The 71,692-nt window shown below is 41.2% G+C and overlaps 3 protein-coding genes across 11 annotated transcripts in view; all 3 read left to right on the top strand.

The window, feature by feature from the left end:
* Trim38 (tripartite motif containing 38) overlaps positions 1 to 25 on the top strand; it is a 10,105-nt gene extending 10,080 nt beyond the window's left edge. The window contains exon 6 of the mRNA XM_021181045.2: positions 1 to 25. This exon is cut by the window's left edge and continues 520 nt beyond it. Within this exon, the coding sequence (XP_021036704.1) occupies positions 1 to 25 (25 nt within the window).
* A 12,960-nt stretch (positions 26 to 12,985) lies between these two features.
* On the top strand, positions 12,986 to 33,582 carry Slc17a2 (solute carrier family 17 member 2). 5 transcript variants are annotated; one of them, XR_015045464.1, is made up of 13 exons: positions 12,988 to 13,374; positions 17,434 to 17,544; positions 19,266 to 19,477; positions 21,625 to 21,858; positions 21,945 to 22,032; positions 24,308 to 24,394; positions 25,773 to 25,891; positions 26,000 to 26,161; positions 26,616 to 26,748; positions 26,834 to 26,981; positions 27,754 to 27,844; positions 29,060 to 31,412; positions 33,271 to 33,582. XR_015045464.1 is itself a non-coding variant. In XM_029468620.2 (13 exons), the coding sequence occupies exons 3-13, from the start codon at positions 17,517 to 17,519 to the stop codon at positions 29,192 to 29,194; spliced, it is 1,437 nt and encodes a 478-aa protein (XP_029324480.1). In that variant the 5' UTR covers positions 12,988 to 13,374; positions 13,484 to 13,618; positions 17,434 to 17,516; the 3' UTR covers positions 29,195 to 33,582. The 5 variants fall into 5 exon arrangements, 4 of the variants coding, with proteins under 4 accessions (XP_021035863.1, XP_021035862.1, XP_029324480.1 ...); XM_029468620.2 differs by adding an exon at positions 13,484 to 13,618 and having other exon boundaries at positions 29,060 to 33,582; XM_021180204.3 differs by lacking the exon at positions 33,271 to 33,582 and having other exon boundaries at positions 12,986 to 13,374; positions 27,754 to 27,878; positions 29,060 to 29,192.
* A 9,513-nt stretch (positions 33,583 to 43,095) lies between these two features.
* On the top strand, positions 43,096 to 69,554 carry Slc17a3 (solute carrier family 17 member 3). 5 transcript variants are annotated; one of them, XM_021179864.3, is made up of 14 exons: positions 43,099 to 43,340; positions 44,198 to 44,393; positions 50,776 to 50,900; positions 53,717 to 53,928; positions 54,596 to 54,829; positions 55,201 to 55,288; positions 60,793 to 60,879; positions 64,035 to 64,153; positions 64,274 to 64,435; positions 64,911 to 65,040; positions 65,134 to 65,281; positions 65,552 to 65,642; positions 66,404 to 66,540; positions 66,628 to 69,554. In XM_021179864.3, the coding sequence occupies exons 2-13, from the start codon at positions 44,386 to 44,388 to the stop codon at positions 66,536 to 66,538; spliced, it is 1,539 nt and encodes a 512-aa protein (XP_021035523.1). In that variant the 5' UTR covers positions 43,099 to 43,340; positions 44,198 to 44,385; the 3' UTR covers positions 66,539 to 66,540; positions 66,628 to 69,554. The 5 variants fall into 5 exon arrangements, with proteins under 5 accessions (XP_029324479.1, XP_021035523.1, XP_021035529.1 ...); XM_029468619.2 differs by lacking the exon at positions 54,596 to 54,829 and having other exon boundaries at positions 43,096 to 43,340; XM_021179867.3 differs by lacking the exons at positions 43,099 to 43,340; positions 44,198 to 44,393 and adding an exon at positions 45,216 to 45,882 and having other exon boundaries at positions 50,793 to 50,900.
* Positions 69,555 to 71,692: the final 2,138 nt, after the last annotated feature.

Genomic DNA, 71,692 nt, shown 5'->3' with positions numbered 1-71,692 from the left:
CATAGATAATCAAGGAAGGAAGTAAGTCCCTATGCCTTAAGTAGCCCCATAGAAAATCCCTAAATATCACAAGGTAGAAACTTTATCTTCACTGCTATCCCAATGCTTTTAATGGACTTTCAATAAATGTGCATTGAATTAATAGCCCTTTCAAATGTGTTGAATATTGAATGACTCACAACATATTGCACGGTCCCTGTGTTCAGACAAAGAATTTGAAGGTATTTATTGTTTTCTGTTTATAGTGGGCACAGCTGTGAGGGATGTTTTTCTAAATTAAATCATTAAAAGTTGAAAGACCACTTTTATCTCTCTTGAAAACTTTAAAAAAATTTATTTATTTTTATATATTTGAATACACTGTCACTGTCTTCAGACACACCAGAAGAGAGCATCAGATCCCATTACAGATGTTTGTGAGCCACCATGTGGGTGCTAGGAATTGAACTCGGGACCTCTGAAAGAACAGCCATTGCTTTTAACCACTGAGCCATCTCTCCAGAAGAAGACCCACTTTTAATTTGGGCCACATCTGCTGGAAGCCTATATAAAGGACATGGTAAGGAAAGCTCTCTCTCTCTCTCTCTCTCTCTCTCTCTCTCTCTCTCTCTCTCTCCCCCCCCTTCCCTGCTTGTCTCAGGTCTCTCTGGCATGTCCATTCCTTCACTGGCACTTGAGCCTACTTCTTCTGGATTTCAATGTATATTGAAGACCAACTGAGATATTCAGCTTCATGTATTGAACAATACTGGATTTTTGGACTTTCTCTTGGTTGGCAATAATAGTTGTCTAGCTGGGACACAGCCTATAAGCCACACTAATAAAGAAATAATACGTGTGTGTGTGGGTGTACACATGATACATACATCATACATACATACATACATATGTATGTACATACATAGTGGTTGTTGATTTCCATGCTTTATTCCTATTTTGGAAAAGAGGCATGAAGATTGAAAAAGAATTTTATACCATTTTCTTGTACAATTAAAAATACACTTTGGATGAATTTTTAGAATCTATTTTTCAGTTTCCTAGAGAATTCAATAACCATGTTTCTCCATTTTTATTCCATATTTCTTTCATAGTTTTCATAATCTACACCAGAGGCACATAAGAGAAAGCATGCTTTGTGTGGTTCACCATGCTGCTAGCTAACATGCTGACCAGTAGGTGGCAGTCTTGTATTTTTGGTGGCTGTGAGAACACAGCTTTGGCTTTAATAAAATGTAAATACTTCTTGGTCCAAGATCAAATAAAGGTAAAAGTCATCTTGTTCTTACAAAAGATTTTAAACAATTTAAGCCAGTGATGTTTTTGGTGTTTTTCTTTGTTGTTGCTTTTTGGTTTTCTTCGAGATAGGGTCTCACTGTGTAACTCTAGCTGGCCTGGAACTAGCTGTGTAGACTAAGCTGGCTGTGTGAACTCATAGAGCTCCATGGACCTGACTCCACCCCCCAGAGTGCTGGGATTAAAGGCATGCAACAACACACTTGGCAATAATATTAATTTTCATTCAGAACAACAAAATTCTTTCTCCCCCCCCCCCATTAGATAAGATCTGATTAGATAAGGCTGTCCTGGAGTTCACTATGTAGCCCAGGCTGGCTGCAAACTTATGGAAATCCTCCTGCCTCAGCTTCCCAAGTGCTGAGTGTTGAGATGATACGTATGAACTACCATGCACAATTATGATTTTATTGACTGGTTGATCAATTTTAGTTTTTAGAGACAGTATCTCAGGTTGTCCATGTTGACACTATGTAGCAGATAATGACCTTGAACTTTTGATTGTGTGAATCCACCTCTTGCATGCTGGAAATACAGAGGGCATCACTACATCCAATGTATATGATTCTGGTGGTCAAGTAGGGGGCCTCATACATGCTCAGCAGACATTCTACCAACTAAGTTATAATATATCCCTGGCTCCCTTGGTGGGTTTAAATGTCACCTCATGGGAGCCTTGCTTCTTATTTAATTTCTATGAATTTCATTTGCGTTAGCAAGTCATCAACCTCATTAGAGTCAGGTTTTATCATCCCATCAAGACTCCTTGGCAGGTCAGCTCTTAACTGTTTTGAACTGTCATTCAGATTTCTTCTATAACTATTTTGGGTCCTTAGTAGCATTCTACCCATAGTTCATTTCTTAAGGACTGTGGTTGTTTAGGGTGAGAGTTGGGAGCCAGACAGCCCTCTATCTCCAAGTAGGCAGAGAAATACAGATAGGCTTGGGGTGTGTGTGTGTGTGTGTGTGTGTGTGTGTGTGTGTGTGTAGAAAGACAGAGGCAGAGACACACAGAGAGACAGAGAGAGATGGCTGTAATTTTTTTTCTTTTTTCTTTCTTTTTTATTTCTCTTTTATTCTAATTCTCAAGCAACCACATCCCTAAAATTTTAGTATTTTAGTGATAAGACATCTAAAGTCAGGGAAACTGTGATTTCAAGATGTGTGTTGAATGTTGGGTTGTGTGTGTGTGTGTGTGTGTGTGTGTGTGTGTGTGTGTTTGGTCTCTGTGCTCTTCCGCTTGGCTTTGATCAAACACATAGGCCTGGGAAGCTGTAGCAGCATGAAGTTAATTAAATCCATGACCAAGGCAACTCATAAAAGAAGACGTTTAATTTGGGGCTCATGGTTCTAGAGGGTTAGAATCCATATTTGGTATCCTGGGAACATTTTAACAGACAGGTAGTCCTGGCCCTGGAGCAGTAACTGTGAGCTTGCATATTGAGGCAATAACCAAGTAGCAGCAGAAAGAGAGCCAACTGGAAGAGCTTGGGCTTTTAAAACCTCAAAGCCCACCCCTGGTGACACACCTCCTCCAATAGTACCACACCTCCTAATCCTTCTAAAAGAGTTCCACCAACTGGGAACCAAGCATTCAAACATAGGAGCCTATGAGGACCATTCTCATTCAAACCACCAAAGAGAAAAAGAGAACACACACACACACAACACACACATACACACACACACTTCTGTGCTCAGGTGTGGATGGTGAGCTTCCTTAAGTCCAGAAGAGGGAATAATGAAACCAAAAAAGAATGAATGGTCCCTTACCCCAATCCAGGTAGTTCTTCAGATCCAGCTCTTCTCCCACTGTCTTCCTAACACCATATTTAGTTCCCAGCAGACACTCTGCTTCATCTCCAAGGTGTATGGGTGACAGAAGTCAATGGGGCTTCGCAGGCCACGTGCTGCTCTTTCCGTACCAGGACTATACATAACTCTTAGTTTTATGGAGGTCTTCATAAAAGAAAACTGCTCAGACATGGGGTGAGCCAACAGAAAGTCCTTTATTAGCCAGCCAGCAACTACATTAGATGTTTGGGATTCCAGTATAGACCTGAGCCTTCTTCAAGGTGGGCTTTTTTAACTTGGTTTCAGTGCCCCATTGGCTACCTGCTTGACACAGACAGTACCACTGGACAAGGGGAAACTGGTGGTGGAATCGGAGGTCACTACGTGTCTCAGAGAATCCAACTCATAGACTTTATGGAGGACTGGAGTGCCTGCAGTGACTTGGAAAAGGAATAGTTAGAATGTTCTACCAACTGCTGGTCTCTGAGCCTGGGAAGCATGAGGGAAGTCTTCCAAACATAATCTTATAGGAGGGTAAATCCCCCCCTATATGGGGTGCAGTAGGCTGAAGCAAAATAAAAAATAAATACATAAAATTCAAGAAAAAAAGAAAGAAAAAGAAAGTGGGGGGGCTCACTACATATCAATCATCCTTTGCTGGCAGTTTTTGGTTTTTTCCTGTTTGTACTTTTTACCTGGTTCTGAAATCTGTATGTACAATGAAGTTTTTTATTTATGTCTAAAGCTTTAGCTTTTAATTGAGAGATTTTTTACTATGGAAGCCAGGCCATTTTCAAACCTGATTGTTTAGGAGGAGGCCAAATCAGAGGACCAGTTCTTGGAAGAGTTTTTTAAGCTACTGTTTGAGCAGGTTTAGTCTGGGTGGGGAAAGCTATACTATAAAAACTAGCAAGTACTTTTATCCTCTTCTAGCAGGGCAGGTCTTGGTGACGTCAGTGTTCCTGGGGTTTGCCAGGATGTTGGTTCCTCATTTGGCCTCCTTACTGGGAAAGGACTCCCTATTTTGAGTTCATTTGAGCACAGCATGGCATCTGGCTGAGATATCTCACATTGGGCTGTCCAGTCTAAGTATAGCATACCTGGGTCTGAGCCACTCAGAGAGCTTTGTGGAGCCCAGATGAGCAGCCTGGTGAAGGTCAGATGACCTGGTGAAGCCTGGTGAAGGCCCAGATGAGCAGCCTGGTGACGGTCAGTTACCAGAGTCCTCTTAGTTGTCTCCTCCATCAACCTGTGGGGTTTCTTTACCATGGAGTCTCAGGCAACGCTACAACCCTAGATCAGATACATCATCAGAGTATCAACAGTCCCACTGGTCTCGGGGCCAGGTTAGCAGTTCAGCAATGGAGAACAGCAGTTTGGAGAGGAAGTCAAATAGTCTCTAGGAGAACCAAGATTTTTTAAATGTCCTTTTCCCCAAGAATGAGAATTCCTCTTTCTCTATAGATAACACCATGGCATGTGTTGTAGTATAAAAGCACACCAAATGACTATCCATGTATATGGCGGTGGACTTTACCCCATCTGAGAGCCTGGGTCAGATCACTTGATTCTAGTCTCAAGGCTGGGGTACCTGGAATGTGCCCAAATAATTTTGCAGCTATTGCAGCTCTCATGTACCTGATTTTTTCATCTTTCATCTCGTGACAGTCATGAACAAGCACCTATATCATTAAGCAAGAGGGTAGCTTAATTGATGGTGGCAGGTTTCTCAAACCAGATTCAAAGATGAGCTAGGAGCCTGGTATGGGTTCACATAGTCATCAGACATTCAAAATTCTCATGTTCTTCAGTGGAGGGCCTCAACTGTGTCATGGGGTTGTGTGAGTATATCTCGACCCAGACTTAACTTTCTTTCGTTCATTAAACTAGCAATATCTGCCAGAGCTCTTAGACAAGTAGGCCTTCCTATGGCTACAGGATCCAATTGTTTAGACAGGTATGTCCTAGGGCATTTTCATTGCCCCACAGTTTGGACTGAAACCCCTTGTGTCTTTTGTTTCACAGGCAAACAGATGAAAAGGTTTTGAAACATCTGGAAGTTCTGGGGCTGGAGCTGCAATCGGCTGTTTTTAAAGCCTCGAGTGCCTCAGTCCAGATTAGGGGCTTAGAGGTCCCCCACCCCCACCCCTTGTACTGGTGTATGAACAGCTTCCCTAGTTTCACAAACGCTGGTGTGCAGAGGCAGCATTCTTCACCTGCACCTACGAACTCTTGAGCCTGCCTCTCCGGAGGTCTGTGGGATTGGGACCTCATAGGAATTCTACTCAGAGTGTTCCTTTGGCCCCCTCCTCAGCTGGTAGCCAAAATAGGGAGCCTTTGTACAAAACTGGGCTTTCTTAGCTGGCTTTTTATAGCCCAAAGTCTGTAACTCCTGCAAGGGTCCCTTGAAGCATAGGAAGTCTGCATTTAGTGTCTTTAAATCTTGGGGAAACCTGGTCCAAGTATGCTGCGCACTGTAACCTCTCACTGGGTCTATCCATTTAAAAACAAGGTAGGTTGACTCACCTCTGACAATAGGAGACTGAAGAATACATCTTCCAGGTCCAAGACATTGATTGTGTACCTCTTTCTCTGAAACCAGACTCATGATAATTTGGTATCCCCTGTTTCTTCATAGGCAAGAGAGGCATATTCCAGGTTGATTGACAGGGTACCAGGATGCCTGTCTCTTTAATCTAGGCAAAGGGTCTTCTCAGTCAGTGTAGGACAGAAGGGAAAATCGTTTCTGTCCAGGCTGCATTGCTTGACACTGATCTCTGTGCCCAGCTCATGGGCAGCTTTTTTACTTCATGATTTTTTTTTTTTTTAAGAAAATGGTGGGCTTTGAGGTTTCCAATTATATGGATCATTGATTTTTAAAAGTGACATAAATCATAAAAGAGAAAGCAGTGAAACTTTCTCTTTTCCTTTGGAATTAGCCCAGGGGATCTTCTCTCCTTCCCTTGGGTTGCTTAGAGCAGGTGAGAGTGGAGGAAAGGCTCACCTGGGGGACTATTTCTCCCTCCCCATGTGCATTCCTCTGAGGTAGCAGAGGGGCCTAAATGAGAGGCTCAGCCCCTCCTCACCTCTACTTAGGGACCAACCCTTACTGTGAGAAGGAGTCAAGCAAGAAAACAAACAAGTGTTTCTGCTCCCAGAGTGGGACAGGACAGATGGAGGGGTTTTTGGGTTTCTCTGGGCAACATGGCAGAGGCAGAAGATTAGGTCTACAACAGGAGGGAGCACAAATTTTAAGGCAGTGGGGAGTGCGTCTCACACCAAAGCAAGCAACCAGAAAGTTTATCCAAGGTTTAGGGTATGTCTTCCCACCCCAAATTATCCAGTCAAGAAAATCCTTCCCAGGTGTGGCCGGCCGCTTGGGTTTTAATTGATTTCAGATGCAATCAACTGGAGGTCCAAGATTAGCCATCACAGTGCTCTTGCAGCTATGTGGTAGCTCACAACTGTCAGTAACTTCAGTTTTAGGGGATCCAATGCTCTCTCCTTACCTCCTGCACACATGTGGCACACATACACTCATAATGGCACACAATTATACACTAAATAAATAAGTAAATCTTAATAAAATAAAAGTGAGAGGCCCTGTCTCCAAAACCAAGGTGGATGAATTCCTGAAGACCACCACCTGAGGTTAATCTCTGGCCTTCCTGCTCTTGCTCATTTGTAAAGGCCTGCACTATGGGGTTCAAAACTTGAAGGAAGATGTGCATAGTAGGTGAAAGACAACTTGGACCAGGAAGTGCAGCTCACACTCTCTGGCACTGAGACAGCTCAGGCCACCTTTATTTATTTATACATCTGTTTTTTCACAACTGAAAGGATTTATATGCATTTCCTCATTTTCTCAGGTTCAGTCTCTCTAAGGACTGCCTAGATTTAACACTCATGTGAAGACTGCACTTTTGTCCCTTTCTTTCCCTCTCAATCTCTGTGGTTTCCTGCTGACCCAAGGACTGTCTCAAGAAAGAGGAAACAGTTTCAGCAAGTAGTTACCGTCTAACCCAGCACACTGCTACATCACCGAGTGACCGTGGTTGGTAGCAGTTGCGGTTACAGTGTAGAAATGACAGACGGCATACCCAGGAAATTCTGATTTAATTATTGGCATCTAGCATCTCCCCAAATCCTAAGCAGGGGATCTCTTTTAATGCCAAGAGCTGTCAGCAAGTTAGTAACTTGAGTCAGTTCTTCATCTTAGGTCTTGGAACCAACAATGCAGCAAGCCCTTTCCAACCTTTTCGTAATCATCTAGCTGGGGTTTGGAACAGGTCAGTGGGCAGATTATTGTCGGAACTAAGTTCCCACAGGAAGAAAACATCCGGACGTTAGCTGATGGACCCAGACAGGCCTTGTGCTGACTCAACCGCATCACCACCATTAACAAACAGAGGAGTCGTGATCTATCTACTCTCTCATGATCCTTGGAGAAAAACAAGAATAAATCATAGCCCAAGCTTTCTTTTTCTGATTCTGGGGAAACATCTGTCACAGATGAAGTGAAAATAAAGATTTCCTAAAACAATGCCAAGAATACAAATGCGAGGCAAAAATGAATCAAGCATTCCCTTAGGAAAGGCCACAAGATTCTGCACAAATACCCTCACAGGTCCTTGCCATAAGGAGAACCATCGTCATTACACTCAGGCACCATTCCCAGAAGAGGCTTGGCCATTGCCAGTGCACCTATACCTGTAAACACACACACACACACAGAAGAGTACTCCAGATCACAAGAGCCATTTGTAGATTATTCAGGAGCAAAACCTTTATAACGTTCTTTCAGTAGTTGCTGAATACAAGTGTGTATTCACTGAATGGAGATGCATGCCATTGTGCGGACGACATAAACAAATATAAGACTTTTTTTTTTTCAAGTACCATGGACATTTAATAGTCTGAGGATTTTTTAACAATTAAGTAGGGTTGTTCAAATGTAAATTTCACCTCTCTACAGGAATTTGAAGTAAAGTTTGAAAGGGAGAAGAGAGAAACTTGTGAAAGGACATGTGTGTGTGTGTGTGTGTGCGCATGCACACCAGGCTTTCTATGACTATACACTTAGATCTACCTGTAGTGAAAGCTGACATCAGACTGAAAAACAAAAGTGATCAAGAGTCATATGAATGTTTCATTCAGGAGTGGGACAGAACTAGTTTGGTGTTTTTAGGTCATTTAATCTGGTGGTCATAGAGAGGAAAACACTCTAGGATTACCAGTACTTCCTTTGAACCACTCTTATGGCTTCTAGTCAATGGTCTAGACTCTTTCTGAGACTAAGGAAGAACTCATGACCTCGGAGCCAAATTGTTAAGAAGTGAAACAAGAGGATGCTGAATGTTCACTTACCTACACAGGTTTTTATTTTATTTTATTATTATTTTATTTTTGGAGAGTTTGATAACTCATCTTTAGTATGCTCACTGGCCCAGCCATCAGTCCCACTGAACTCCAGAGACTGGGTTCTGATCTACAGATACAACATTTCTAGGCTATAACACCATTTTGAGTATCTTTTGTTACTGGTGGATTTAAAAAAATTTATTGAAAATAAATTTTTATAGTATATTCTGAAAATAATTCGCCTTCTACATTTCCTCCCATGCCTTTTTCCTCTTTCAAAAATAAACAAGCAAATAAAAATAAACAAGCCAGAATTTAAAAAAGAGCACAATACACACACATACACACACACACACAACTATTAAAATACAAACTCAGAACCCATACTAAACTAGTAAATGACCAGTAAGCCTTCTTCTCTAAGGCCTGTACAAGTCTGCCCTCCCACGAGCAGTCAGTTCCCCTTCCGGCACATCCCTGTCAGCTCAAACTGTCATTTGCTTTACTGATCTTGGCCATTATGCCTGGTGATGAATGAAGGGACAGCACAGCGAAGTGAGAAGTCAGAGTCACCTGTGTCTCCCACCCAGGACACATGATTCACTCGTGATTTAAGAAGTGTGCTTAGTTCCACATAATATTTGGCTGTTATCTTTGCAGCTGTTTCTCTTCTCCACTGTGGACACACCCATCAGTGGTGCACAGAGCCCTCTGACCCTCAATTCATTTTTCCCTTCTGTCTCCGCTTCTATCCTGAGTGTGTTCTTCCAGTTGTGCCTCCACGGCCCTAAGGCAGCTTGCTAACTACTAAGCTGTCTCACCAGCCCCTATACTCACCTTTATTGCTTAGTGTTCTAACTGAAGAAAAAAAAGTTACTAGTTACAAAAGTGATCAGTTAATATGCCCATGTAACCATGTACAGAGAGAGAGAGAGAGAGAGAGAGAGAGAGAGAGAGAGAGAGAGAGTCTTCCTTTAGAAAACAATTAGACCCTTTGCATGCACGTTCTATTTTTCTATTTACTTATTTATAACTACATTGTATTAGCTGGGCATAGTGGCACAGGCTTGTAATTCTAGCCCTCCAGATACTGAGGCAAGAGGATCACCACTTTGAAAACAAGAGCTACAGAGACAAGACTTAAACAAACAAAACAAACAAAACAAAACAAAACCCACCACACTATCTTTAGTAAAAGGCGAAAGATTTATACGATCTGAAGAGAAACCAGAGTATCACACTATCTTTACATACCTAAAAGCACCTCATCCACGTGATAGGCATGGCCCCTCCCTCCTCCGTTGTGGCGAGTCCCTCACAGTGTCTCTCTGACATGTGCTACTCGTTCCATCTTCTTTGAGGACATTAGGCTATCCCAGCTCTATTATGCCCTTCTGTTTTTCTTTCTTTTACTCCATAGCCACTGAATTGTCTATTTGGTGCTTTATTCATCTAGAGAGGGTTAATATTTTGTAATATTAAGTTTTTCTGTCTAAGAATACGGTATTTGATTCCGTCTCAGTTACTTTTCTATAGTGTGATAAAACACACGACCAAAGCAAATATAGAAGAAATAGGTTTTTTTTTTTTTTTGTTCTTACAGTCCCTGAGGATTTAGAGTCTGTAATGATGGAGACAGCATGGCAGTAGGTTGCAGATATACCTAGGTGGAGTTGGATACTAAGAGCTGAGACCCCCCATCTCAAACTCAAGCTCCCAACAGAGAGCTCACTGGGAATGACTCAAGGCTTTGACAAGCCGCGCCCCCCTCCAGCCCCCCGACACACTTCCTCCAATAAGGCTACACTTCCTACGCCTCCTCAAACAGCACCACCAAACTGGAGACCAAACATTCAAATTTCTGATCATACAGTGAGCATTGATCATTCAAACCATCACAGTTCTATGTAGACAGAGCTTCCCTTGTGTCCTTTAATAATCTGTTGCTGTATTTTCCTCTTGACTCATACTGTTCTTGCTCAAGTAAGTCTTGAAATTTCTATTGTTTTTGTTGCAGGAAACATTACGTTTTTCTATTTTTATTCCGGAAATTCTATTTCTACTACCCGGAAAAAGCAATCGATTTCTTGAAAGGAATTATTGTGTTTGGAGTCAGCTTACCAAATTCCCCTGATGGTTTTGCTGTAATCCTCAATCATGGGGAACATGGATGGTCTTTCTCCCATGCAGCCCATGAATCCAGCCACAGCTCCTCCTCCTCCGAGAAGCCTTCCTCTGACACTTCAGAGTTGGCAGGAGGCATTGTTTGCTTATTCCTACTACCTTGTGCAAGATTGTGTGGCCTGAGTTCATTACCCTTCATCCTAGGTGTCTGTCTGTGCACAGCCTCACTCAGTGGACTTTGAGCTCTGTAGATCATGGGCCAGGCATTAAATCAAACAAATTGACATTCTCAGAAAAGAAGCATCATGTGTGGAAAAATACCAAATTAAAAAGAATTAAAAAGTATTGCTGTTAATTAGGGACAGTTGTTAACAATCTAGAAAAACCTACATTTTTAAGACTTCACCTATTCTTGTTCTTGATGTTTATGAATGTTACAGATGTAAGATATTCAACTTTTTTTCTAGTACTGGGGACTAAACTGGAGGTATCCTGCAAACTAGAAAAGCAGTCTACTACTGAAATATATCTCTAGGTATTTATTATGTAGCTCAATGAACTCATAATTGTCCCACCTAAGCCTCCCAAAATACAAATGGTCTAAGTGTGTCCTGTACTGAGTTTGCTTATCAGTAAGGTGTTATATAAAAACCACAGCATGGTAAGGAGTTTGAGCTAGCTCCAAAAACCTTGACTTTTTTCATTGTGTGTGTAACTCAAGAATTCATTCATTCTATAAGCTATTGTTTACTTAGAACTTACTGTCTTATTCTATTCAGGCTTCTGTAAACTACCACAGAATGCCTCTGGAGGGAACTCAAGTCATCAGACACTTTGACTTTGATCTAGTGTAACACATTTTGGTCTGGTGTCTTCTAGAACTGTAAGAATAAGCATTTATTGCTTTAAACATTCCAAGTTTGTTACTGATTTAATATAGCACTAATTATTGGAGCTAGAGAGATGGTGTTGTATGGCAATGTCCTGCCAGATGAACATTCATCTTGAGGGAAGTTCCTTAAGACACAAGATGTTCAAAGAGAGATAAGACATTGCATACTGCAGGGAGCCTTCTTAAACAATTCAAAGGCTTCAGGAAATCCCTGAAATGTATCAGACACATTAGGTCCCATCCAGTCTAGGTATAAATATATAGAGACAAGCTAAGCAGCCTAAAAGAGGCTTAGGGAAGCTTAGGTATCTGTGTAGTACTCTCCAGGTTTCTGAATTCTGTGCGCTGTCACTCATCCTGGGCTGGCTTTTGGAGTTGCAGCTCTTATAAGCAACCCCTAACCTCTACTCCTTGTAGGTAACCGAAATAAAACTCAGGAGTTTGCCATGTTGGATTCTGATGGTGTCCTTACTTTGGCCAATCATGTGTTCCCAATCTGAGTGAACAGCTTTTTGTTCATGTCTCCCCCAGAAAATGTCACACAATAGATGGCTCAGTGGTTTAAAGCGCATTCTGTTCTGGAGGACTGAGGTTAGTTTCCTGAACCTTCTTAAGAGAGGAGTCACAGGCACCTGTAACTCCAGCTCCAGGGTTTGGGGGGCTCCTTAGGTACCCACATGCATGCCATACAGTCACACAAACAGACACATAAATAAAAACAAGAAAACTAATATAGTTTGGATTTTTAAAATAATAATAATAAAAAGAAAATGAGTAGGGACCAGTAAGACTGGCTAAGGAGCTGGGCAGTATAGGCTCTTTGGGGGACCATGATGATAGGACTGGAGTCAGAGGCTCAGCTGGGGCTGAAACGCAGAGAAGGCAGGTCTTCACCTTGTTTTAGGAAGGCCAAGAGACTAACTAGAAAGATCTATCACCATCCACATTCCAAAACCTAAAAGCCACAAAACAAACCCAGGAGTCAGGAGTCAAGCAAAACCACATCAGGAGGACCCAGAGAAAATGGAGGTCGGGAACAGGGGAATTCTCAGAGTCACAGTTCACATCTGTTCACTGTGGACACCAGAGGACGGAAGGCAGTCTAGCTGATTGACTGGATCCCTCCGCAGGACCATCTAGTTCAGGCATCTACCTGTTAGCAGAGAGACGTCATTTCATTCGTCCCATCAACCACTGGGCATTGCAGCCCATTTCTACCCTGTTTCTTCATGTAGAAGCCAGTTTTAACAGGCGGGGTGCTTTGTCTACAGACGAAGAAAGCCCTAGGAGCAAAGGTGGGGATGACTTCAGAGATTCAGGCTAAGGAGCCCCGCTGCTGCTTGCATTCCACGCCTCTTTCCACTTTCAGCGAAGTGGCTTGTTGACTGAATGTCTGTGTGCATAGTTCAAAGCAGAAAAACATAGTGACATCGTTGAGATACTCACTAGGTCGGTGAGAACTTGAAAGTGAAGTTAAAAATTAAGCAGCCACGCCAAATGCAGACTCTCTGTCCCGAGAGCACAGGGTCAAACCTGGCCGGTGTCTGTTCCCACGTGACTCATTACGTTTCTCTGCGAGGAGAGGAAGACACAAGAACACCTTTTTTCAAGCTAGCTTTCTAGTCTAGAGCTTTAAATACTAGTTTAATGGTGACGGTAAGTGTTTTTCTTCTTGTAAATAGGATGTTAATTATGAAGCTATCAGAGATGCCTTCAAGGGAGGAAGTAATGTTAAGAGAACTCAAAAACACACCAACTGCTGCGTGAGGACCTCCATTGAGAATGGTGTGGAGAAGAGGCTTTCTTACAAAATAACAATCCAATCAAGACTCTAAGAAGGTTTGCGAGGCCACTGGTGTCAAGGGCCACTGTGGATCGTGGTCACTAGCCAGAGAAGTATCACTCTAGCGGTGAGTATTGGCTATGGTATGTAGATGTGTACAACTGGCTTTGGATGAAACACTTAACCAGAACAGACAAGGTTGAGCTTCGTGAATGGGCTTAATGAGTCTTTTCCAGTTTCAATACACTAGATCTTGCCTCTCAAGATGAGGAGACTGCCAGAAGCCAAATTAAGATGAAAATCAAGACAACTGAATCTTTCTGGAAGGCTTTCTGCCTTTGTACAGTTAAGAGGTCCCCAAGGAGACCATGGTAGGTGCCTGTAATGACTGGTAGCCATAGAGGACAGGATTTAGTGAGGATGGGTTTCTCTCTTGTCCTAGTGGAATTGCGGAAAGCTACACCTGTGCAATTGGCATAACTCTGTCGAGAATTTTCCCCTTGGGGTCTTCAAACCTTTTTTTTTTTTTAGACTGTGATTTAACTTATAAATACATTGGTTGAGAGACCCCTCAGTTTCTCAGAAAAGTAGAGAGGTAATGAGTTGCCTAGCACTCAAGGGATATTTTTACCCTCGTGTTCTTTTCAGTCTGTGGCGAGATGAGAGCTTTCTCGTCCAAGACAGAACACACTTTAAAAAGCAAGTTTAAAACAAAACATTTTATTAAAATATTTTTATTTGCTCTATGCGTGCATTTGCTCATGAATCTAAGACACTCTAACGTGGAGTGAGTGGGGGCATAGTGGCTGTCACTGCTGCTGTTAATGGCAGTGACATTTGACAATGGAGAACTCCTTGGAGGGGCACACCTCAGACTTTTCCTCATGCAAACAGTCCCATGAAGTAATATTGTCCTCTCTTTCCCTCTGAAACAATCAAGGCGCTAAGCGTTTATGAAACTTGCTATGGTTTGTACAGAGTGGAAATTGAGACTCTGAACTTCTGGCTCCTGATATTTGAACAATATGCAACATTTGCTTTGTTTAAATCAGGAGGCTGGGCTGGCAAAATTATGCAAGATAAGCAGGTTGTTCGGGGAAATCAACGAGTATTAGAAACATTATTGCAACAAAGTAATGAGTTCTAGACGAAGAATAGAATGAAGCCCCTTAGGCAACCATGTCTGTATCACCATTCCTCTCAAAAAAAACCTATTCTGTGTGCCTTATGCCTAACCATAATGTCTGTGTTCCCTTTTCCTCCAATACAATCTATATTGTCCCAACCCTTTTTTAAATATAAATTTTGCTTCGACTTAATCTGTACTGTGTGAGGCTATACCTGAGCTGTGTTTCTAGGTCTGCTTCCCTGAATGGGAAGGTCTTTGAAATTTTCCATGGTCTCAATGGTTTACAGTTAGAATGAGTGTACTGTCTTCAGTGACTCTAATGGCTTGTGATTTCATGAGCCCTGATGGTTGTTTTGAAACATGGTTTTCATTATCTCATTATGGAAAGACTAATGTTTGGAATGGCCGATTTTTATACTTAGGAAAAGGAGAAGCCATCAACAACAAAACAACGGAAGGCTATTTAAGACAGAATTCAAATACTTGAACACGGTAGAAGCTGTGTGACTCCCCTGCTCGCCCCACCACCACCACCACGCACACACTTTCACACCCCTATACCGCTCTCTGCCCAGTGGTGGTGGAATGTAACTCAGAGGCAAAGTGTTTGATTGGGACACATGAGGTCAAGGGTCAATACTTGGGAGAAACAAAAGGCTGTTAAAACATTCATTCTTTTGCATGAGACTAAGACAGAATGAACCTAACACATTTATAATACAGTTCCACTAAAAGAAAAAAGAGATAATTGAAGGGTTTTTCTTTAATATTCAAATCAAAGTCCAACTTATACGTTTATCATTAAATTTCCTAGGGGAATAAATGATTAAAACAGAATATTTCAAAATGAAGCTAGCTATTGTTCTTTAAATGTAAGTTTAAGATGTTAAGGGGGAAAAAAAGAGGCTGTACTAATAAATAGAAAAACAAGCGGTCTGGCCTTTGAGAGACTGGGTACTGACTCTGTGAACTGCAAGGATGAGGCAACTGTCCAGTCTCCTGCACACCGTTTTGCACCTTTAGGCACTGTACCTGGAGCAGAAGATCAGTGTCTTTTGCCTCATCCAGATTCAAATTACACTTGGAAGCCTTTCAGGTCAGAGCAACCAGCCAACATTTGCTCTGATGCTCATCCATTCTTGATAGCAGTTGAGCCTACATGAGGGTTCATTGTAATACAATACAGTTTCAATTAGCCCCAACTTTCAGGAAGCTGAAATAGGAGGATCAGAAGTTCAAGGTCAGCCTGGTCCTCTGACTCTGTCTCAAAAAAAAAAAAAAAATCAAACCAACCAAATAAACCAAAATAAAAACACCCAAGAATATCTCAAAACTTAGATGTCTAATAGTTATTTATTAATTAATTTGGCTCCTATGTCTTAGCTATGCATTTAAGGATATATTTGGACTGGGGAGATAGCTCAATTGGTAAAGTGTTCGCTACACAAGCAAGAGACGTAGGCTCAGACCTTAGCACCTACTAACAAAACAAAAGTTTGGTGGCATGTGTTTGTTTTCCAACTGGTAGGGAAGTAGGGACAGGGACCCCTGAGACTTCCTGACCAGGCAGCCCAGCCCAATCTGCAAACCCAGGTCCTGGTGACACACACTAATTCAACAAACAAGATGGACAACTCTTGAAAAATGACATGTGAGTCTGACCTCTGGCTTCCACAAGCACCTTCACATATGCACGCATTACAATAGAGAGTTTTGGATAAAATTCTTTATACCTTCCATGATGGCCTTCTGTCCTACGATTATTTAAAAGGGTGAGAATATCTCTTTATATCTGATTTCAGAAAGTATAAGATCCTGATTATGAAATATAAATATGATACAGGTGTTTTCAACAGTTGTTGAAGATACAGGCTCGAGTGGATATAATTTATAAGATTCTTAGAAGGTGTGCTCTTCCCTAAAGGAAGCGAAAGTACATATCCCGCCCAAAGAGATGCAAACACTGAATTACACATGTCCAAGTTTGGAGCCATAAATTGTATTTGCTTTTTAAAGTAGCTAAATTAATTTACGATTACAGCAGAAACCTCCAGTCAGTATAATTTTATAAGTGTTTTAAAGATATTGTCAGCTCAATAAAATGCTCATGTTATGAGTAGTAAAAAAAATATTCTAATCACAGAAGGGAAGTCAAGGCTTCAGGAGTTTGAATCAGCTGCTCATATTACATCTGTCCTCAGTCAGAAGAAATGACTGATGCATGCTCAACACTTTCCCCATTCTTATGAAGTTCAGGGTCCCCTGCTGGGGAATGATGATTGGCTGATTCTCAGCTCAGTTAACTAACATAATCAAGTTAGTCTTACACTAGGGAACCCATAGGCCTACCTCCCAGGTGATTCTAGATTCTACCAAGTTGACCATCACCACTGAGCATCACAGTGCGTGAAGGTCATGTAGCATCTCCAAAGAAGATACCACAGAACACTGTGCTTGCCCAAAGGGAGCAGAAAAAATGGTCAGGATGGGAGTAAAGGCTGCTCTAGAATGATCTTCTTCAGCTCTTGGGCTTGACTGTTCTGCTTTTTGGTCTGCTCTAAATAATGGTACTTCCTAGCATTGAATGGTTCTCTGTGATTTGATAAAGCCTTTGCTCAGTCGTTCGTTCAGTTTCATAGCACAACTGGATGGTTAGGGAATTTGCTCTAAAGACTAGAGTTCCTCCTAAAAACTCAGTCCACTGAAAGCACAGTCAGAATGTATAAGACCCAGAATGTGGACGTCATGAAGAAGAACAAACAAGCCAACAGCAAATGTCCACTACTTCCTGATCTCTAGAGGCAGCATGGGCAGGAGGAAGCTGTGTGTCATTCTTTTTTTTATTGTTTCTTTTGTTTGTTTCTTTTTGCTTTTTGTTTTGTTTTTTGAGACAGGGTTCCTCTGTGTAGCCCTGGCTGTCCTGGAACTCACTTTGTAGACCAGGCTGGTCTCGAACTCAGAAATTCTCTTGCCTCTGCCTCCCGAGTGCTGGGATTAAAGGTGTACGCCACCACGCCCGGCGCTGTTTGTCATTCTTACATGATATTCTTCTCATAGGTCAAAGCCTGTGGTGGTGAAAGTGATTTGGGGCAGAGGGAAACCCCCGCCACAAAGTGCACATCACTCACCAGAGAAACAAAATGGATGAGAAGCCTACCACCAGGAAAGGTAAGATGCTGTCCTTGTTTGCAGGTAGTTAGAGAAAACTCAGGGCTTGGCCCTAGATACTTCATTCATGACAGCTGTCCTCTTCCTGCCTTTTCTTTATATTGTACTCCTGGATGCTGTTAGTATAACATCAGACCCAACCTCAATCCCAAGATGTCACTTGCTATTTATTGTTAGGAGACAAAATGGATTAATCTTGCAGAAATTGAACCAAATGATCAATAAATCCTATAGCCAAGGAATGCAATGAGTTTTGAACAAGTGATTTAAAAGCAAACAGCCAGCTTAGCTGTTTTACAGATCCCTGTGGGACACATTTGCCAAATGTCTAGCCACTTCCTCTGAGCTTGGCAACTTAAATTGATATCAAAATAATTCATTTGCAGGCAGCTAGTTCTACCAGTGAGGCTACTTGGAGATTTCTTCCATTTATTTTTATTTTTCTTCACAGATCCAGTTTATGTCTCACAAGTCATAGTCTTCCAAATATGCAGGAGAAAAAGGCCTAACCTGTCAGTCACATGGAAATCCTTCTAATACTAACCCATTGCTTTATTTCATTGGGAATAGATATAGACTATCATACATTATACATACATTATACAAATTCGATGAATGCATAGACACATGCTTGTGTATTGCAACTCCATTGAATACTATTTTGCATCATTTTACCTATAAGTTTAGCATAATTATTTTTCCATATTTGTTTGAAAAGCTGAAAAACCATGGAGGAAGGGTCTAGTAATACACAGGGGTGGGGGAAGTCAAAGAAGCACTCATAGCATTGTGAGATATCAGCTTTCAGCTGGGCATGGTGGCAAACGCCTGCAGTCCCAGATGTTCAAGAGGCAGAGCTAGGGACATCAATTGACCCTAGGAGTTCCAGACTAGTTTGAGCCACAAAATAAAAAGGAGGAGAAGAAAGCGGGCATGTTCAGGCCAGAAAGGGAGAAGAATGTTATTTCTGTGACAGTTTGAAGGAGGATCCTCAGACTTGGAAGTGTTGTCTCTGAAAAGCAGCTGTCATGTCAAATCTCACAAGCTCTGTGAGAAATGAATGTACTAGATGAGAAGGACTGCTTCCGTGCAATGCAGAGGGGTGCCATTCATGGGGTGCCATTTACGGTCAGCTCTGCCATGATCTCCCCAGTGTCTTATTTTAGAGAAATGTAGCACAAAATCCTTGCATTAAGGTTTTCCCTTTCCTTGGCACCTGACCCCACACTTTTAGAGAATATTTGCAAGATTCCAAACTCATCATGCTTATTATACCCAGAAAAATAATATAGCAACAGTGTTTAGAGGAAATATGTTGGTAAAAGATAGGCATTGGGATTATTAGCTCAGCCTGATGACAACTGGTTTATAGTTTTGTTGTCATGGAAGGCTGAGGCAGGAGAGATGGCAAGTTCCTGGGCTACAAAGTAAATTCAAAGTCAATTGGAGCAACTTAACAAGATCAGTCTTAAAAGCATTTTAAAAGGGGCTGAGACCAAGCTCAATGGTAGGCTGCTTGCCTGGTAAGCAGATGCAAAGCCTGGATTCAATCTCCAGTATAAAAAAGAAAGGAAAAAGAAAAGGACAAGAGTTTCCTCCAGAAACCAAGATAGTAGTATTGATTGGTGTCATCTAGAGTTCTTTCAGATTTAACAGGGGCAGAAATGGAAAGCAGCAGTTTCCTTTCGGGTGTTCATTCTGTAACCCTGTGTCCTGCCTAGGGTCAGGTTTCTGCTCATTACGCTATGCGCTGGCTCTCATCATGCACTTCTCCAACTTCACCATGATAACGCAGCGTGTGAGTCTGAGCATTGCCATCATTGCCATGGTGAACAGCACGCAGCATCAGGACCCAGCTAATGCATCCACAGAGGGGCCTGTGATGGATCTCCTCAGCAACCGGAGCAGAGGCATCAAGGACTTTAGTACCCGGGTGAGTGAGGTGGAGAGAGGGCTCTGTGCTGACAGAAGATAACAGACAAGAACAGGGGAGGGAGGCTTCAGTCTTGACTCTGCAGATTATAGAATTCAACCGTAAACTGAAAAGGACTGAAATGATTTTCAAGCCATTGCTTGAGTCTGTCATAATAATAATCTTTCATTGAAGTAACATTAGAGAGAAGTTGTAAGAAAAAATTAAAGAAAAATTTAAAAATAGGAGTAAGAAACTACTTGAGTTTCTTCACAGAAAAACTAGTTACTGTCTAGGGAACCCTTCTGGGTTGCCCCATTCTATTTGAGTCCCTGCAGCTCTCATAATTTCTAAAGCTATTTATAGCTCGGCAAATTCTATAGGATGACTAGAAATGATTGATTCTAGTTCTGTGAAGAATCTGTCTCCACTCGTCTAGTCAGCAGTTCCCTGACTGTGCCTGAGTTAGGCAGTTCGTCATCTATTTAAATTCTACCCTCCCCCCCCCATTTCTGTCCAGCTTAGCTATGAGTGGTTCTTTTTTTCTCTTTTTTTCATAAGCTACCACGTTTACCAGTTCCCTCACTAATCAATGAATTAAGCAGTATCTCTATCACAGGTTCATTGCATAGTTGTATAAGAACCATAAAGATACCCTATTTTTGTAGGCATCCTTTAACCAGTCATTTACTATGCAGTCCTAATGACATCCCTATAATCCATGAGTTAGGACTGTGCTATATACTACTATTCACACTCTCGTGCTTGGGAATTCAAGGCACCTTCAAGTCGACTTTTGTCTGGACGTGCTGCATCCCACCAGAGCCTGGTCTTCTTCCTCCACAGACTCCCATCCACCAGTGGATGAGGAACTTCTCTGCTCAGAGTCAGACACTGTCACTGTCAGTGTGGGAGCAGTTCATATACCAGATGCCGCAAGTCTAAATGTGCTTTGTATCCAATGGGAATGTCTTACTTGCTTTCTTCACACAAATCCCAGACATGTTTTTTCAAAAGATGCCTCAAAATCTAGGATCTTCCTAAACTGTTTTTTTCTTCCTCAAGTTTTCTGTTCTATTTATGTCTACCCTCAAATGTTAATTCTAACATGAATCGTATACTCTTCTGAGTTATAATAATCTTTTTTCTTTGTTTATATTTTGAGACAGGGACCCTCTAGATAGCCCTGGCTGTGCTGTCCTAGTCTTTGTTATGTATATCAGGCTGGCCTTGAGCTCATGGATATTTGCCTGCCTCTGCCTCCCTAGTGCTGGGCTTAATTGCATGCTCCACCAATGCCTGGAGGCTAAAGTTATTTTAAGTTAATAAATATTTCTCCTGTTACATCCTTTGGTGATCAGATCTAGACCTCCAGAGATTATTAAAGTACTGAGTTATTCATTCATAATGTATATCTTAGTAACTTGATCCTTCCAGGCAGACCAGACATAACAACTAAATGTGATTTTCATTTTTCAATAGGGGGTTAATTTGTTAAGAAATAAGAAAAGTTGTGTTCATTTTATTCAATGAGAGTCGGTGGCACTCCAGTTTTCAAAGACGCTCTTTAGCATGGAAGCCATCCAGCCGAGGCTTGCTGCTGTTCTCAGACTCTCATCTATGTGGCCATTTATCTTTTCAAAAAAGATATATTAATGTTTCTATGTGTGAATGTTTGCCAGTGCGTATGTATGTATACCTTCCAAATAGGTGTCACATATATTCTCAGAAGCCAAAAGCACATCCGATGCCCTGAAGCTAAAGTTACAGTTGTGACAGCCACCACGTGGGTTCTGGGAACCAAACCTGTGTCCTCTTCAAGAGCAGCAGGTACCCTTAGCAGCCAACACATCTCTCTAACTCCATATTCACATATCTTTATCTCTTTCCTCTATCTCTTACATTTAGAATTTCCCTCCCGTCAAGAGAAACAAATTAGGGATAGAGTTGGTTATTTGTAAAAAAACAAACAAATAAAAAATAAGTTAGGTAAAAATCTGAGGAAAAAAACCCTATATCAAACTAAGTATTTAAAATAGAATTATAATAGGTTTTCTTGAATACGGAACAACTTTAGTCGTAAAGTAGTTTTTCAAATCAGGACTTTTTAGCAAAGAGGATGCTCCTACTAACTAACTACTAACCCTAACCCTTCCCGTCTTTTCCAGGGTGCTGTCTATCAGTGGAGCACAGAGACCCAGGGCATTATCTTTAGCTCCATCAGCTATGGAATCATATTGACGTTAATACCAAGTGGATATTTAGCGGGGATATTTGGAGCAAAGCAGATCCTTGGCGCTGGGTTGCTCATCTCATCCCTGCTCACGCTGTTTACTCCACTGGCGGCTGACTTTGGGGTGATTTTGGTCATCGTCATTCGCACAGTCCAGGGGATGGCACAGGTATCTCGCTACTATTCTCAGACTGAGTGAGGTACAGATTCCCAACATCTGCAAAACAACAAAGGTCTCAACCACTTTCGTTGCAGGGAATGGCCTGGACCGGTCAGTTCACAATTTGGGCAAAGTGGGCTCCGCCACTTGAACGGAGCAAGCTCACCAGCATTGCGGGTTCAGGTGAGGACGCGTAAGTGTGTCAGTGGATGGTGCTTTGCTCTGTTCTTCTGTGATGAAGGTGATTTCAATATTCAAGAAAAAAAAATAGAGCAAGATGCGACAATTGCATAACAAAGGAGAAACATACATCTGTGCTGTAGAGCCTCAGGCTCAGGAGTAAGGCACTGTGACCTACATCACTCAAAGGCTGAGGCCTGATGGGGAAAGAAATAATGAGCTCTATGACAGGTAGAAATGTAATTGGTCATAGTGTCTATTTTCTGTCATCCTAATACTGAGGAGGCAGAGGCAGGAGGATTGCGAGTTTGAACTCAGCTCATCTTATAGAAAATTACATTTTCTTGAGACTCTGTTTCAAGAAAGAAAAGAAGAATGTAAATCAAAACCATGTTGTACTCACATTTCAAGAAAATATTGGAGGGCAAAATAAGGACTCAGAGAGGCCAAGAGCAAAATCGACTGGAAGGTGAAATATCTACATCATCCTGCTATTCTGAGCTAAGTAACTCCCATAACTCTCTTAGGTGCATGCTATTGTTGTGCTTCTATCTCACATAGAAGGGAGTTAGTGTATGTAGAGATTAAGAAAATGGTACAAACACAAATAAACGATAAGTAGTAGAACCAAGATTTAAGCCTAGGCTCTTTGATCTCAGAGCACACAGTCTTGGTCATAATGTAAGAAGGACCCTCATAATGTGCGGTCTCACCAAGATCCCCTCGGGGATGACTGCACAGCAACTTGTAGACCTGAAAACACATATGTAAAGGACAGATCTGAGGTTCTATCAACAGCTCACTCACAGGTCCAGCAGAAGCCACCCCCTGCAGTCTGTTCCCTCATAGAAACCCTCCTGCTTGCTTCTCTGCCACCACTGTCATGGCTTCCTCTATCTCCAAGTGCTCCCTGCTAGTCTTTCTTCTCTGGCTGGATTTTCTCTTTCCATCCATGCTAATTTATTTTTTTGTACTGCCGAGGCAGTTCCATGTGCCCCTTACAAATATAGAATAAAGACTCACTTCCTTATTATACTGATAGATGGTCAGGCATTTTGTTACAACATGCTGACCACTCAGCTCCCTCTGCAGGCGAGGGTCTGGTAGCATGAGTTGTCCACTTCCCCATGGAAGCTGTCATCACTTCCCCATGGTTCTCAGCTCACAGGTTTATGTCTTTAAAAGATTCTATACCTCTGGTTTTGTTAAAACCACAGATATTTACTGTATCTTTATACATTTGTCTAGGTTTCCAGTTGCAGTTAATTTAATTTTATCTGTTCCCCTTGTACATTATTACATTCTAATATCAGTTCTCAAAAGGAAGAATAGAACTGTGCTGTGATACCAATTCAGTGGGAGCAAAATCTAGTATTTAAAACATGAAGATGAACAGAGAGGATAGGGCAGGGTAGGAGAGAATAGAATAGAATAGAATAGAATAGAATAGAATAGAATAGAATAGAATAGAATAGAAAATAGAATAGGATAGACTAGAATAGACTAGACTAGACTCCTTCCACATTGGGCAGGTGACTATGAACTTGTGAAACCTTTCTGAGGTTTGTATATATGGCTGTATTTGCAAGTGTTTGTGTACACTAAATATGTATACTATTGCTATGTAAAAAGCATTTCCTACTGTGAATCTGTAAAATGCATAGCTGCAATTTTTGTTCAGCTTTGTTTATTTGGTTGTTGCTTATTTGAGGCAAGGTTTTACTAGATAGCCATAACTGGCCTGGTTCTATTGATGTAATCCATACTGGCTTCAAATTCACGTCAGTCCTCTTTCCTGAGATTCCTGAGTGCTGGGATTGCAGAGACATGCCCTCGTGCCTGGCTGTTGCTTTTGTCATTGTAGACCCCAAGGTCCAATTGTAATCCAGTTGGAATACATTTGTGATAGTAAATTTTGCTCATTGTTCTCTCACCAATTAGAGCAAAATCTTGAACACAGGGACTGTATCTCTCTAATTCAGGTAAGTCTTTATGTTTCTGCACCCAGCTTCACATTCCACCATGGTGAGCTGTACTGGTAGAGAGTTTCTATGATAAGCTGAGAAGTTAGAGTTGACCGCATTGCTGTTACAAAGCTACTGTAACAGTAGACTGCTGTTTAGTATAGTGCTCGTAATTTCTCACAATGTTGGGAGAGTCTAGTGAACAGGAATAAGTCCTCTCATCACACAATAATTCCAAACCATTGGCATAGGGACAATGTTCACATTCTAGCCACTGCTGTCTCCATAAGGATTCCCCCTTGTCTTCCCTTTAGGGGCAGCGTTTGGGTCCTTCATCATCCTCTGTGTGGGAGGACTAATCTCACAGGCACTGGGCTGGCCTTTTATCTTCTACATCTTTGGTGAGCCACTGTCTCTTAAATAACACTTTTACTTCTCAGGATTTTGTTTAAGGTAGACATCACTCAGCTTTCCCCCGGGTTCTTCATTAATTGGAAAATTATGGAGAATGTTGAAGATTGGTAGCTTCCTTAGTATAGTTCATGAATCGTGGTCTCACACCTTCCAGAGGTTTGGCCAGTCTACAAGCACAGGGTAGATGAGATCACTCTCCGCAGCTTTCTGAGAAGCTTTTGAGAAATCAGTTACAACGCCTTTCCTGTCTGCCACACATACCTCCCAGTACCTCCACCATTGTTCCTCGAGTGCCTGGTCTCCTGCCGCTGTGCAGTTAAGGCATCAAAGCTGATTGAGAGCACCTTCTGTGTCTACACATTTTGTAATAATTATTACATTTATCCAATATGCCTTTAGCCTGTTCTCTATCAAGGGAATCATGGAAAGCTTAACTCAGATCTTCCTTCCTTCACGGAGCATTCTGCAACCTAGTCATCTGGTCCAGCCATTCTCCCCTCTAATGGTCTTTTATCGGCACTTCCTGTTCAGGACATATGATGTTTCTTGTCTCACTAAACTGTGAAATGCTTAGATCAAAGGATCCATTATATAATGTTTTCCAGATTGCTATGGTAATCATAGTACCTGAAATTTAGCTCCCAATAAAACAACAGATTAACCAGATAGTGTGGAAGGGGTTTAAAGAACAACTAGTTCTCAGAATCTTTTAACATAGAGTATTTTTTGAAATGATGCCAGTTGTGCAGGCCTTTAAACCCCAGCACTCCCGAAGGCAGAGAGAGGCACTAACTCTCGCACTAACACTGAATCCCAGTCATTTTGTTTCACACAAGTTAACCTGCTTTAACTCCACAAGAGAATAGTTTGAATACAAATAGACACCTCTTGCAACCATATTAGAAATATTCCTGTGCCACAATGACTGCTGTTGTGGCTTCGTGTATGCATAACTACTTTTTCTTCAGTTTCAACCACACGAACCAAAAACAAGACAATAGCCTGTGTGCCAAAAAGATATATATGGCTATAACAAGACCATATATGGCTATAAATAAACTCTGAATTCTTAAGCCTTGGCTTCACTGATTTATTTTCATGTTCACATTATCTCCAAGATTCTGACATTGACAAAAAGCAAGGTGTTTGTTTGTTTGTTTGTTTGTTTGTTTTTGTGAACTGGCATCTAAAAAGGTTCAATAGAAGGAGATTGATAGGGTAGAAAAGAGAAGAGAAACTTAGTTCTATACAGTAGAATACTCCCAAGTTGGTATGTGTGGTAGAAAGGCTGTGATATTTCCCACAAAACATTATTCTTCCACTCTATGAGTCAACCTGAAGTATAACTGCATCCCTACTTCCCAGGTAGCATTGGCTGTGTCTGCTGTGTGCTGTGGTTCACGGTGATTTATGATGACCCCATGCATCACCCATGCATAAGTGTGAGGGAAAAGGAACACATCACGTCCTCAGTGGCTCAGCAGGTACTCCGCACCCTCTCCTTCCACCCATGGACCATGCAGATGTCTGCAGAGCACTGTTTCTAGGGTAACCTATCCTAATGCCAGTGTCGATTTGATGGTTTCTTTCAGTCAAGTTCTCCCAGAAGGTCTGTCCCCATAAAGGCGATGGTCAGATGCCTGCCACTGTGGGCCATTTTCATGGGTTTTTTCAGTCATTTCTGGCTTTGCACTATAATCATAACATACCTACCGACGTACATCAGCACAGTGCTGCATGTTAACATCAGAGACGTGAGTACACTCCTCTACTGTGGCTATGACAATAATGGCTGTAGTCCTGCACTGCGCACTATATTCCAGTGTATAGAATTATTTCCCCTTCACCATGGTGGTGACAGAGGCAGTGCCATGACTCCCATTTCACAGCAGTGGAACTGGGACATTCAGAGGTGAGATAACTTGCTGTGGGTTACATGACTCCTGCGACTACTGCTGCGCATCTGGGTTCTTAATTGCCATGTTCTTCTGCCACACCTACTGGTCCAGAAGTTTCCCCCAGAAACTTACATCCCTTTTCTCGGGCGTTGGTTCTCTGGCCTAAGACAGTGCCCTTCCACATGGCAAGGGTGCTAGTTTCCGTCAAACAACTGGGAATGTCAGAGGTTAGGCTATGTTCCTGTCTGTGTGATAAACGCTGGTTCCCCACACTGCTCTGTGATGTTCTGTGTACATTTCCTTCTTTCAGAGTGGGGTTCTGTCCTCCCTGCCTTTCATTGCTGCCTCAAGCTGTACAATTTTAGGAGGTCAAATGGCAGATTTCCTTCTCTCCAGGAATCTTCTCAGCTTAATCACAGTTCGAAAACTCTTTTCATCCCTGGGTAAGGACAGGTGTGTGGACCCAGGTAACCACTCTCCTGCCTGCGTGTGCTTTGAGAAGCCTCTTGACATGTCCCCATTCTCCAGGGCTCCTCCTTCCATCCCTTTGCGCTGTGGCCCTGCCTTTTGTGACTTCCAGTTACATAGCAACCATTGTTTTGCTGATACTCATTCCTGGGACCAGCAATTTGTGTGACTCAGGGTTCATCATCAACACCCTAGACGTTGCCCCCAGGTAAGGGCTTTACCTGTCTGTTGCCTTTATCAGACCACTCACGTGATGGCAGTTCTCCGTGTCAATGCCAATGTGCAAAGCCTATCTCTTGTTGATGTGTACTAAACCAAGGTGAAGTGACAGATAACTAGAAATGTTGGTTGACAGCCATGGCCACGTGTCTCATTTCTGGATAGAGAAAGGTTTTCAAGTTCCCTGGTAAGAGATTAAACTGTGTGTTTTGGGAAAAGGCCACAGACATCTGTTTTGGAAATTTTCAGGGTGTTTATTATGCCAGCCACCACACGTAGACTACTCACCACAAGCCAGACCTATGCTAACACATTCTCAGAAATCAATATGTGTCATCATCACAAATACATTAAGTAGATCCTATTATGACCCCCTGATTTAGGGAAAGGAGACTGAAGCACACTGGCATATGAGACCTGCCTGTGACACTTGCCTGTGACACGTCACACAAGGGCAGAGCCAGGATCTAAAGGCATACAGTTTGGCTTCAGAGTTGGAAACTGATACTTGTCTGTTAAGCAAACTGCCCTCTGCACTGAACACTGTTGTGAAAAAAGTTCCCACAGAAACTACTTCTCTGGTTATTCTCGCTATTGATTCAGTAGATGGATGTTTTCAAAGTTGGTAAATAAATATTTCTTTGGATGTCTTTAGGTAACGAAAACTACTAGGCCAAATGACCTTGCCATTAAAAATGTGTTTCATGAAAGTTGAACTTCTGCTATGGATGGTTTTCTACATAAGATCATCTTCTCCACAGATATGCAAGTTTCCTCATGGGCATCTCAAGGGGATTTGGTCTTACTGCAGGAATCATCTCATCCACTACCACCGGATTCCTTATCAGTCAGGTTGGGCATGTTATTGAACATCTGCAAGTGGCAGGTATTGTTTTAGGTATTGAAAATATATACCGTGCTCTCAAAGGTTATACAAGTGGCCAGGGGAAGCAAGCATGGATTTGAACATTCAGTTCATGAAAATCACACTGTGGCATGTCATGTTTCCCGGGGAAAGAAAAGTGAAAAGCTGAGTTTGTCAAAGGGAATCAGTATTCATTTTGTGAAAATGAACTGTTTGGGTGCAAAGAACAGTTTTTCCATGACTTCTGGGGGTAAAAGGAGCGAGAGGGGGTGGAGAGATAGCTCAGCAATTTAAGACCAGGCTCACAACCAAAGAGACAAGAGAGAGGCCTTTATTGTGACAAGACTGAATGAATGATGTCAAGAATTAGTAAGTGATAAAGATGGGAGAAGGAAGAGGGGGTTATGAAGAGTCCAATCAAATTAATTGTAGACAGTTTGTACATCAGTAAAGGGAAAAACTAATATCTGAGGGTCCTTATTAATAAAGACATCAATCTGTAGACAGGAGAGAGGAGAGCAGCTGTATGACTTTAGGGAGCATGACTGAGAGGTTTGCTCTCAGCCTCTAAGTGTGGTCTAGTGAGCAAGAGGGAAGGCAGTAATGGAAGACTCAGGCTAGGATGGAAGAACGGTAGTGTCAGCCTGAGAAGCAGAGTCTTGTTTTGTTTTTAGTACAGCTAGATGACCTAGATTATGGGCTAATTTATGAGTAAATTTATAAGAATTCTCTATGATGATAACGGCAACAGTGAATTGGCCTGACAAGAGTTTATCAAACAGGTCAAATGTAGTTCACAATATGTTGAAAAGTTCATGTAAGGAGCTGAACTGATTGAAGTCAATAGCTAAAAAACTAAACAAAGCAAGAAGGACAGACCTCGACTATGCATTTTGGCATAATTATAAAGTTTCATATTTATAACTGTTGAAATCCAGATTTCTGGAGAAGCATCAGTATTGCTTAATCTGTTTTCATTTGGGAAAGTAGCTACTACAACATAGGACCCAATGTGCTTTATAGAGACATTTGGTTCCCAACAGTTTCATGACCCCCTTGGCCAACAGGATACTAAGTGTGTTCTGTATTTGCCCCTTAATTTGTGTGTGATTAGCAATGCAATATGCAAAGCAAAGGACTTGTATAATTGGTAGGAAAGAAATTTATAATATTAATAATTCATTGTATGTTTTTGTGTTCAGGATTCTGAATCAGGATGGAGGAATGTGTTTTTCCTGTCTGCTGCTGTCAACATGTTTGGTCTGATCTTTTATCTCATATTTGGACAAGCAGAAATCCAGAACTGGGCCAAAGAAAGGACTCTCACCCGCCTCTGAGGATGTAGGGTTGGAGACCAACCAAAGTACTGACCCTTAACATACTTTGCTTATCACCATTCTTTCTTTGTACTTACCACCATAGACACAGCACTTCTCTATTCTGGCTGGGTGCTAGCTTTTTCCAAAGATCTTCAAAAGCAGATTCCAGGCTACCCTCCAGAGTGAGTTAGTCTGTGGTGGAACCCAGGTGCCACTAAGTTTTAGACACCCGGGAAGTTTTTCATGCAACATACAACTGTGGTTGATAATGGTAGAGGAATTTGAAGTCAATTGTAATTGCCTTTGAATTTTCCTCTTTGGAAAGTACTAGATGAATAAAAATCTATCTGAAATAATTTGATAAACACCTTCTTTGAGACTGTTAGGAACACAGGAAAGGTCCTATAAGAATTGTATTTTTAAGCTATAAAACTCAACAAAGAACAGAATTGAAGCCTATAATCATAGAATTAACTTTATTCCTTTTATAATACTCCAGGAAACATGGGTGTTTATACAATTAGATGCTGTTAAAATAAACATACTAAGATTAAACAAAGTGCATTAAAGTTATGTAGAGTAAGATTCTTTCTAAAGATGGAACAATATTTATGGATCTTAGCCAATTTCTTGGAGGCTGTGACCAAAAAACAATGAGAAAATGATTCAATGAATGAAGTTTAAATGGAATACAGAAAGAGAGATTGAATAGATACCAGAAAGGGCAAAGTGAACACCTCAAAACACTATCATAGTTTAGTCATGTGGTGAAATTAGAAAGAGAAAACAGAAACACTCTTAAGTGAACATCAGGGAAGAGATTAGTAAGGGTTAAATGAGCTGGAGAGAGGCTTGGGAAAAAATTGCATAAGAGACATTCATCCTGAAGGTAGAGACTATGTGACCCTCATATTCTCCCAAATAGTCATATTCAATTATAAAATAAAATTCAGTAGTAATTGGTTTGGGGTTTTAATGTGTACAATATACTCTAAGGTACCTCCATATAGATGGCTTATTCTATTTTGTCTCAATTTTCTTAGAAAAATTATTTTTAAAATCATATTAGGAATTTCAAAATTACTGCAGGACAAGAACCTTTGATTAACTCATAAGGGGAAGAGAACCTTCTAATTAGGTTAGAGTTAGAACAACAGGTACTTAGGTTAGAGTTAGAACAACAGGTACTTTTGACCAGAAGTTGTAAGGATAAAAGTTGGTGTCAGGTACTGAGGGTGATGCTGAGATAATAACTCATTGGCTCTGCTTTCCAAATATTTTAATACATAGAGTAAAGGAGTCTGTAGGAAACTAGAAGACTGGAAAGAGGGAGATTATATAATGAATTGGCATGTTATATATGAAGGGAGAGAGAGCTCTCAAGGAATGATTGTAGTCTGGGTGTTAAATTGAGAGAGGGAAGAAAGAAGTGGATAACAGGAAATATGGGGAGAGACAGCTAAAACTAAGGTCCATTAGAAGGGTCATATGGAAACCTACTAGCATAGAAACTTCTTAAATATATAAAAACACATATGAATGAAAGCAATATAAATGAAATCACCACGAAATGGGAGACAAAGCTCTAACTAGGCATCTTCTACCACCAAATAAAACCTCTAGTGCCAGAAATGGCTTACATCTAATTGAGTTGTTGGCTGGAGATGACCCATGGAAACCCACAAATAACCCAAGCTATTGCCAAGGCCATCGGTGGCTCTCCACAAACTGATGGTTAGGCCCTATTGCTGAAAACAACACCTACATTACTCAATGAACACTGAAAAGTTGTACTGGTGCCCACATAGAACCTTACTGACTAGTTCATGGTTGAAGAAGGCACTCTTTGTGCTCCCAGTGGAGAAAGGAAAACACCAACCTAGCTAAAAACTTTGGCTCTGCAATAGTGATCTGCTTGAACGATATGCTGGTAAATAGTGGGAAAAAAAAGTTGTGGGAGTAACTAACTATCTGATGTATTTAAGGTGGTCCAAAACAAAAAACAAACAAACAAACAAAAACAACAACAACAAAAAAAAAACATGCCTAAGAATTCTCAGTTGGTCAATAACCTGAGACTAGATAGGTCAGATAGGTCATAGACCTATAAGAAAGGCAAATACTACTATTCAATGAAAGGAACATGGCAATAAAATGACTCCTAATGACCTTCTGCTATACTTACAGATCAGTGTCTTGCTCAGCCATCATCCAGAGAGGCTTCTTCCCGTGTTAGGTGAGAATACAGACACCCACAACTGGACAATGTGCAGAAAGTGAGAGACCTTGGAACCCTCAGTCTAAATGGGATGTCTCCATCAAATTTTTCCCCTCAGGGTTCAGGGAACTTTGGAAAAGTAGGGGAAAAGATTGTAAGAGCCAGTGGGGATGGAAGACACCCTCCCCCCCCCCCAAGGAGACAAGGCCTTTTAGACACAACAGAGCTGATGCCCATGTGAACTCATAACCTTTGTGAAAGCATACCCAGTATGCACATGTCTTAGCCAGAGCGGGCACCAGCACTGAGAAGAACATGGACACAAACCCCCATCCCTACCCAGAAGGTGACTCCAATTGACAACCATTCTAAAAGGAAAACTTTGTTTGCTCTAATGGAGTTGTACTGGTTATACAAATTACACGTAAAGGCAGACCCCCATGCCTAGCAGTAGATGGGCAACACAAAAATCAACTCAATGATATTCTTGAAGGTTGCTTTTGTTTTTTGTTTTGTTCTGTTGACTCATAATCTTCATTTGCTCTTTTTTTAATTACCTTACAGATATTTTGCTTATACATTATGGTTTTTATTTTATATTTTAGTAAGATTCCTGTGTTTGCATGAATGTGTATCATTACATCTCTGTGTGTTTCTTGTACTTTCTCTTTGGCTCTTTTTCCCCCTGTTTGTATGTTTGTTTGATCTATTCTAGTTTGTTGAAACCACTTTTAGAGTGGCCAAATCTTGTTGCTTTTATGGCGAAGAAGGGTTGACACACAAGGTCTCTCTGTGTAGCCCACACTATCCTTGAACTCATGATCCTCCTTCCTCACTCTCCTGAATGCTAAGCCTATGCCATCAGGCTTGCTGCTCAGTTGCTTTTCTGAAACTGGGCAAAGTGGAGGTCAAAGGACAACCTCAGCTGTTGCTACAGGGGAATCATCCACTGGTTTTATTTTTGTTTTGAGATCTCTCACTATTCTAGAAACTGCAAAGTAGAGCAACCTGGGCAGCCAATGAGTTCCAGAGATCGACAAGCTTCTGCCTCCCCGGCCCTGGGGATAAAAGCACATGCTACCATGCTCAGCATCTTTTTTATACAGCTTCTAGAGAATCTAACTCAAGTACTAATGCTTGCTAGCAAGTTCTTTGCTATCTCCCCAGCTTCCCTACTTTTTCGATATGTAACTCTTCAGCTCTAGAAAGCACTTAATCTAGTGCTATCAGCGAATGATCTCCAATGGTCCAACTTTATGGACCTATGTGTAACACTATCACCTGGGGGGGGGGGCTATCATAGAAAATATACCATGGGTGTAAGGAGGAAGGCACGGAAGAGTACAGAGACTAAATGACACAAAGAGCAATGCAATGCATCCTCACCTATAACCCTACAGCCATTCTGCCCTGTAAAAGTTCTTACTCAGGAGTGATTGTCTAGATGATGTAGAGTGGCATATGTGGAGCCTGGCGGATGGAATTTGGATGTCAAATGAGGCTTTGGTCTCACACTCAGAGAAATGAATTAAAATATGTCCAAGAGGCTCAGGATATTGGCATAGACTATAACTCACAACACTTGTACAATAAAATCAAGAAACCTTTTCCTCTTGGGAAAATAAATTCATTATTCACATATTTCTCCAAAGTTGTTATCAAGTTTTGCACTGGCTTCCTTTTTTTTTTTAAAGACATGTAAAAGCATTTATTTTATGCAAAAAATTAAATAGGATTATGTGCACAGAGATAGTGTACACATCACCTATGCTGAACAATGAATACCAAGGAATACAATATTGTTATAACAGTTGTCTGTAAAATAAAAACTGAGCCCCAATTATCACAGAAAAATAAAATGCCTATTTCCCAACAGCATGGTGCCGGCCATCGAGAGCAACTCTGCATATCTCTGCTCCTCACAACGCTGCCAGTGTCTATCCACTGATACTTCTCAAACAAACAAGCAAACAAACACCCCTAAAAGCAAAACCAACCTTTTTTTTTTTACATTAATAATAAAAATCTGGTGACAAAATTGTAAAGCCAAATACTGGACAGTCTTTACTCCCTGAAAACTCCAATTATTCCATCATAATCATAGGAATCAAAACCATTTTAAAGTGATATGCCTTATGAAACAATATGTACATTTATTGCAAGTTACATTAAACACAGCTAAAAACTCTGTACTGGGCTTTCTCCATTACCACCTACTTTGTTTTCTATTTGGAACTTGGCACTGATCCTAACACAACTGCTAACTCAGCAATCCACGGCCATTGCCCTGTTGCTTCATGGGTAGGATATTATCCTCCCTCTCCCTTCTGACTTGGACATCAACATTCTTCCTCTCAGCCATTCTGGCTTTCTCTCTTCATGCCTGTTGCTGTCCCTCTAAGTCCTATATGTAGACTTGTTTCCACTTGTAGTTTTCCACATGTTCAGAAGAATCTGCAAATTCAAATGCTTAGTAATTATTGAACAGGAAGATCTTTTCCTTCTGTCATATTGACTAACCCACATCACCAAGCCAACACTCTTTCATACATAGTTTCCATTGTATGTGATTTTCAACCTGGGAAACTGTTAGGAAAACATTTGGTCCCATTAAAAATTCTTTGACATGTACCCAGGCAGAATCTCCCATCCAGTAGTGTATTTTCACTTTTTATCTTAAAGCCTGGACCTTTCTTTTCTTTCTACCTGAATGTGGTCTTTCTGAAAGTAGTAGAATAACTGGAAATGACCCAAACAATGATACTAGTAGAAATAATAGTAGCTATAAGTCTTGTGTAAGGAGCAAATAGAAGCTAGATAACTAAAGTTAACAAACCAACCACAGGCCCAGTGACATTGATCAGTGGAGAAAGCATTTGTTGCTGAACCTTGATGGACTGAGTTCTATTCGCAGAACCTATGGAAGGACGGGAGAAGAGAGCTAACTGCACAAAGTTATCCTCTGACCTACACATGCATGTACATGCCCCACTCCATATTACACACTAATCAGTTAGCAGTTCTAAAACCTTAACTCACAAGTTAGACAGGAAGAAGAGTTGAGCTGTAAACCTCAAGGGCAGTCAGTCCCTCCACCCTTCACTTCTTCCATCTGAACCCCATCTTCTGAAGGCCCCACAACCTTCCAGAACAGCCCCATTATTTAGAGACCAAGTGTTCAGACAGATAAGACACTAAGGGGATATTCCACATTCAGTGTAACAGTATGAAGTGGCATAGGGTCTCTTTTCATATTCTTCCCACACATTCTCTTCTCTCATGGAAGACTTGATGCCTAGACAGGAAGTGCTGCACTTTCCAGCATCCAGCAGGAGGATGAGGTAGACAGGAAGCAGCAGCTGACCCTTGGTCATATTCTGTGAAATAGATACTTGTAAGCCCTGAATTCTGGAGGTTGTGTTCCTCATTTTTGTTTAACCTCATCTGCCCTGATATCTGTGAACGATATGAGAAGTCCTACCCTCAGACAAACGTGTGTGTGCATAAACAGACCTGCCATGTTCAGGATCATTCAGTATGCAGAGCAACTTGGAAAGAGAAGATAAACCACATGAGAATCTTTTCTTTTAAGCATATAAGATAACGAGTTTCTTGGGACATTTTCATTTGTGTTTACCGTTTTCCATGTTCTTATGAGAGTCTTCATTTTGAAGGACTGATTGGGATAAATATGTCGAGGCTGTGCCTCTTTCTTGCTTCCCCCCACCCCCTCTCTCTTATTTTTGAAGGTCTTGCCTAGTATCTCAGACCGTCCTTCAGTCATTATCCTGCTTCCTCTCCCTCCAGAATGCCGTGATGGCAAGCATGTGCCACCGTGCCCCACTTCAGCTCTAGCAACTAAGCTATGTCACCAGTTCTCACAATGTGCTTTCACTGCTACACTTAACAACAACCATAACACAAAGGCAAACTCTGTGAAACTAGTAAATAACTGGCCACTCGGGGGAGCATTCTCATAGAGGCAGGGGGAGAGGGGATGGGATAGGGAGTTTCTGAAGGGGAGACCTGGGAAGGGGAAAACATTTGAAAGTCAAATAAAGAAAATATGCAAGAAAAAAAGAAATAAAAAGAAAAATAATTTTTTAAAAAAGCTAAAATATTTTTATGACAAGAACCAAAGCAAATGAATGAGAGATCCACACAACTCATTGTTTAAAACTATAAATTACATGCCCAGGAAAATACTTTGGATTCAGCAAAACAACTCAGAAAACAGAATGGAGGACTTTATCACAAAAGCTGGGCAAACTCAAGGTGTGCAAAACTCAGGTGAAGAATTGGAGGGAGAACCAGAAATCTCCAGATGGACTGAAAGGAGGAGGGACAGGTTAGCAAGTAAGAGGAGTATAGGTCAGCATGTAAAATTAGTGCTAATAAAATAAGGACTACACCAAAAAAAAAAAAAAAAAAGAAAAAGAAAAAGAAAGAAAGAATTGGGAATGTTATACCAATTAGCCTGAACTTAAGGTGACTTTTTGGAAGTTAAAATGTTGCCTTGGGGTTTAGTGAGTGAACTATTTATTGTGTAAACATGATAATCTGAGTTTAGTTTATAACCCACATAAAAGCCAGACACAGTGGCACACATACCCAAAATCCTAGCACATCTATAGCAAGACAGAAGATAGAGCCAAGAGAATCTCCAGGAGCTCCCTGGCCAGACAGCAGGCATAAGCAACAGTAAACAGCAAAAGATTCTGTCTTAAACATGGTGGAAGGAGAGGACAGTAACCCATGTTATCCTTTGACCTTTACATGCATACATGCATGTCATGATTTCATGGCATGTAAGTTCTCTCTCTCTCTCTCTCTCACACACACACACACACACACACACACACACACACAGAGAGAGAGAGAGAGAGAGAGAGAGAGAGAGAGAGAGAGAGAGAGAGAGAGAGAGAGAGACAAATGGTGTATTGGGACATCTTTTTTGTCCGAATATGGACTATGAAAACAGCTCTATTCCTAAGGTTGTGCCTGTTTGCCAGTGTCTTCTAATGTGGCCAAGAAAATAACAGAGAAGAGACTCTCATCAACATGGAGCTAAGGGCCAGGGAACACAGTGAGCTGTGGGGCTATCCTACGGAGATTTCAGAATCTCCTTGGACAAATGGCCACTGTTTCCTGTTTCTGTAGTTATTCTGTTTCTGGCCATTGTTGGACAAGGGGTCACTGGGTGGAGTAGACTTGGGAAAAATGTGGTTTATTGAATTTTCAAAGCAAAAGGACCTGAATCCAGACTGAGGTAGCGATTGGATGTGACTTTGGGACCCAGTGAGGTTTACCCACTGGACATGTTTTATGTGTAGAAAAGACCACGAATCAAATGTGATATACATTTCAGACAGTGATAAATGGTACATTTTTATGCATATCTCTGCCCTTCCCTGTGTGATGGTGGGTAGCACTTTCCTACATGACTTCCCTTGTCCAAGGAAATTATGACTTACCCAATTCCTTTATCTTCTCCCTGTAAGGCTACCTCTTATGCAATAGAGCATCTTCTATCAACGAAGGTCCTGAATGAGGGAACACAGATCAGGCTACAGCCAATCCCAAAGATCATGCAGTATAAAGTAGGTAAATGATTGATTTTGTAAGCCATTGAGACTGTCTAGCTCCTGTGTTCCTCTGTGCTGTCTTTGAGCTTTCTGCAGAGTCATTTGATGCATATCCAGACCTAACATACGGTCTCTAAGCAGGAAAACATTTATGGGTCTGTTTTTGGGTTTTTAGACTTTTTTTTAAATGTGCCCCTGGATGCCACTAATTGCAAAGGAGACTTCAAATTTTTAATTTTCTCTTCTAAAGGTTTTTATTTTGTTTTACTTTATTTTATTTCTGAATGAATATCAGTAAATGAAGTAGGGGCGTTGTCTTAGATACTATTCAATTGTTGTGACAAACTGTCATAACTAAGACAACTACTAGAAGAAAGAACGTATTGAGGCTTGCAGGTTCAGAGGGTGAGTCCAAGGTAGGTATGGAGCACAACAGCAGGCAAGCAGGCATGGCAAACTGGAGCAGTAGCCCAGAGCTCATACTCTTATTCCCAAGTAGAAGTTAGGACAAGAGATGTTCTAATTGGGAATGACTAACGCATTTGAAACCTCAAAGTCCTCAGTGGTCCTCCAAGGCCACACCTCCTAATCCTTCCCACACAGTTTCTCCCATTGGGGTCAAGTATTCAAATAAGCCTATGGGGCTCATCCACTTTCAAACCACCACAGGCTTTAAAATAGCCTGGTTGAGCCCGCAAATATGGAGCAGGAACATGACTCTTACAACAAAGTTATAAAAACTTCGTGATGTTTAAGATCATAAGGTGAAAATAAGCTTGCTATTTCCCCTTACTATACATTAAATTAACTATCTTTCTGAGCAGAAAATTTTCTTAGTCTTTCTTTAAGAGTGTGTTCATGTGTTTGTTTCACCCTCATCCTTGAATTCACTTAATTGTGCATAAAATGCTAGATTGCAAAGCGTTCTGTTTGAGCACTTTGGGGATATTATTCCATGGTTCTGGGTTCTTTTTGCTGCTGAAGGTGAGAGTCACAAAGGTAATTCATGTACACATTAAAAGAGAACAGAATCGCATGTATCTTAGCAGTTTCTAAATGCACATGTGGTAACAATTGATTACAAATAAAAATTTAAGTTGGTAATGTGGGAGCAAAATAAATGAAATAAAGCTATTATATGTGGTAAAATAAAATCTGTGATAATCATTATGAGTTTTTTAAAAAATAGCTTGAGTATTATATAATGCATTTTGACGTGTCTTAACTTAGGAAAACAACAACAACAACAAAATATTCGTATGGTTTATGTTGCAGATTTGTTCTGTCCCAATACCCAAGCAACTGCCCAGATCCGCACATGAACAAATTGCATGTACTTTGTGATGTCCCATAGTGGGATGCCCTGTGGTCCTCCCTGGAGCAGAAAGGGCAGGCTGAAGAGGAACTTTTCAAGCTCATTGATCACCAGTTTTACGTGCAATTAAAATGGATCTGTACATTGGAAGGCTCCTTCACGGAAGTACGTGCAGACCTCCATGGTTTCGGGGAAGGAGCCGATTTGATTCTCTTGCTCCGTTCTGGTTTAGACTCCGCCTCTCAGTGACTCGTGAACTTATAGCTTCTGTCGTTTATCACAGGAAATCTGAGCCTTTCCTATGACAGTGACAAAACAGCGATGTAACATTAAACTGGTCTTGATTTGATTTGTTCTAAAAACAAAAAACAAACAAACAAACAAAAAAAACCCAAAAGCAGTGAAATGTACTATAAGCGAAACGTTTGTGTTCTTAACTATCCATCCTGCAATCTGAGACCCCAAAACACCTGTGCTACAGTTCTAATCCCCCAATACATAGTACAATCCTACACTCAAAACATCTATGCCATAGTCCTAAACCACCCAAATATCAGTGCTGTAGTCCTAACCCCCAAACAGCCATGCTACAGTCGAAATCCCTAAAACATCCATGGTCCAGTCCTGACCCAGAGGAAAAAAAAAAAAATCCTTGTAACAACCCTAACCCCAAATATTCATGCTATGGCTCAAATCCCCAAAATATTAGGACTACAATCCTAATCCCCCAAACGATAGTATTAGGAACCTGGTCTTTGGGAGAAATTAAGCCACAAAAGAAAGTGAAGCCTATGAGACTATGAACAGAGGGCTCATCAAAAGACACAGATGGTCTGGGGATGTAGCTCAGCTGGTAGAGTGCTTGTCTCACATGCTCCAGTCCCTCCAGCTTTGAACCCCAGCACTGCACAAACCAGGTAGGTGTCACATGCATGTAGTAAGAGCACTGACTGCTCTTACAGAGGTCCTGAGTTCAATTCCCAGCAACCATGTGGTGGCTCACAACTATCTGTAACAAAATCCAATGTCCTCTTCTGGTGTGTCTCAAGACAGCTACAGTGCCAGTACACTCATATACATTAAATAAATAAATAAATAAATAAATAAATAAATAAATAAATAAATCCTTTTTAAAGAACTGATTGCAAGCTTCTCCTTCAACATTAGAGGGCGCTATAGGAACACAGGAACCAAGATCTGGCTCGGATCCCCTGAAGTTCGCTGTGGCCTGCCTGAATCAGCAACTGTGCAACAGCAACTCCTGTGGACGCCAACAGGCTAGTATACACTGGCTATAAAAAAACACAGAGATCCACTTGTCTGCCTCTGCCTCCCAACTGCTAGATTAAATGCATGGGGCACCGCCGCTAGCCTGTTTATTCATTTATAATAATTTTTATGAGGCACTGCATTTATGAGACAATTTATAGCTGTATGTGTGTTGTGATGAGGAGAGTAGCCAATCAGAGTACTTGATGCTATCACATCCCAGCAATTGATTCAAAGTCAAAGACTATTCTGAGCTGAGTCCACAGGACCCTTTCCCGGGCTCTCTCAGACTCAGTACTTGAGCTTCTTCCCCTTTGTGGAAAATGAGATTCCAGAAGTGGCAGCAAATCTGTTTATATTCTCTTGAAGATGAAGAGAAGAAGCAGGCAGCAAAAACGAGTGCTTGGTACTGTGATACAAAAAAGAGATTTAGTTCTCGTTGCTGTGGTCCCAGGACCAGGTTTGTCTCTATTGTTGGCCCTTCTGTGCCCTTCCACACCCTCCATCTCTTTTCTCTCCCAGTGGCCTGTGTGACTCTGGGATTGACCTGAACGGGACAGTGAGAAATAAATCACAGACATACATACACAGAGACAGAAAAGCTGTGGTCTCTGATGGAGATGCACCAGCATCGCTGAAACTCAGCACATTTATTATCTACATCTGAGGGAGGAGGTAGTTAGCTGATCTAGGTAGAGCAGTCCCAGGCTCAGGTCATCAGGGAGGAGGAATCTGTGACTGTTACTTTTTACACAGTTCTAGAGCTAATGATCACCTGTTTATCAGCATCAGTATCTGAACCAGAGAAAGGCCTTACCATTCCCCTGATGGAGAAGGCCTTGCCATTCCCGTGTCTGAGATGTCAGGGTCCTTGACCTGACCAAGCTCTTGTTGTGAATGGTCATTCATGTGTGGGTAGGGTCACTCCCCCCAAAATTTCATCTGGACTTCTATCACTTCTAAGCACAGTTCTGACAAAAAGAGGCCACACTCAATGAGCACAGTAAAAACTTAACTGTGTAATGTGGAAGCCAGTAAATAGGTCTGGCCCCTAATCCTTTTTACTGGCTGATCATAACAGACCTCTATTCTGATTTAGTGGCTGGAGGGTGGGTGGGTGTGGAATCTGGATGATAAAGGCAAGTATCAATGCATAAGGAACCAAACCAAGACCTTTAATACAAATATTGGAACTTGAAAGGAACAAAACTCAATCCCAAGGCAAACTTTGCATCTTTATAAAGGTACTGTAGGACAAGGAGAAAACAAGGAGGAGGAGGAGGAAGAGGGAAAGAAGGGGGAGAGGAGAGGAGGACGAGGAAGGGGAGGAAGAGGAGGAGGAGGAGCCTTTAATCCCAGTGCCAGGGAAGCAGAAGCAGGCAGATCTGTGTGGGTTCAACTACATGGTGTGTTTTAGCCCCCTCCCCTCCCCCAAGCCCCCTTCCCTCCCCAAAAATAATTAGAGGAGAAAGGGAGGAAGGAGAGAGAGGAGGAGGAAGATATGAATTATCCTTTGCATTGTTAAAAGTACTGAATTAAAATCTTCCTCCATCTTGAGGAACTAAACCTTGGAATTATAAAACTGTTTCATGGTCTGGGAGCCCTGTGGTTACCATTTGCCCCGCAAGCATGAGGATGTAAGTTTCATCCCTGGAACTTATGTGAGCAAGGAAGGCCTAGTGACCTGTGTTTGTAATCAAAGCACTGGGAAGGACGAGGTGAGTGAATCCCTGCGGCTGGCTGGCAACCACGTTAGTCTGCTTGGCAAGTTGAAGGTCACTGAGAGACCTTGTCCTTAAAAGTAAGGTGGACAATGTGTTCTGGAGAGTTTTATGTCAACTCGATACAGGCTAGAGTCATTTAGGAAGAAAGGATCAATCGAAAACGTGCCTCCATAGGATTTGCCTGTAGGCAAGTCTATAGTACAGTTTCTTAATTACTGATTGCTATCAGAGGGCCCAGCTTACTGAGGACAGTGCCACATTTTAGGGGGGGAGGTGGTTCTGGGATGGTATAAGAAAGCAGGCTAAGCCAGCTATGAAGACCAAGCCAGAAACCAGTGTTCTTCCATTGTCTCTACTTCAGTTCCTGCCTCCAGGTTCCTGTCATGCTTGGGTTCCTGCCCTGATTTCCCTTTGTGATAGACTATTACATAGAAATGTACCAAAATAAACTCTCTCCTATTCGGGCTACTTTTAATAACAGTGTCTTATCACACCAAGAAAAATCCTAAGACACAGTACTTGAAGAATAGAATCCAAGATTGATCTCTGGCCTACACACACACACACACACACACACACACACACACACCCCAGTTAAGAGCAGTATGCCCACATTCAACATGCTAAATCTTTTTCTACTTGGTTCCATGACACAATCTTTACTCTCTTCTCTGAAGGCACACCTTAAGTGCCAGGAAAGCCTTAATTCACACCTAAGTAATAACTGGCATTTAAGTTGTGGAATATATACATCTATCCATGAGTTCAGGGCTCCAAAATCAATTAACAAAGTCAATGCAATAGCCTCAAGAATAGAGCACTAAAGTTAACAGAAACGAATACACCCACGAATGAAAACGTATTAATATAAGTAGTTAAATTTAGTAATCCTGTTGGAATGGTGAGACACACCTTTAATCTCAGCATTTGGGAGGCAGTGACAGCCAGAGCTATACAGTAAGACCTTGTCTCAAAGTTAATTAATTAATCCTATCAAAAATACTTACTGACATATTTGCAACAAGTCAATATGCACACATGCACATGCAGGCAAGACTAATCAGATACAGTAGAATATTAAAGGGGGTAAAGGCATTATTATATTGGGAGGGGGATGTGCTCCGAAGGAGCTGGAGGTGAAAAAATGGTTGGTGGATATGATTGCAATACACTGTATTACAATCAGGGAGAGGCAGGGAGGGAGGGAGGAGAGAAAGGAAGTGGCCATTATCTCTGGTACTGTATAGTTTTACAGCTTTGGGGGAGTGTTCCTTGGTTACTGGCATACTTCACATTTCAACTGTAAAGTGCACCAGAAGACAGCATGTTTAAGAAAAGAGGTGAGGAATATTCTCAGTGAGGCAGTCCAGCACAAGATTGAACATGGGACTGTAACAGAAAATACAGACATCCTTTTGCTCAGTTAATAGGAAACAAAATAACAGAGAAGACCTCCCACTAGGAGCAGTATAGCACCAGTACATGACTGGATATTAGACTTATGACTCATGTCCATGACCCGATTTGTCATGGAGAACAAGAGGCAAAATAAGAGTTTAGCCTGACCAGGGATGGAGGCAAAAACCTTTGCCAGAAATTCTAATAAGGACTTTGATGCTGAGTAGAGATGGCACAGCATTTGGGTTCACAGCTTAGATTCTGAGGTTCCAGGGAATGCCCACTGCCACTGAGCCAAGCCTCTGTGGTGTCAAGCTTCAGCGTACTCCATCTGATCCATGCTGGACTTTGTGAGGTTTAGGCAGAGAGTACACAGAAATTGTCCTTCCTCTATCAGGGCTTGGCCTCCAGCCTAGAGATAACAGGCTTCTGTGATTGCCTCAACTGGGCACTGATTTCCTCTGAGATGTTGGTCCGACATGGAGCCATCCTACAGATAATTATTAAGGACAATTGTTCACACACTTAAGGAAAGCATTCCTTGGATATTCAAATCAAAGTGAGGATGTGTGCACTCTATTCGCTCCGAAGATTCTCATGTCAACACAAAGTAGTTTCCAGCTCATCAGAGAGGAAAAGGTGTAATCTCTAAAAGGTGAGTAAAATGATCTAAGTCAAAGAAATATTTCAATTCACACTCAAATGTTTAAAAACTAATTGTACAGGTGAGGCAAAATTGGATTTTTTTTTTTCAGTGTAGAAGCATGTTGGGTCTTTTTGTTTATGAAGTCAAACCAAGTAAAACGTTAAGCTCTAATTTCACATGGTTAAAACCATGAACATTTTAAAATAAAGTTAAAAATTAAATTATAAAACTAAGCCACATATTCCAACTTGGTTAATTTAGAATTAGAAATACGTGAATTCTAAAGTTGTTGATTATTTATCCCAGAGTTCAGAGTTCTTTAAAAATGACTCAGGGAAAAATAATTGACACAGGAGGAAAAACTCATAAGACTCCATAATGAACTTAGACCTTTCTACCTTTAAATTTCAGATGTGTATATGAGCTGTGTCTGTACTTCTTTCTCTTACAGACAGTGAAAGATTGTATACTATGGAGATCGTATACTACATATGCTTAAGAAAATCCTCAGTCCCCAAAGCCCAGACTTCTCAAATTATAAACCTCAATGACAGATCCAACAGCTCCAGTCAGGAGCTCCAGTCAGGGCTTCCCGCTATGGAGAAGTGGTTTGTCCTCTTACAGTACTCATACAAACACAAAACCAAAGGAGATGCCTTGAGAGCATAAAGCAGGACAGGACTTAAAGCCACAGTGAAGATGAGCTACCAGAAGAGCTCAGTGCACACAGAACCCAGATTCCTTTCTGTAAATGAGTTTGACATCAGTGCTCAGGCTGAGTCACAAGCCTAGGGGCCTCTGGAGAGGTAGAGTTTTTTTGTTTTTTGTTTTGTTTGTTTGTTTGTTTGTTTGTTTGTTACCTATAGGAAACAGTGGGTTTGAAGTACCACCTCACCTTTGAGACAAGGACAAACTCCTTCTTCACGAGCTTGGAAGGCAGTGAATCTGTTGTCTACTTCCAAGCTATTGGCAGGATCTTCTAAAGAAATGAGCAAGCTTGGCCTCTGGTGTGCTGGTGTGGGTGTTCTGAGCTCAGCCCCTTTGTTGGAAATCAATGTGGAGGTACCTCAAAAAGCTAGACATATAGGACTACCATATGATCAAGCCAGGACACTTCCTGAGAATATTCTCAACAGACTCTATGTTCTACTGTAAATTTATTTACTCATTCATGTTTATTGCTTCTCTGTTCACAATCACCAGGAAATGAAAAGGCTTAAAATTTCTTATCACCTGATAAATGTGTAATGATGCATGGAAGATTATTCAACCATAAAGAAAAATCAAACTACAAAATTAACAGTTTGGTGCATTTCTCAGCCCTCATCAGGGAAGCTTCTTTTTATAGTATAAGGTGATTAATACAAAGACCCACGGCTTGTCAAAATCTAGGGAATAAGAGACTGTGGTATGATCAGCTTTAAAAGGGCATCTGTGTCACGTTCTTGATCATAGGCTCAGGAAGCATTGTAGAAGAGGCATCTTAAGCACCAATGGTAGTGGACATCTACTGCAAAACCTTATTTGCCAGACAAGACAGCGCTGTTGCTCACAGCAGCTGTGGCTGTAAACACAAGACCTAAGCAAGGTCCAGTCAGCCAAAAACTCACCACAGTCAGGGCGGGAGCTCATGAAGTCTGACCCATGGCCAAGGAGCAATTTATGACTGCTAGCCGGCGAGAGCATCAGTTTTCTTCAGGGATTCAGATTCTAAGATGCTATCCATATTCCATTAGATAGTTCAACACCCATGAACACACAGACAACACTAAGTGACTCAGTACAGAGGAGGAGGAGGAGGAGGAGGAGGAGGAGGAGGAGGAGGAGGAGGAGTGAAGCAGCATGAACTTGAGAGGGAAAAGTGACAGTGGGGAATGGGAGGAATTTGTTGGCAAAAATGAGTAAGGTCTGATCACAATGCATCATGTGCATGTATAAAAGTTTTAAGCAGTTACTTAAGTGAGTTAGAAAACTTGCCATTGTACATGGTAACATGTGTACAAATTGAGATGTAAGTACGAGCATTGTTTTTATGTAGTTTATCAAGAAACATAGAAGTAATTAAGACAGGAAAAAAATCATGGGGAATAAATACTGAATTTATGAGAGAAGCTTGTGGGTTTTGTCCTTTTGATTTGGTTAACAACGTTACTAAATAAGATTATGGCCCACATAGTTCAAAGAAGGAAAAGAAAATTAAAGACCAGACCAAAAAAAAAAAAGGGGGGTAAAGTACAAAATGTGTTTAATTTGTAACTTATCCCATTTCAAACCAGAAAAAGGAAAAGTCTTTAGAAACACTGCAAGGAAATGTGGCCAACGACTGCCTGCAGGTGTCAGACCCAGTAGATCCTTCTGGGGTGCTGGCAAGACACTGGATAAGGAGGGAAGGCTGTGAAGCTCACAGCTGAAAGCAGGGGGTGCTTCAGCCTGTCATTAATGATTAATAATTCGAGTCATGGAGTGACACAGAATACTGAGTGGTCTGGCAAGAGGTAAGAGAAGCCTGTCCAGAGGAAACACAGGAAGGCCTACCTCAGGCACTAAGTTGGTAAGTCACTTACTTTCATTGGGTAGCCAAAGATCTGCACTGTCCTTGAATACCAGCTGATGGTTGCTATACGTCCCTCCTCCAACTTTAAATGTTTTCCTGCTGACAAAATTTAAAAAATGTTCATACAATGTAAAAACCTATGTCTACAAAGGCAATGGGGGGAAGAAAGAGTGAGGAAGACAGAAAAATGGAGGGAGAGGCAAAGGGAAGGGGGAAGGGGAGGGGGGAGAGAAGGGGAAGAAGATAAGGGAGGACAGAGAAAGAGTGGGAGGGGAAAGGGAGGGGAAAAGAGGGTCCAAGAGGGAGGGGAAAGGGATGAGCATACAGAGACAGTGGGCAAGGAGAGGGAGAGGAGAGACTGGAAGCTGAAGAGTTTGTGCTAGGTCACCATAGGAATTGGTGGAGACAATGGCAGCTGTGGAGACAGATCCAAGAAACACATGCTATAAAGGAATGTTTTTAAAACTTTTATGTAGTCACATAAAATCATGTATGTGTGTAGAAGTGACTTGTCCAGAGAATCAAGGGAGGTAGATCTACCATACCCAACAGAACTTTTTATTTAAAAAAAAAATTGAAAGAGAGAGAGACAGAGACAGAGAGACAGACAGAGAGAGAAAGGTAAGGGGAGAGTCAAAGTGTCTCATGAACAAACATCAGTTCTTTTGCTAATGAACTCAACGGCCTAGGAGAAGAGAGTCAGTGAGTTTTCTGAGGTCCATGGCCTTGCCTGGGTCCTGAGTCTACAGCAGTGGTTGTAACTACTCTTGTTAGTCTGACAGCTGCTGGGGACATGAAGGACAGTGTGAGTATTGTGAAAACCACTCTAGATAAAATGGTGTTAGCAATCACTTCTTTGCCTATTACATCATCAATATAAAAAGCACACAGCTCTTACCTTACAGCAAACATGACATTATACTGGAGCCTTATCTGAGAGACCATGGTCTGGGAACAGAGATTTAGGTTATGCCAGATGGCCATGTCCCAATCTGGGAGCCGTCTCATGAATTTTATAGTTTTATAGAATGACAGAAGTCATAAATCAAGGCAAGTTTAAAATACACTAGAGTCTACATAGAGAGGCAGACACTGCAAGATGGGGAAGTTTTTCTGTAGGCCTCAGATGCTACCTGATAAAATTCCTAGACTTTGAATTGGTATAAGCTAATAGTATCAGTATCAGTATCAGTATCAGTATCAGTATCAGAATCAGAATCAGAATCAGAATCAGAATCAGAATCAGAATCAGAATCAGAATCAGTAGCAGTTGTTAGCAGTAGTCGTCGTCATCATCATCCTCTTTAAAAATCAATAGATTTCAAAAGGTTATTTATCAGTCATGGAATGTTAGTCCTGACACTAAGTAGAGGTGGGCAAGAAATGGTTGTTGAAGTGGCTAAGTCTATCCCAAATTAAGATAACTGGCCTCTGAACTTGTACTATTTCATCTTGTCCACACTATTACAGTTCTAACCAGTGAATCAGTCTTTGTAGACTCAGGTGCCTTCCAGGAACTCTCACTGACATTGCGAAGATGTATGCCCTGTCCCACAGAAAGTATTGATCTATTCCTTAGTCAGCTATGCTTCAGCCATGTGACTACCACGGTTTTCTGAAGAAGTGCAGCCTTTCATAATCAAATTCATTCATTGCCCAGATTCTCATCCAGATAAATTAGGAGACAGAACTATAGCATAAGAGAAAATAAGGTTACTCTTATGCAAGAATACTAGATTAAGAAAACCAATGAGGTGATATGAACCTTAACCAAATTAAAATGTCTGAGAGGGGACTGGAGAGGTGGCTCAGGAATAGAGTGCTTCCTGTAGAGTGTAAAGACCTTACTTAACTTTCCAGCACCCACGAAGAAAGCTGGGTTCTGTGGCATTTGGCTATAATCTAGAGAGGAATGTGGATCCCAGGAGCTCCCTGCCCAAACAGTCTTGAATTTTAGGTTCAGTGAGAGATCCAGTCACAAAAAATACAGTGGAAAGTAAGTGAGGAAGACCCCCAACTTTGCCATCACATACATGAGTATACACATCCATCCTCATGTAAACATGGCTCCTCCACATGCATGTACATGCAAAACAAATGGCTGGGGTGCACTGCTGAGATACAATGCTTGTATAACATATATGAGGGCCTGAGTTTGACCCACCACATTAGCCAAAAGAAAATGAACATTTAGAAGAAGAAATGGGGAAGGGAGACCATTGTTGACAGTTGCCGAGGTCATCAGAAGATGGTGGGTGGCTGAGGGCAGTGGGAAAAACGTAATCATAGAGTTCTAAAACTGGGAATCTACTCTCACAGCTACATTTACTGACAAAAGATCACAGCACTGGGTGTCGCTATTTAACTCATGGGAACACCGCTCATGAAAATAGGGTAGACCGTGTTCAGCCTGGGACAACCAAGCTGCGTCACCATTAGTTTCAGGTGCCCTTACCTTTGTCTCTTAGGAAAATATTTCCCAGTTTTTTAGTGGGGAAGCCAAGCACTTTCTCTAGAAATCAAAGGCCAATCTTAAGCCTTTTACCATATTTGTGTGTGTGTGCGCGCGCACGTGAGCGAGTGTGTGTGTGTGTGGGGGGGAATATACTTGAGACACAGCTTGGGGGAGTCACTTTTCTCATTACTTCCTGTGGGTCTTGGGGATCAAACTCAGGTCATCAGTCTTGGTGGCAAACACACATGTCCACTAAACCATAATGGCAGCCCACCAAAAGCTGACTTTTAAAATGGTATGGTACATCATAGAATTAGAATGTCCAATGTTGAGAAGAGTCAGTTCCTTACATTTTTTTAAAGATTTATTTATTTTATGGACATGATTACACTATAGCTGTCTTCAGATACACCAGAAGAGGGCATTGGATCCCATTACAGATGGTTCTGAGCCACCAAGTGGTTGCTGGGAATTGAACTCGGCACCTCTGGAAGAACATCCAGTGTTCTTAAACACTGAGCCATCTCTCCAGCCCAGAGTCAGTTTCTTAAGGAAGATATATCGATAGCAAATAACGCCACGAAAAGATGGCCTTCTTCTCTAGAGAAGTGTAACTAAAGCCAAGACGAAACACACCAGCTGCCTTCTGGAATGCCTCACATTTCAAAGGCTGGACATACCAACTGATTGTGTGGATGCCTCAAACACTGTTGCTGATCATGTAAAATGGCACAGTCAAATTGGAAAGCAGTGGGCTAAATTCCTATGAAGATAGATATGTACTTGTTGCACAACACAGACATTCTGTATTTGGTATTTGTCTAAAGGAAGTAAAAAATGCACAGCTATACAGAGACCTGGACATGGGTATCTATAGGGGCCTCATTGTAATGTTCAAAAATCTATGAATATTACAGTTGGTCATCCAAGGAAAAATGGTTGTACAAAATGTAATATAACTGTTCAGTGACAACAAAGGACCAAATCACAAATATGTACAATATGCATAAATTCTCAAAACAATTATTCCGAGTTAAAAGGGAGCATTCCTGCATTGCTCAGTTTCCATAGCACATCTGGGGAATACCGATTACTGCTTGTCATCCAAAGCAGGCTACCATAACAGGAGAGGGCAAGCAGGGCAATAGCAGGGCTGTTCAGTGACACTACTTATCACATAGGATAAGTCAGATTATTCATAGCCTGAACAAAAGGTTTTTCTTGAACTAGTCCACTAGTAAGATTGAGCACTGGACATTTTACACATCTCCCAGTTCTACACAGTGTTCTACATGGTGGTTTCCTTTGGCCTAGAGACCTTACTATTGTACCATAGCAATGAGCACACATGGAGAAGACGAGGTCTATTAGTTGTTCAATAAACTCTACAGACATAGCATCAACTTCTAGAAAATACCAATATGGGATCTGAATTGCATGGCCTGTTTATGCAGACTTGCTTCTCTTTGACATCCATGGTGAATTATATGGGGTAGCAGCATGGGAGTCCTCCAGGGCAGTAGAATGCAACATCTTTCAGGACTTTGCTATTAACAGCAGACAGAGAAACAGGCATTTAGATTTGTTCCTGTAGCAAAGTAGATCAATATGAACCTGTATTGGAACTGGGGAGAGCCTAGCTCCCAAGCCAGAGCTCTTCAAGCATTCTGTAGTGACTCTGATAAATCCAGTGATAAGTAGTTCCAGGCCATAGTGGCAGGATGCCTATTGTATTGAAGTGGGAGATAGTAGCCAGCTGCACCCCACCTTGCTCCCCAGGTAGATGGAATGAGCCTGGTTTTTGACTGCTTGGTACCAACTCTTCAAAGGTCTCAAATGCATTTTCTTTTAACTAACACCTATGGATTATATATTGTCCTGTTAGACCACAGATCATCTAGCTTGTGCATTCTCTCTCTCTCTCTCTCTCTCTCTCTCTCTCTCTCTCTCTCTCTCTCTCTCCTCTAGGTCTCTAGGACGAAGAGTTGATAAGAAAATATGCTGCACTGTGCTGTGGTCTTCAGTCCCCCTCTCATTTACAGCTGTGATCAAATCCAGCCCTGCCCCCTACCCCTAACTGACAACATTGAGTTACACTAAGCTTGCCTTCCTGACTTCTGGTCCATATGCCAAGGCAAACTAGATCATGCAGTGTTCACCAACTTGAAAGCCCCCTTTATTGTCTAGAATTGAAGTCCCACTCCTACTGCTATGATACTCTGTCTCTTCTAATGCTTTCCCATATTAGGGTCTCTCTGTCTCTCTCTGTCTCTCTCTGTCTCTTTGTCTCTTGTCTCTCTCTAACTCTGTCTCTCTCTCTGTCTTTGTCTCTGTGTCTGTCTCTCTGTCTCTGTCTCTCTCTGTCTCTCTCTCTAAATACAGCTCAACTGAAGGGTAATTTCATGTCGGTTCTTTTCTTTTCTATTTTTTCTGAGAAACGCTAATTACCCAGAAAGGAAAAAAACCACAATGGCCACAGTGGTAGAGATGAGCCCTACAAGTGAGCAGAGTGAGTTCGTCCTAGGTACGCCAGTGAACAAGAAGACCCCTGCCCTGAAAGGTAAACTGTGCACAGCTGCTCACTCACTGGCTTTATGGTGCACTCTTTTCTGTAATGTATTTATATAAAACAATGGATTAATCATCTTTACAGTTTTGATTCTTTTTGAAACACACTAACATTAATGCATACTTCACAGTTATGTGAAGGCAGGAAAAACACTCTTAGAAGAATAGTTTTTCACAGTTACTTTCTCATTTTTATCCATATGAATTTACTCTTCACAATTGTTAACAACGCTGTTGGCAGACAGCCTCATGTCCCATTCCTTTAATATTTGCTTGCAATAATGCAAACATAATTGTGTAGCTTAATTAATGTAACAAATTACATAAATATCCTAAATCAAAGAATTTTTGTAAGCTTAATTTACCAAATATAATATCACTGCATCTATTCTACACGATTTTTATACAATTCTGTACTGTATTTGCTATATTTTAACTTGCTAAGCTATCTTTTTTTCAGTATTGCTTTATAAGATTAATAAAACCTTATTCTTTTCAAATATTATTAATTCTTTAGAGTTAGCACCAAGTTAGACCAGTGAATGGGTCTCACTGCGGCATTTCCCTCCATGTCATGACACTTCACTCACCTTCCTCCTCTCTACCCTGCCCCCGCCCCACCCCTTGCTCCCCATGCACCTCTGGCTCCTTTCTCCTCCTTCCTTTGATGGAATTCTGATGATGTGAAAGCAGAAGGGATGACGGTCTGGAGGAAGGACAGGAATAGAGTGTTACACTTAAGACCTACTTGGTGCATTCCAGCAGGTCCACCTTCCACGTTTACTTACCTTTGAGATAGCCCAGGCTAGTCTCAAGCCCATGGTCTTCCTGGCTCTGTCTTTGTCACTCAGTGATCCCTACAGGCATATCACCTTAAAGTCAATAGCCTGAAATAACTGTCTTTACCACCTCACTATCATATGGAAGGAGATGCGGACAGGGCCTCCAGCAGCTTGGCTTCATTTCTTTTCTGAGTCTCATCCTGTCTCACTCTTGCACAAACCCCTCTAGTGTCCCTCACCCTATTCAGAATAAAAGCCACAGTGCTTCCGGCAGCACATGAGACCTTCAAGACCAGGTTCTACTTTTGGCTTCCTCTGCTTGTCATATTCACCTGGTGTTGGCAGTCACTCCAGGCAATCTCTTTCTACTTCAGGGCATTTCCACCTTGTGGAGTGTGCTTTCCCCTCAGACACCCACATAACCAGCTCCCAGGCATGTCCCTGGGACTGGACTTCTTCTTGTTTTACTTTCTGCACAGCCCTGACACTCTCTAAGACAGACTTACCGTTCCGCTCTCTCTGTTGTTCTCCTCCCCAGATCACGAGCTTTACCAGCTGTGTGCTGCAGCAAGTGTGTGCTCAGTAAGAACTGAAGGCACACGTCTAAGCTGGCCAGCATGGCTTAGGAGAGTGGCCAGTCCAACTCTGGTCCAGTTCCCTGAAGGGAATCCACTGACTTGTTCAGGCACAGGATGAGCTGGGTAGACCTAGGCTTCCCTGGGAGACAGTCATTAATTTGGTCTGCTGAAGTATCCATGGAGAACACTGGGAGCTCTCTGTGACACCCTGAGGAGATGCTGAGTTCTGAATACTCAGCTTATTTACCACAGTTGCTACCTAATCTACTTCTTGGGGTTTGGAGAGAGAGAGAGAGAGAGAGACAGAGAGAGAGAGACAGAGAGACAGAGAGAGAGAACAAAAGTGCTCTCAGCTGAAGTACATCTGTATGAATACCTGTGGCCAGGTGAACACAGCTTCCTGCAGTCGTATGATTTCCCTATTATCAAGCTGTTCTATCTAATGTGTACTGTCAGGACAGCTGCCCAGTGCAGTGCTGCAGGACTTTCTTAGGAGCAGTAGAAGGAAGCTTTCAGCTATTAGCCAGAACTCCTCAGAGGCCCGTTTCTGGGCCAGTCTCTCACTTCACTCACAAATGCATGTGTTCCCTGTGTTTTCTGTTCTTTGGACATCGCAGCCAAGCTCTGGGAAAGGGGGAAGAGGATATCACTTCACTGCTGTGCTAGCTTCTTTTTCCACGACAGCTTCACTACAGGTTCTCAGCACTTGATGGGACCCAAAATCCCTAGTGAGGAAATCTTTCTAGAACTTTAATATTAAACTTGATTTCTTTTTAAAAAAAATTATTACATTTCAAATGAAAGTTTGTCCTCAATGCCTGAGGGTAAGTAAAATTGTCTGCCTCAAACTTTATACTTTATTTGCATGCATTAGGCATGATATGTAACAAAAATTATATTTGTGATATGTAAGATAAACATCTGTGGCATATTACTAGTTATACATACTATATATGTACATATGCATGTAACTTACATATAAGGTATTATGCATTGTATAATTATATATGTTTATCATTTAATGTACATTTTACATTTACCGTGAATCATCTCATCGGCTCTAAAACTGAATGATTTAGGTATGGGACAGACAAAATTACAGGAAGGAGAGATAGCCCCAGTGGACACAGGCTCTGTATATCTGTAGTATCAGATGTTGCTTGGATCAATTCAATCATCTGCTGCCTTTGAATCTCCTTTTGCTCACAGCAGCAGCATCAGAAGTGTCACTTAAGTCTTTAGGTGGCGGCAGTCAGTAGTGACTTTCTACATTATGTTTCTTTTTTTGAGATAGGTCATGTTAACTAGCCTCAAACAGCAGCCAACCATGACCAAACTCCTGATCCTCCTGCCTCCACCTCTCAAGAAAGTCAAGCTTTCTGTTATATCTTGTGAAAAACTAATGCTAGCTCAATAAAGCAAGCCATGATGTGATGTCTTGTTTCCAGTCCCCAGTTTATGTTCCATGCGCTATGGAATCGCCTTCGTCACACATTTCTGCAACTTCACACTGATGGCACAGAATTCTATCGTAAGCATCACCATGGTAGCCATGGTCAACAACACCGACCACCCACCCTACCTCAATAGCTCTACTGAACAGCTTCCTGCTGGTTTAAGTGGTGATCAGCATGAAGCCTCAAAGCATCTTTCTATAAAGGTAGACAAAGCAAAATTTGTTTGTTTTCCCAGTCGCGTATGTGTGTGTGCCTGTGTGTGTGCATGTGGGACCCAAGGTTTGAATGTTAGGTTGTGCTAACTGCCCAGTGGGTCCCAAGAATTCCCGTTTCTGCTTCCTCAGTGATTGGATTACAAGCCACAGTGGTGGGCTTTTTATGTGGGTTCTGGGTTTTTTATGTGGGAACTAAGCTCTTAAGGCTTGCACAGCAAGCACTTTACCAACTGAGCCATCTCTTCAGCCTCTGGACTCAAATTTTTGCTATTTGCTCTTTATATTTATTTTTCTAGAGTTTATACCTTCAAAAGCCCTTTCGACAGTTCTGGGAGGAGAAGCCAGGGCCTTCCACATTTTAGACCAGTTGCTTTATAACTGAGCTGCTTTCCAGCCCTCTCCCTTTTCTCTTCTGTTCATTCCATTTTTTTTCTGAAAGAGCCTCATTAAGCTGTCCCAGCAGGCCTTGAGCTCACTTTGCAGCCCAGGCCAGCCTTGAATTTGTGCTCCTCCACCCTCAGCCTTTTGAATAGCAACCAGGCCCGGCTGTGTTCAAAATTTTTAATTGAGAAAAATGTGGATCTAAGGGGTCTTCTTAGAGAAGGTAATTACTTTCCAGTGTGTGGCTCACAGAGGCATTTTATGTTTCCTAAAGGCCCCTGTGTATAACTGGAGTCCTCAAACTCAAGGAATCATCTTCAGCTCTGTCCAGTATGGCATGATGCTGATGCAAGGTCCTGGAGGATACTTGGCAGGGAAAATAGGAACAAAGAAAGTGGTTGGAATTGCTCTGCTTGGAACTTCATTGCTCACTCTCTGCATCCCACTGGCTGCCAATCTTGGACTAGTTTTTCTCCTGGCAACTCGAGCAGTTCAGGGCTTAATGCAGGTACCAAGTATCTCAAGTATTTCCTTTCGTCTTCTTCTTCTTCCTCCTCCTCCTCTTCTTCTTCTTCCTCTTCCTCTTCTCCTTCTTCTTCCCCTTCTTCTTCCACCTCCTCCTCCTCTTCCTCTTCTTCCTCTTTTTTCTTCCTCCACCTCTTTCTACTTGTCTTCTTCCTCTTCCTCCTCCTCCTAAATGTAAACCAGGCTGGCCTCTAACTCACAGAGATCCACCACCTATCTGCCTCTGCCTGTTGAGTGTTGGACTTAAAGATGTGTGTCACCACAGTCAGCCTTAGATATTGAGTATTTTCAAACTCTGAGCTGAATATTTCTACATAGTACTACATCAACATATCTAATTATTTTTTATTTCAGGGCATTGGATATGGGGGACAGTTTGCACTCTGGCAGAAATGGGCTCCTCCGAATGAGCGCAGCCGACTCTGCACCATTGCCTTGTCAGGTAAAGAGTGTTGTCTAGATGGGTATTTGTCATCCTAGTGCTTCCTACTGGGCTCCGAAACACTTTTTCTGTTGAACAGTCCTTTTGCTGATTCTAAGAAGTGTTTATATAAATTAAGGAAACCAATCCTTTGTTTGTGATGTGATTTATTTTTCCCCATGTTATGATTTGCGGCATACCATTGCTTGTAATATGACTTCTCACTTTTAAAAATGTCTTTATGTTGCTAAATTGATCACTATTCTTTTGTGGAATTTGAAGTTTCTACTCACTCATGGTGATGTTGTAAAAGCAATTATCCATGTTTTTAATGAATCTGTAGGGTTTCATTTTTATACATTAATTCTTGACAATCATATCAAATTTATATTCTCATTCCATCTGACATATGGATTCAACTTAATGATTTTTGGAATTGCTCTAAATTTTTCTGAGAATATCTTCCCTTTAAAAAGGTTTTATTACCCTTATTTACTTACTGTATATACATGTCACAGCATACAGTTGGAAGTCAAAGAACAACTTCTAAGAGTTAATTTTCTCGTTTACCTTGTGGGTTTTAGGAATCAAACTCATGTCATCAAGGTGCTTGTCTTGACAGCAAGCTCCTTTTCTGGATGAACCATCTTGCCAGTTCCTGAGACTTTTCTCTGAAAATGACCTGTTAGCGTAATATGCCCATGATAAACATTCTGGAAGCAGAGCCCTAAAATATACTAGGGAAAGTGGAGAACATATGCTATAAATTAACAGTGGCCACTGTCAAGGCCAGCACTGAGTAGAAAAAGGCTAATGCTATGGGCAAGGTGTGTGTTCAAAGATAATCACCAACTCTTCAAGTCCAAAACCATGAGTTAGCCACATACATTAGAGGAGCCTGCTGACAGCAGGCCTTGAAAGCCCCCTCGGAAACCCAGAATAGTAGTATCAAGTGTGTGTCATGAGAGTTCACATTTGCTGACAGAAAGAGACTATGCAATTTAGACAAAAGAAATTTGCCTCAGCTACCCAACTGTGAGAGTATCTTAGAACACAAGACAAACCAGGGAATAAAAGCATAAGACTGTGGACACAGCAGCTGGGGAATTAACCCAGCCAACAGGGAATAAAATGCATGAATGTAAGCTTATATAATGACAAATGCATGCAAGGTCAACACTCAGAAGGCTGAGATAGGAGGATCGCCACACAGGCTAGCCTGGGCTAGGCAGTGAGTTTCAAGCCCTCAACTCAACAAAACAAACATAAAACAAAAAGCACAAACTATTTTTTAAAAAACAGAATAAAGGCCATGAGTTCAGTGAAGACCCAGTAACTTCCTTGCCCTTCTCTTACTGATCTATAGGGCCTAGACCAAAATGAGTCAGCTGACATATTTAGGGTAGTTCACATATCTCAGGAGCCCACAAGCCCACAGGCTTTCTTGAGGAACTCCAGGGAGAAATTCTTTTCTGATTTCAAAAAGCATTGGGAACATGGCTGCTTGAAGGCGGCATAGAGAGAACTGATGGAAGAGTCCATCACAACAGAGCCTCCTGAGCCTACCTTCTTGCCTCAGTAGGACTGATATCACTTCCTGTGATGGTGATGTCTGGGCTAAAAGACAGGAGATCTCTACCCAGAAGTTAGAAAAGCACCAGCCTAGGGCCCAAAGGACTACTGCCAGCCTCCAGTGCAAAATACATTGCATGTTCCTTGTAGGCATGTCTAACCTTTGACATTGTCACCTTGCATTGTCATCTACAGAGTTCACACCTGAGAACAAGACTGAGTGATTAACACATGAAGTCTCATCCTGAACTAAGTTGCTGAGTCAAGTTTTCTTTAAGGATGTGGTCCTGGTGTGGTGACCACCCTCTAGCTAAGGCTACACATCCAAGAGTACATAGGCCACACAAATTGGACTTATGGTTTAAAGATAATAGGGCACAGTTGGGTGTGTTGGGAAGGACAGATGGACCTAAGAAAAATTAGGGAGAAGGGAAATATGATCAAAATAAATTGCATGATATTCCCAAAGAGCTAATAAAATGAGAAAGAAAAACAATCATAGACTATCTCATAATGTTTAAGTAAGTTTAAGATTTTATGTTAGACTGTATTCATAGCTATCCTGGGGTATAGGTGGTCTGTGGGTCATAGCTCAGATATGCTTTCAGGGGCTACAAAAGATGCATATTGGAAGGGAATTTTATAGCTACACAAAGAGCTTTGGAACTAAGCAGATCAAACAAGACTTGTAGCTCATGCTTAAGGTTAATAGGTGATGGGAATAATAATAATAATAAAAATGTGTGTTAGCTTAGCCCAGAGCTCAGAAAACAGACAGGCAGGCTCTCAGAGCAAATTGAGTGCCTTCATTGCACAACTTTCTGAGTTACTTTAAAACATGGAGTGAAATAGAGAGAGGAGAGAAAGGAGGGAGAGAGAGACAGAGAGAGGGGAGAAAAGGAGAGAGGTGGACACACACACACACACACACACAAATGGGGGAGGGAATGACATAGTTATCTAATGGGAGATAGGAGGCTAGCATATGGAAGGGCCATCTGTTCTCAGATGCCTAATTATACTCTGTCTTTTTGCCTCAGCCTTCTCACCAAAGGTGTGCTTATAACAAATGAAGTTAGAATGTCCCCAAAGGACAAACAAGAAGTCCCCAAAGGGATGGCATCTCGAACCAAAGACACCTGCTAGCTCTATGAGAAGGACATGTGGAAGAGTAGAGCAGGTCAACTAAAGAGCTGGATAATTGCTGGGGTGTTTTTTTTGTTTGTTTTTGTTTGTTTGTTTGTTTGTTTGGTTGGTTCTTGAATACCTGGGGCAGAATGAGCAGCAGCATAGGCCCAGGCCTTTGCATGTATTGAATCAGAAGTGCTATGCTGATAACTCTGTCCCTTTAAGAGGGGTGAAAAGCCAGTGTACAGTACTTATCAACGCCTATGCTAAAGAGACCCCTGAGATATCAATCTTAAGATACAGAATGAGGCGGAAAAGATGGATACAGTCAATGTCACAGACCCCAGCACTCCAGGGATATGACACTTCGCATGCCTCTTCAATGTTCAAGATCCCAGGCTTTGGGAGTTTTCCCTCACAGAGAAATACCAAAATGTACAGAAGGGGGCTCTAAAGAGATAAGTATCTGTTTTGGTTTTACTCCCTTTTTATTTTCTAGAATATTGAAAAATATTTTAACTGTTAAATCTTTTGAATTGACACAAAATTATATATATATATATTATATATCATATATTATATATATACATATATGTCATATATTATATATATATACATATATGTCATATATTATATATATATATACATATATATATATATAATATATGACATTATACCATGAGATATTTCAGTACATGTGAATGCTTAATAATGTTCAAATCCAGGCATAGCCATTCCCTCCAGCATTGACCATTTCTCTTTAGTGAAACTATTCAGAATTCTTTATTTTAGATTTTGAAATGTGGTATGCTATCGTTATTTACCCTCTGCCTGCTACTCTGCAAGAGAACACCAGAACTTGTGCTTTGTTTACAACATGGATTCTATGCTATTGGTATTGCATGCAGATGGGTAGGAGACAAGAGAAGAGAAGAAGGTGAGGGTGAAGAAGGAAGAAGACATTCACTTAGGAGGCCAGGCTTGAGGTAGATTGGGTGAAGGCAAGCAGACAGGAAAGAACATGACCTTGCTTGGATAGCGGACTCTGTCTTCCCTTATAATCAAGGTAAAGGCAAAGGTTTAGGTGAAATGGACTGATTGGGTGGACCTGGTGGTAGAAAAGGTACTCACTTCCACCTTTCTTTCCATTCACTCTGGAACTTGGAATTCTCTTTCAAAAGCTGCCTTTCCTGTTGTTAAAAGGCCAACCTGGGACAGTTCATTTAACTGTGACTGACTGCATTTGATCAAATGCCAAGTTTGATTGCTGACATTTAAATGAGATAGCATGGACAATATGCTTCAGTGAACATGAATTAAAAAAATAAGATCCTAACAATTATTTCTACCTTGCAGTGTAAGTTAAAAAGAAATCCAAGCAAAAGAGTAAATCTATAGGCCATAGATCTGATTGCACAAATGCCTGTAAGTGCTGACTGTGAAATACACTGTTAATAAAGTTAAGGACGGAAGAACTGTGGCCAGCAAGCCCTACACAGGGACTATTCACAATGCACAGTCTGTAACTTGAGGCAAAGGGAAACAATGGAGAAAAACAGAAAAAAAAAAAGACAATAAATGATAAAGTTGGTAAATAGTGAAAGACTCAACTCCACTAAAAAGAACATAATTAAATATTAGAGTTTTTTATCATTTATATTGGAAGAAAAGTGCCTTAAATTTTTTGAGGCTATTAGACACTATCAAGGAGAGGAGAAGGAAAGAACTATGTGTCACTTTAAGTTGAACAGCTTTCAGCGTAGCGCTTTTGCAGTATTTACCAAAATGTAAAGCACACATAGCCATTGAGCTGGCAGCTCATCCTCTGGTACTTTAGTCACAAAAACAAATTGTGTTTCTATTCAGAAATGAGTAATGATGCCTGTTTAGAGTTAAAATCTACCATGCAATGGAGATCTTTGTAAGAGCAACTGATTAATGAAGATGAATGTTGGGACTGGAGAGGTGGCTCCAGTGTTAAACGCATGCACTGCTCTTGCAGAGGACTCCAGTTCTGTTCTCAGCACTCACGCCTCCACTGCATCCCTAGGGGATCTGCATCCTTGTCTGCCTCCATGGGCATTTCATTCACATGGACAGTCTACTCCTGCCACACACTGCAGACAGACATATAACGTAATTCAAAAATAAAATCAAAAAAAAAAAAAAAAGAAAAGAAAAGAAAAAAAAAAACCTGTTACATAAAACCCTCAGGCCATTATGATCTTGTTTATTTTAAAATAACAACTCTGTATAAATATGGAACTTGACAAGTTGGCTAAACATAAAAAGCTTAGAATTATTTGCAAAGCTGTGAACCAGGAGGGAATGTGCCTACTATATATTAGATGCTCTGTGAAGTTGTAGAAATTAAAACAGTGTCATTAGCATATGTATGGAGAAGCAGCTTCCTGTGAGTGCATTTACAAAAGCATAAAAGTGCAGAGGAAAGAAGGTGAGTGACTGTTTCTTGTTCAACAAATTGATGTGATGCTTATCTTCAGAAGGGTAGAGAGGGTAGAAGTGGAGAGTATACCAGAACCTTGGCTCTTCATGGTGCTTTATTTCTATAATCAATGCCTATAACTATAAAATAAGACAGCACAAAAGGTAGTATGACAGTCACCTGAATGTCACTTGGGAATTTTAAAGGGGGGGGGGGAAGACTTACCAGAGGTATAGAAATTAAAGAACTAGTCTGAAGGGCTTGCATTTACATATGCATATTCTGTGGTTTGGTGGCTTCTTCATGTTCATCTGCCAGCCTATATTATCTGTCTAGTGGAAGGCAGGGATCCCATCATTTTCTTTCTGTCTCTCTGCAGGAATGACATTGGGAATCTTTACTGTCCTCCTTGTGGGTGGCATCATTAGTGAAGCCCTTGGGTGGCCCTTTGTCTTCTATAGTTTTGGTAAGCTGCTTGCTGGTTTCTGAAATATTCAGAAATGTGCTTTTAAGTTTGTGCATCTATGTGTACTCTTCTAAAGGAAGAGAGTCAAAATATAAAAGTGTTAGGGAAACAAAATATTAAAATATAAGGAATTACTTTGCTAGCTGTCTTAGGATTTCCATTGCTGTGAAGAGACACCATGACCAAGGCAACTCAGGAAACTTACGAGTTTCACAAAGGACAACATTTAATTGGGACTGGCTTATAGGTTCAGAGATTCAGTCTATTATTACCAAGGCGGGAAGCGTAGCACCATCCAGGCAGGTGTGGTGCTATCGAACAAGCTGAGAGTTCCCCATCTTGAACTCAAGGCATCCAAGAGAAGACTGAGTATCCTCAGGAGAAGGGTCTTAAAGCCCACCCCTACAGTGACACACTTCCTCTAACAAGGCCACACCCACCCCAATAAGACCACATCTCCTAATGGTGCTACTCCCCGGGGCCAAGCATATTCAAACCACCATACTAGCCAAGATGTGAAAATCCTCTGGCTTCATATAAAGTGCTGCTCTCCTGCCATAAGGCACAGTCATCAGGATGCCACTGTGCCTTGTAGGCAGGAGGGGGAGATTTGGAAAGCAGTGCTTTCTAAGAGACAGAAGAAAAACAATCCGAGGAGGTAAATGTAGCCATGGGGTTTGTCTTGGTTAAGCATAGCAAAGGGATAGAGTCCTTAGCAAGCCTTGAAGTTTCCAAAGAAAAGAATACATCAAACACTGACAGTAATTTGGGATAACTTCACTATTGGCCCCAAGACTTTCATTTAGCTAGAAACTGAGAAAGTACAGCTTCACCAACAGTTTCCACTGGAGTGGCTTTGCATTTTATTTTCAAACTCTCCGTCAGCTTGTTTTATTTACAAGCCTGCTCCTCTTCCAGACAGTGAGTATCCTGGAGACAGAGATGAGTTATTGTCAGGTCTCAAGACTCTGTAGAGTTCACAAAACATGAAAATACTAGTCCACTGATCATTGGGTGGACATATTAATACCAAACAAAGATTACTTTGTATTATCAACTCAACAAGAAGAGACAAGAATTTGAGATACATATGCACCCAAAAGCAGAGCTCCCAAGTGCACCATGAAAAACCTGACTGGATAAGGTTGAGAAGTAGCCTGGTTGGTAATGTTCTTGCCTAGGATAAAGTCATGGGTTCAGTCCCCAGTACCACAGAAAACTGGGCATGGTGATGCATACCTCTAATCTCAGTACTCAGAAGGCAGAGACAAGAAGATCAAAAATTCAAGGTAATTCCGTACTATATGGAGAGTTTGAGACCAGCCTGGGATATGTGGAGCAGTGTTCTAAGGAGTGGGAATAAGAAAAGAAAACAAAACCTTAAAGAAATATCAGGCCACCTTAGCCGAATCTGTGAGCTCCAGAGTCAGAGATCATGTGTCATGGAAATAGGATGGAGAGCAATCTAGGAAGACGTCCAGCTCTCTCTGTCTCTGTGTCTCTCCCTGTCTCTGTCTCTCTGTCTCTCTCTGTCTCTGTCTCTGTCTCTGTCTCTCTCTCTCTCACACACACACACCTAGAAAAAATATTCTAGAAGAAAGCAGGGAAATTTTATTTGTTCTTTAATTAACCAAAAACCCTCCTAAATATGACACCAGAAATATGAGCCATAGAGAAAATCAATAATTTGAAAATCACCAGAGTAAAAAAAAATATGTCATCTTCAAATGGCATTGTTAAGACAATAAAAGGGCAGACTAGTTCAAGGAGAAAATATCTACAAAACACTTAATCAGATGTTTTTCTAAAATGTGTAAATAATTTTCAAAACTCTATGAGAATGTAAAACCCTCAACTGAAAAATGGACAGAAACATTTTACCAAATGCATACACAGAGAACACAGATATATGACCAGACACCTATTTAAAAACCTTTAGTCATGGGGATATGAAAATTAAAAATCACAATGGGCATCTCCATATACCTATTAAAATGACTAATACTGAAAAACATTGACAGTGTTAGGCTATCCCTCAGACCTGTGACCCCATTCCCACAACAAATAAACAGGAAATGTTGAGACAGCTTGTTTGAAAACTGAGAAGAGTTCACAATGAACTTAGGCAATGCCTTAGCCTAGAAAATGTCCTAACATGAGAAGAAGTAGATTCAATATACCCAAATTGTGACAGCCCAGCACAGAGATACCTACACATCCACATTTATTGCTGCACTGTTTACAGTATCTCAGGGATGGAACCAGCATAGATTTCTAGAAACAAAAAGCAGATAAAGACAATGTGATACAGATACACAGTGGAATTTTATTCAACCAGAAAGAAGAATGGAATTATGCTATTTCCTGGAAAACTGATGGGACTGGAGATCATCATATTAAGAGAAATAAGTTAAATGCGGAAAAACAAGCCACATATTTTCTCTCATTTGTAGAAACTAAAATTCTTTACAAATGCACATCTGTCTACCTATCTACATACATGCAAACATACTTAGGTTATAACATACATATACATACTTACATACATACCAGCATATATACATACGTACTTGGGTCATAACATACATGTACATACAAATTTATATGGGTCATAACATATATATGCATTCATGGGTGATAACATCCACATTGGTCATGAACATATATGTATACATACATATATATGTATATATACACAAACACATACACATATATGTGTGTGTATATATGTGTATATATATATATGGATCACAACATACATATATGTACATAAAAGCATATAGGCAGCTAAGAGAGATTAGTAGATGGTAGGAGGGAAAGGGACAGGAATGACTAAGTAAGGGATAGGAAGAAGCTGACATGATCAAAACATGTGATACATTTAAGAGAAATTATTAAGAACCAACATTACATACAATGACTACTACACCAATTAAAAACAAAGACAGTGCAGGGTTTAGTAGTAATGAGTCAAGGAAGTGCTGACAGATGTACTGTGATATCAACACATGGGAATCAGGACAGAAGGTATGTGGGAACTCTGCGCTATCTTTGCAACATTTAAACAAACTTAATATTATTGCAAAATGTAAAGTCCACTTTAGAAATGATAGAAATGAGCTCCCTGGTGAGCTCTCCTTTCTCTCTGCTTGCAGGAGCTGGTGGTGTGCTCTGCAGCCTTCTCTGGTTCATTCTGATTTATGATGACCCTGTCTCTCACCCATGGATAAGTGGCCCAGAAAGGGAATATATTTTATCCTCTCTGAACCAACAGGTACATATAAGATCTCTAGCATCTGCAGAAACCTTGCATCCACATCTGGGCTCCTAATGGTGGCTGAGACTCTGAGCCTCGTGTTGATCTTTCTACTCAGACCAATGCATTTCTTTTCAGTTCAGCTCAGAAAAGCAGCCACTTCCCATCAAAGCTATGCTCAAATCTCTGCCTCTCTGGTCCATGTGTCTCTGCACTATGACCCATCAGTGGCTTGTTAACACCTTTGTAATGTACACTCCAACCTACATCAGTTCTGTATTCAAAGTTAACATCAGAGACGTGAGTAAAATTCACTCCATTCCTTCTTCATGTTTGCATCATCTGTCACAGTAATTCTATCTGCAGGACATTGAATCCCATTACCCAAAATACCTTGATTTAAAAAAAAGAATCATTATTTATTATTACTGCTATAATGCTTTTTATATATTTTTCATAATTTTTCTTTAATTAACAGTCCTTGATATAGTATTTTCCTTTTTTTTCCTTTTTTATGAGATATTTTCTTTATTTACATTTCAAATGTTATCCCCTTTCCTGGTTTCCCCTCTGAAATCCACCTATCCCCCCCCCCCGCCCCGCCGCACTTGTTATTTAAAACTAATGATAGACAGCACTTTTGCTGGGAGTATTACTTAAGAGGTTGCCAGGTTTCCTGGGGGCGGGGCGGAGGGGAGATGGTTTCAGCATGTCAGGATGTTTAGGAGATTACCAACACGTTTTCTCCCTCCCTTACCTAGTCTTCTCTCCTCAGAATGGGTTCCTGTCTTCTCTTCCCTTTATTGTTGCCTGGGTCCTTGGTATCCTGGGAGGCCAGCTGGCAGATTTTCTACTGAGCAAGAATTTTAGGCTCATAACTGTGAGAAAATTCATCACACTTTTAGGTAGGAACAGGGATGTGGGATTTGCATGATGTAAGCATTCAACAGTCAAAGAATGCATCTCACCCTTGCATTTGTCTGTTCCACATTTCCTAGGAAATACTCCTCCGGCAGCCCTCATTGCGGCTCTGCCCTATATCCAATCCAGCTATATTACAACAATTATATTTCTGACAATTTCCTGTGGACTGTGCCCTCTATGTCAGGCAGGAGTCTATATTAATGCGTTAGACATTGCTCCAAGGTAAGATTCTTGTATCTATTCTTAGTTCACATTTCCTGGGGAAAACGCAGTCTATAATGTTCTGGGAGCCTCAAAGTTTGGAAACAATAAATCGTAAGCATGGATTGTGGCTGGGCCTAGGGTGAATTGGTGAAATATGCACTTGTTAAATCGCTTCTCATTGAATATGCATGCCCCAAGTCCTTTTGGATGGATTCACACATAAAGCAGGGCTGAAAGACACTATCGGGTGTGTCTGGATTTAATGTGGGCTATTGCTGTCGCCCACAGGTATGCCAGCATTCTCATGGGAACATCAAGAGGATTGGCACATTCATCGGCTGTGCTGGTACCCATTGTTGCTGGCTTTTTCCTCAACCAGGTAGTTTCAATTCCAAGACAGATTTTTAAAATACTCTCCCACGTGTATTTGCAAGAGCAATAGCTAAAGAATATATTCAAAGGTTCAGAAAGAGTGCTCACTTCACTTTGGGGTGACCGTGACTTGTGGAGTCAAATGAACCAGAGTTGAGGTCATTTCGGAACTAATCAGTGAGCCACTTAGAATCTCCATTTGAAATGGCAAACAGGGCCACAGGAGAATGTTTCTTGCCAAGCCATCTGAGGCTGAATTTTCATTCCTGTAAGTAACCAGACAGAGAGAAGAATTGGAGAGCAGGCATTTTATACATGATGTGTCCTGCTTGGCCTTTCCTTCTCAGATCAGTTTGGAAATTAATACTATGACCCTCATCTCCTAATGCTTAAGCTGAAAATCCGGTAGAATGAGCTTTTCTGCCCAGAGGACATAGCTCTGAAGCCAGAGGTCTTTTTCCTACATTGCAACATGGACAGGGGAATCTTAGAGCCAGTTTTAGCATGGTGGTTGTAGGCAAGATTGGACTACAGAGAATATGTGTGACACTTTAATGATAAAGACAAACATAGCTCTATAGGTCAGTCATGAGGGTCTTCAAATCTCTCGTATCAAGAAAATTTTGAGCATATTTTGGAGTTCTTTTCTCTAATTATCAAGGCACTTTCTAAAAACTGAATTTCATCAAGAAAGCCCTCTGGAAACTGTCGTCTGAATTAGTGATTCAGTTTCATAGGAAATACATATTTTGGGTCTTGTGTTCCCAGGACGCTGAATTCGGGTGGAGGAATTTCTTTTTTGTAGTGTTTGCAGTTCACCTACTTGGCTTAATCATCTACCTCGTGTTTGGGAAAGCAGATGTTCAAGAATGGGCTAGAGAGGGGAAGCTCACTCGTTTGTGAAGGTAACAGACAATGATTTTGGTAGAGTTACAGTCACAGAAGCAGGCCATCCAACTGTTAATTTCTTTCTTGTCACTTTCCGTCCTCAGCTGTCCCACTTGCTGTAAAGAAGTCATTACATATGCTGGCTCCTATGTGGGAAGACTTTCATGAAAAATGATGTCAGATATTTTCCCCCTTTCATCCAGACTTCTTTTGAAGAAAATATGAGAGGAATAAAGCATCAAGTAAAATGATAAGAAGGGACCAGGTTGTCATCTTTGAATCAAGAATTTGGTGTGGATATGGTAGTTTCAGTTTTTTAAAAGGCCAAAGTTTATGGACCCTTGGTCCAGAGTGGTAATCTTTACTAGAGAAATTATTTATTTTCTATTTGTCAGGTTGAATATTCATTTCTCGTTATGCCTGTGGTACTGGAAGAAGAGTAAGCCCTCTTTGACTGGCTTTCACTCCTACTCTGCAGTTTCTATTTCCTGGGTTGGCACTGACACATGTTCCACACATGGTCCATTCTTCTTCACTGTGCCCAGGCTACTGGAGGATGAGTTGCGTGGCTTGCGCCCACACTCCCTTGTCTACTGGCTTCAGCCAGATTTTTGATGGGGAAATGAAAATGTAGTCTGAGGAACTTAGCACAGAGGGTCAGTGCAGTCCCTGGCCCTGAGAGGCAACCCCCTTCTGTGTTACTGGTAACTTCTTCCCTCTATTTGTTATTTTTGTCTTCGCTTGTGCCATCTCTGTTATTCTCTAGAACCTGTTGTGGTTTTCTTGACCTTTGCCTATCCTGTGCAAATTATCTTTCCACTGTCCTGAAACTGCCTAGTGTGGCTGTCATCTCTCTTCTGTGAGATATGCCTAATTTGTGGTTAAATCACTCATAAGGATCGAAAGTAAAACCGACTTAGTGTTTTTGTACAGTAATGGTTTGTAGGTGTCTGTGGGTCACACCAAGTTCAGAGACCCAGGACAGCATTAAGAACTGTTCCCCATGCTGACCTTTACTGTCTATGACAGAGATTACTGCCCTCAAATCATATCCTACAGAGGTGGTGTAATACATTCTGAGTACAGATCAGGGCAAGATTGGAGAGGCCAACCATGAACAAACACAGAAATGACTGTGATCTCGGTATGAGCTCTGATCTGTCTGTTGGGACACTAGAGTAAGTTAAATATGGTTTCCTTCTACTGTGCAGAATCAGGTGTAGTAGCAGAGGGACAGACAGGAGACACAGATGAAGATTTGCCATCCCATGCAAAAAACTCTGAGAGGGTCTCATGTGTGAAGCAATTCCAGGGGTACATATTAAATGGGCAGCCCTACTTCTACAAAAGCATAAAATCAGGAAACAGGATGCATTCTAAAGGGAGTACCCTGACTGCATATTCATAGAAAAGCACAAAGCACAAAATTAGAGGAAGGTGTGTGGCTAATGCATGTAGTGTTCCTGTGTTATGGGAGAGAGTTTGAGAACATTATATAAGCAGTGAAGTAGGGCTCATAGCAATAGCTACATGATCGCTTCTCGGCCTTTTGGCTAAGATCAAGTGTAGCAATAGCTACATGGACAGATCTTTCTAGATGGAGCATTTTCCTATAATTTCAGAATTATGATGACACGTCAAATGATCATCTGTATGCTGGTCTTTAAAACAGCAGTTTTAGGGACTGGAATAAGGCAGGACACATTGAAATGAAGAGAAGAGGGGTGGGAAATGCTTGTGTGGAAGAATTTGAAGACCCTACCATTTAACTGGATGGATGGTAGAGAAGACAGACAGAAGGTGAGAATCCTAGGGCTGGAACCTGCTAGACAAGATAGACTACAAAACAGAGACTGCAGAAAGATGATCTCTGATCAAAGGAAAGATAATGAGCTGACTGAAGTGGGCTGAGTTCCTGGAAAGGTCAAGTAGCCATAGGCTCAAAAGACTAGACTCCACCGTTTGTCCCACATGCCTACCAAAGAGATCACTGAGTGGTGGTAAAGGACAATGAAAGAAGATTAACTTGACATGACCACATTGGAAGCAGTGTCCCTAAGTCTGTCTTCAAGGTGCCAGTGGTCTGTTGGTCATTGTGTCAGCTCTGGTCCTTGTCTCAAGTTCTAGAGAAGTTGACATTGCTGTCACCACTTGAGAGGAGTAATCTGAGTTCCATGGAGTGATGACACCTGTTCCAGGGTGCAGCCTCGCCACCTGAGGAACTGCTAATTCCTCACTTGGGAGCAGGAGATTTATCCTGCAAACTGTAGTTTGGCTCTTTTATCATAAAGATGTTCATTACCAATGCTTTAATCCCAGAGTTCAACGCAACTGCAGAAGAGAATGACTGTCATAATTAGGTTTCTACAGCTGTAATAAAACACCATGGCCAAAACAATGTGGGGAGAAAATAATTTATTTCACCTTACAACTCTCAGGCCACACGCCATCACCAAGAGAAGTCAGTACAGGAACTTAAGACAGAAACCTCAATGCAGAAACTGAAACAGAAGCCATGGGGAAGTGCTGCTTACAGACTTGTTCTCTGTGGGTTGTTCATGCTGCTTTCTTATATAACTCAGGGCCACCTACCTGTCCAAGGATGGCACCACTACCAGTGGTCCAGGTCTTCCAACATACATCATCAATCAATAAAATATTAATCAAGACTTGTCTATAGGCCTGATGGAAGCTTTTTCACATCTGTGGTTCTTCTTCCCAGATACCTCTAGCTTGTGTCACCTTGATAAAGTAAACCAACCAGGACAATGACTAAGGAGAAAGCTGATTGTTCTTGAGTAATAACAATAGCTAACATTATGGACACTCCAAGAGTGGCTTAGTAACATGATGAAGGCTCAACCATGAGCAACAGGTTGGGGTTCAGTTCTGAGCAGTCTAACCCAAGAGACTGTGCTTGGAACTTCTGCCTCACACCACCCATGAAGGTGTGTTCTACTTGGATCAGGAACATTTGCCAAAAGTCAACAAACTGTACCTGTCCTTTTATTAAATCTTTATGACAATCCCATAGGCTGGCAGTTATTATTTCAATTTTTCTTATAACTCTGAGGTTGAATAGCTCCCTCAAAGTATTACATTAGAGGCAGTCAATTTATCATGGATAAAATTTCATTGCACAGAATAAACATACTATTAATCTCGGTTAATATTTCTATTAATCTCTAAAGAAGTTGCAGATATTACACTACGCAATGCATTGTCTTATGCTGCTGGGTCTTGGTAAATGAAAAATTGACTCATTAGCTCAGAAGCTGTTACAAACCAAAGACAGCCCATCCCCCCTCCACACCTCTATCTGTCTCTCCAGTGCACACAGTAGCTCCTTTTTCACCATGATTGTTGAAGACCACAGGGAGAAGACATTATATGCATAGGTGAGTCATCAAAATATCACCCTAATCTCACAGGAGAGTTCTCTCAAACACCTCTCTCTCCTGAGGATAGGTAAAACCAAGGGTGGCAGTCTCTCTCTTTCTGGCCTTTACATGAATTCACCTTTGACACATTTCAAGTTCTTCCATTCAAGTCCATGTGTTCTTCCCCAAAGGACCCAGCCATCTTAACTCACTACTTGAACATGGTGGAGTTCAGCATTATTTAGAAGACAGGTAAGGGTTCCTAGTCTCTTCCTGAGGCTATGTCCACACCTCACCCAGCATCTTATGTTCAGGTTGCCAGGCTTCACAAGCTACCCTTTACTACAAACTGCATCAGCAGTTGAGAAGTTTGAAAGGACCCAATCCTTGGTTTCTCTTTCCCTGACAATTTATTTTCATAATAAAAGCACACATAGCCACATATCTATTACTGTTCTTCAACCCCAGCATGGCTTCTTCAAAGTCTCAAAAGAAAACAGAGACCCCCACCCCCACCTCCAAAGAAACATTATCAGTGAAAGATTATTCAGCGAAAGTGAACAGATGGCAACATTTCTGTTGAGGTAAATAATCTCTCTGGTTAAACTGTTGAAACAAATAGCTACTCTGCTTAAATTGCAGGGGTTTTCTGCACATTTTCAAAGGTGGCAGTTTGAAAAGGCATTGCACATAAACACATGCTGCCAAATCTGCTTCTTATCAAGGATGCTACTGTAGGAACAAATGAGCAGAGCTGAACAGGAGTCTGTCTTCTCAACAAAAAGATATTTTAAAGTTGTAATGTAAGCAGGTTCTATTATCAAAGCTAGCTATGTGGTAGAATATTGAACAACAATACCAGAACCTGTTATTGATGGTGACATTATGAAACAATATAAGTGACAGTCTGGCAGACAACCCTCACTGAGAAAGAGGAAGGATTTCCAAGGTCTTGCCTGGTAAAATCTATTAAAAGACATTTATAGAGTGTAGCTTCTTATTTTAAACCATATGCTTTGGCAATACATGGCAGGGCTAATGATACAAAAATAGTTTCTTAAAGGCATCAATGAGAAATATAATATGACTAAGGAAACATGCATATAAATCAAAAGATTTATAGGAAACATCAAATGGCTATGTTTAAATTAATTTTCTTTGTCTACTATCAATACATCTGGTGCCGGGTTTGTTTGTTTTGTTTTTTTGGTTTGTTTTGGTTTCTTGTTATTGTTTGCTTTTGAGTAGCTCACTGTGTAGTCTTAGTTGGCTTAGAAGTCATTTTATAGACCAGCCTGGCCTGAATTCACAGAGATCCATTTACTTCTGCATGCTGAGTGCTGGGATTAAAGGCGTGGACCAGATCTTAAAACTAATAAGTAAACATAGGAGACTTTTCAAATTAATAGAAAATAAGGAGATTGATGCCCAGGCTCATGCTTAATGATGTATCATCAAGATAATTTATACACAAAGGCATTAAAAATGGATAACATCAGGCAAACTATAACCATATCTGACTTTCCTAAGGGCCACATCATTGTTAAGTCCAAGAATTACTTAGAAGTGTCGGTGTGTTGACTATGCTAATGCCATCGTTTTCTATTTGGATATAAGATAGCTAACTCAAAGACACATGCTGAGAGATTATGACTTTTTACATGTTATCTAGTAATTTATGGTATCAAAACAGAAATTCTACTGCTGTGAGGAGACACTATGACCAAGGCAACTCTTGTAAGAGGTTCATCGTCATGGCAGGAAGCAGGCAGCCCTGGAGCTAGAACAT

This window comes from Mus caroli, unplaced genomic scaffold (genome assembly GCF_978045245.1).
Source record: "Mus caroli unplaced genomic scaffold, Mus_caroli_1 scaffold_15, whole genome shotgun sequence".
In the NCBI taxonomy this organism is placed as follows: Eukaryota; Metazoa; Chordata; class Mammalia; order Rodentia; family Muridae; genus Mus; species Mus caroli.
The sequence above is the reverse complement of the archived record's forward strand: the minus strand, read 5'-3'. Positions and strand labels throughout refer to the sequence as shown.

Coding starts and splice junctions, on each gene's coding strand:
- Slc17a2 (XM_021180200.3), top strand. CDS start 17,517: ATGGATGAGAAGCCTACCACCAGGAAAG. Junction 21,859..21,944: donor CAGTCCAGGGGATGGCACAG/GTATCTCGCTAC, acceptor CTTTCGTTGCAG/GGAATGGCCTGGACCGGTCA. Junction 24,395..25,772: donor TTTTATCTTCTACATCTTTG/GTGAGCCACTGT, acceptor CCTACTTCCCAG/GTAGCATTGGCTGTGTCTGC.
- Slc17a3 (XM_021179864.3), top strand. Junction 53,929..54,595: donor CAAAGCATCTTTCTATAAAG/GTAGACAAAGCA, acceptor TGTTTCCTAAAG/GCCCCTGTGTATAACTGGAG. Junction 60,880..64,034: donor CTTTGTCTTCTATAGTTTTG/GTAAGCTGCTTG, acceptor CTCTGCTTGCAG/GAGCTGGTGGTGTGCTCTGC.